Raw genomic sequence first — 72,089 nt, forward strand, 5'->3', positions numbered from 1 at the left:
CAATTTTGATAAATGCTTTGGTCAGTATATGACGCTATCGTTTTTGCAGAGGCACGCTAGTATTTCACATGCTTTCCTCGAGTATCGATTTGTGTAGTATGTGACCTAAATCTTGTGTAGGAGGGAATTCTTTATGCTGGACGTTTTGAAATAAAGCGGTTTGCGTGCCAGTAAATTCCTTTATATTGGAAAAACTGTCATTTTCCGGGATTTCACAATGTGGTCCACCGAATACCGGAAATCATGCGGAATACGAAAAAAAACCGCGGATTAGGGCCTACAGAACCATACAACCGGATGTTATATAAATTGGGACAAAATAACAAAAGATCACCCACTGTACTATGCACCAAACATAGATCTATGTGTTTTTTCTCAAAGCGGGTAGATTATACTTTTTATGTTTATATTGTAACTAGTCGACAAAATTAAATACAGAGACTGAATACGAAACCCATATCAAACAATCTAACACAGATGATATTGTATATGTATTACATATTACTTGAACTGTTCTTGTGAATTTTATTTGCTATTTTGGAACTTTCAGATTCTTTTGCAAGCATTACTTTTCGTTGTTAGTCTTTCGAACAAATGAGTCTTTTTTTTCGTGCCATTACTTTTCATGTGTAATGAGAATACGCGAATAAAATGTTTCAAATACATGTACAGGTGACGTAGAAAATATAATAGACGAGAACTGTATGGATTTCTGGGTTTTAAAATCGGCATTTTGGGAGATTTTTGGGTCGATAAAATAATATATATCTCGTTATATTTGAACATTTGTTTTATGTTTTAAGTTGTGTTAAAATCAATATCTAAACTCTCCCAGTTTTTGTGATAAAACTTCAACACGATCTAACCTGTCAATAATCTATTGACCTAGATCTCTATCATCATAAATCGGTCATTCCGTACCAGGAGAAGGGAGAGAGATACTCTCAAATGACTTCATAAATGTATGATTATCATTACTTATTGAACGGTGCGGCAGTGAAGTGTCGCTCTCTATCATAACAAAGGTCTGGAACAGTGGTACTGAGGTCCTGCAGCTGGGACGAAATATTGATAGCTGATATAACTACTATATATATTCATATAACATCCACGGGATACCTGGGATGATCTACAGGCCCTGTACATATCTCCATGGGATACGGGCTTGCTATCTAACCAAGGGACACATAAGTCCCTGGATCTATAAGTGACTTTATCATATAGAATACTATATAACCACTGGAGATGAATGCATCTTAATCCAGCCTCAGCAGCATCACAAGCCTACGATTTCGGCCTACACGGAGGCCAGATGAATGTGAAATTGATTGCCTGTGACAATTGTAACGGATTAGCGGTAGATTTGTGGTATAATTCTACTATATACAGCTCATGTGATGCTCCAGTTCAAAGCTCCTTCTCTGAAATCAATTATTGTCCAAACACCTGATGGTCCCCGTAACACGTCTCCATAGCGTACATACACAAACTTTGCCAGCGGCAGTACAGCTCAGCAGCTGTAGCTAGATTGCTCCCTTCGTTCCCGCGCACGTGTTGCTTCTGCATCTCGGGCTATGTTTGTAGAGCGATATGAGGCGGAGCCATGCTCGCTGACTGACAGTCACAAGTATCGACTGTGTTTATAGTCAGATATATAGAAAAATCGCACCAAGTTCTGTCATTAAAGACTGCTGAGTTGACTAGCACGGGCTGGGACCATGAAGCAGGCGGTATGTTGGCTGTTTATTATATTTTCTTCCTACCTTTTTACATTGCCGTAATTGGTACAGTTATACTAAGTGCTTTCGTATTTCTGAAATCTCTGCTGGGTCCGAAGGAGACTTTACCTAAACTTTACTACAAGGAGTCCACATTAGCTACACACATATTACGGAAATGTTCCTTAGCAACAAGAATGTTCTCCGTCGAATTAATCTTAAGGAATCGTCATCTACAGACATTGTTGCCATGGATACTTCCACATGCAAGTGTCCAATTTGACAGGGAATATTTACTATTGAAAGACAAAGGTGTTGTAGCCCTTGATTGGGTTAGTAACATTCACGTGCAAAAACGGAAGCGGAAAACAGTCATGGTGGTTATTCCGGGAATCACCGGATGTGCTGTTGGTGTGTCTAAAATTTGTCATGCTGCTGCTAAACGAGGCTTTCAGACTGTAGTTTTCAATCGCCGAGGACATGGCGGCACAGTGCTTACAACACCAAAATTCCAAAGCTACGGTGACCCATCCGACTTGCGGCAAGTCGTAAAATATATACACGGTCGGTTTCCAAAGGCTCTCATTACTATGGTATCGTACGGAACCGGATGTGAGGTTTTGCTATCGTATCTTGGAGAATTTGGATCCTCGGCGCATATATGTGGAGGCGTATGTATTTCGCCCTCATTTGACATTTCGGAGCGATCGAAACAGAAGATAAATGGAGTGTATGATCTATTTTTATTGCTTTATTTAAAGAAAATTTTATGGCAGCATGCTAAAGCCCTTTTAAAAGTTGTTGATGTTCAAAGGGCTTTGAAAACTTGGTCACTGAATGAGTATGACCAGTGTGTTTCGTGTAAGATGCATGGATACGGGACTATTGAGGAATTCTGGGAAAGAAACAACCCTCTTAGAGACGTAGATGATATATCTGTACCTTTAATGTTTGTCAGCAGTCTTGACGATCCCGTGTACAAAAATAACAACATTCCGTACGATCTATTTAAGTACTATCCCAACTTCCTGATGGTTGCCACGGAAAGAGGTGGCCATTGTGGATTTCTGGAAAACCTTCGGTCATTATCCTGGGCCGATAGCTTGACTCTGGATTACTTGGATGCCATACTTGAGTTTACGACAAAGGGATTTACGATAGATTATCACAAAAGTCCGGCAAGATCTACGATATGACAGTTTAGAAATCATGATATATATTTATATAGTTTTTTCCAATACTTTGCAATTTCCAATATTTTTGCTCAAATGTCTTCATTGCATGGATGTGAAAATGTATGTTTGCGATTTTATTTTGTATTATACTGTCTAGTTGCAATCTGATTAAAATACAATATATGTTATAATTCTAATACGCCAGAGTTACTTCCCTTCGTTTCACTCCGTCTGTTCTAAGGGAGATAAACGAAGGGAAGTAACTGTGGTTGATCAGAATGCATGTTATAAAACACTACGCTATGAAAGTAATCCGATAGGTCTGTTTGGTCTTTGATGCACACTCCAGTTTCTGTCTGGACATTACGTTATATAATAGGTTCGTATTGCGATACAGTTCATTTAATACCTCATTTTTAATCCTATACGCAATGATAAAAACTACTAGGTTCGCCTACATACATGATATACTTATTTTCATTTGACGTAAAATCGATTGATTAAATCTTGAATAACATCCACTGTGGAATAAATCCAAACGTTACCTAAAACAGTGTAACGATCGCAATGACAAAAACCAATTCTAATCAGAAACCGTAACAATGCAAGTCTCCGGATAATACCGGAAGGATGAAAAGCCATTCTAATTAGATACCGGAACAATACAAGTCTCCGGATATGAAATGTCAGCAAAATATTACTAAGCCCTATGATAATGGCATTGTTAAGTATATACATATGACAATGACAAATACTCTAGGGGGCACGTTGGTACAGTTTTGTTGTGGGTTACCGTGACCGATTGTGTCCCAATGCGCGTGCGTTTGTATTGAACCGATCATATCAGTGCTATATATTGGGACCGAGCGTCAATAAGTGGTTGTGTACTCTTATTAGTAAATGAGCGACAGAAATGAATTATTTATTGTGAGTACACAAATCTATTGATCTTATATTTTAACAGCGATATGACAAGTATGAATGAGTGAGTTATCGAAGAGATGTCTTGTGTATTTTCTTAATACGTTTCATTTTATTTCAGTAGCAAAAACAAACGGAAATATTTATCAAAATTTTCTTTATGACGTTTTGCTAATCAAACATCCTTGAAGATTCCAGTCTTATATAACAGGCCATGACAAAATATCTAGACGAATTTTAGATTGTATGTGTGTACTTGTTTCAATAAAAAGTAAGAGTCTTGTATCGTTTGCGGAGTATCTTAAGAATCATGTGTATGTTGTTGCTACCTGGAGAGACATGGGAACGCCCTGGGCCTAGTTTCATGAACATTTAATAAATCAAGATATTTTTTCCATAGAAAAGCATTATATAATTTAGGGGGGGAAACTCATTTATGTAACGATTTCCTATGGGGAAATATTTACATTAATTTTTACATCATATTTCTTTCGATTCTTCAGAAAAGGGATTCTGTTAATGACTTCTAAAAATCTTAAAATTACCTACCGACCTAGAGATGGACAATGTCAATGTACATCAGCTACCGAATTATCGACTAGGAGGTGTGAGGTCGGTCATAACATGTCAGACTAGTTATCGATACTTTGTCCTCCTTATATTGTATTGTTATACCTACCGAGTATTACATTCGTATAAGACGTGGAATTATACAAGACTGTGTTGGTTGGGGGGTATCTTGTTAGTTGTTAATTATACATTTGTATTAGAAGTGGATTTATAAAATACTGTGTTGGTGGGTGGGATGGGGTGTATCTTGTTTATTGTTAAATAATTAATTTTTCTTTGTTTTCATACCAAATCTGGCTTTCTGATTGGCCAATTTTTTTTTTGCATACCACTATGAAAAAAAAAAATCCGAGAATGGCGTGAAACCTCGACGTTATCGTGACGTCACAATAGAGACATTGACGTTGCGTATTGATTCGGAAAAAAGAATCCCTTGAAAAACCACTATAATGTTACATTTAAACATACTTCATTTTATCAAATAGAGTATAAAATTAATTACAAGTATTGATGTCACTATTTTTTAATTTTATCGGGGTATGCAAAAAAAAATTGTTTGCAAACTGTGTGAATCCGCGTAGCTTAATTATAAATTTGTGTTAAAAAAGAATGTGGTGTGACAACAGGTGTATAATGACAACAGTCTCGCTATCGTCTTATTCCGTCAGATGGAAAAATTATCTCCCTTCGCGGATAGTTACTAAAGTATATATATTTATGCTTGACATTCATAGTTTGCACGTGAAAACAAACGTCATTTTCGCCGAAAATATGACATTAAGACTTAAAACGAACATAAGACGAAACAATAAATACACACAAGGGCAGAAAACCCTAAAATATTATCATACAGATCAAATAAATACTATCAGAGATTTAGACATTACTACTGCTATTAATAATTTTTGAATATAAGATAATATTTAATATTCCGTATTTTCAAAATTAAAATCTGTGATGTGTAGAATCTGAAAATTTTGTGGACAACCTGTTCGTTGTAAAAAACAAAAACAGATCCGAACTCGCATGGATTAAATTCATAGACGATCTGAAGTTGACCTCATAAAACAGTTGATTCTGACAATGCAATGATTACTATTCAAATCCCTTCAAATCGTCATTTCAGCAATAGTATATATTTGTATATAACTTATTTTTTGTTTGGAGAGATTGTGAATGATTGGAAATGTGAAATGAATAGCTGCATAACGTGTACATGTAATGGATGTTGGAGAATTAAATGCTAAATTTTCTGATGTATGGTGCGTACGCATAACTCGATTATTGCAGAGTTTAAGATTTAGTATAATGTGTTCTAGAATATCTGTTTTAAATATCGTTATTAAAAATTGTTGACGAAAATACTTCAAATTTGCTTCGTTGAATTGTTTTAATTGCAAATGTGAATTGGAGCTCGTGTGTGCGATCTGTTTGGAATACAAACAATGTCATACGACCAATCTACACTACAGGTAACCAGAGCTAACCAATAGAACTGTATCGTTATACTTTTTACACCAACTTTATATTATTCCGTTTTTGCATATTACAGAGTTAGCTCCCTTGCGTGTAGGTATCGATTGTTACGTCATTATTTTGTGAGCGCAATTCTCGTCGTTTTCTCCGAAACGCATGACGTTACGCTCCCAAACGCATGACGCCACAATCAATACCTATCCGCAAGTGCAGATAACTCTGAATATGCAAATTCGGAATTATGATCTACAAGCGCTTGTGATCTATGCTTTGTTATGTTAATTTCCGGAGATTTCTGGAAAATGTGCCAGAGGGAGTCTGCTAGAATAAATTTTCCATTGAAAACAACATATGATTGCCTAATATGGAAATACGATTGTTTGCTTGGCTAGGATTTCCAGTCTACATTCATTAAATCAATTACAAATGGACGACAAGGGATAACGGGTGTAGGACCAATAGCCTGTACAGTAATACAAGTTACTGTAATAAAGTCCGATAAACCTGCCTATATTATTTCATTGTGAAAAAAACCCACTCACACAAAAAACACCAAATAATATAGGCAGGTTTAGCGAAACGGCCCGACTACCTCTATAAAAAAATTCAGAAAACATGGCGATGACGTCAACCAAAGCTCCGAATATCTTTGGCACACATTAGTAGGAATACCACCGCCTGCGATGTTTTTGTTGATAAATGGTCCGGCCATTCCTCGCCCAACACCACCTGGACACCCGTTAAATGGTACGGCCATTCCTCGCCCAACACCACCTGGACACCTGATAAATGGTCCGGCCATTCCTCGCCCAACACCACCTGGACACCTGATAAATGGTCCGGCCATTCCTCGCCCAACACCACCACAACCCTGGACACCTGATAAATGGTCCGGCCATTCCTCGCCCAACACCACCTGGACACCTGATAAATGGTCCGGCCATTCCTCGCCCAACACCACCTGGACACCTGATAAATGGTCCGGCCATTCCTCGCCCAACACCACCTGGACACCTGATAAATGGTCCGGCCATTCCTCGCCCAACACCACCTGGACACCCGATAAATGGTCCGGCCATTCCTCGCCCAACACCACCTGGATACCCGATAAATGGTCCGGCCATTCCTCGCCCAACACCACCTGGACACCTGATAAATGTCCGGCCATTCCTCGCCCAACACCACCTGGACACCTGATAAATGGTCCGGCCATTCCTCGCCCAACACCACCTGGACACAATGCGCCACACCACCTGGATACCCGATAAAATCCTCGCCAACCACCTGGAACCGATAATGGTCCGGCCATTCCTCGCCCAACACCACCTGGACACCCGATAAATGGTCCGGCCATTCCTCGCCCAACACCACCCACCGATAAATGGTCCGCATTCCTCGACACCACCGACCGATAAATGGTCCGGCCATTCCTCGCCCAACACCACCTGGACACCCGATAAATGGTCCGGCCATTCCTCGCCCAACACCACCTGGATACCCGATAAATGGTCCGGCCATTCCTCGCCAACACCACCGATAAATGGTCCGGCCATTCCTCGCCACACACCTGGACACCCGATAAATGGTCCGGCCATTCTCGCCAACACCACCTGAACCAAAATGGTCGACCACCCATGAACCATAAATGGTCCGGCCATTCCTCGCCCAACACCACCTGGACACCCGATAAATGGTCCGGCCATTCCTCGCCCAACACCACCTGGACACCCGATAAATGGTCCGGCCATTCCTCGCCCAACACCCCTGGACCGATAAATGGGCCATCCTCCCAACACCACCTGGATACCCGATAAATGGTCCGGCCATTCCTCGCTCAACACCACCTGGACACCCGATAAATGGTCCGGCCATTCCTCGCTCAACACCACCTGGACACACAAGACGAACCCCTGTTTTAATTATACTTGTGTTTCCAAGGAATCTTAAGATCATTGAATTAATTTTGGCTAATTTGATTTGCGGGAAAGAGAAAAAAGAAAAGAACGAAATACACTTTATTTGAATATAAATATATACACTACCGTATATTATAGAATACTTAAATTGATAAATGTGACTCAACAGAAATATCTCTACACTAAACACAATATACAAAATGTCCACGGGAAATGTATATCATTCCAAGTCGTTAGAATAAGCTACAATCGCTTTTATGAGTAGTATACCAATATGATGACGTCATAAGGACTCATTTATTATACAATGTATACATAATGTGATATCAGATCGAGGCGAACTAGAAACACCAGTACATAAAGGCTGAATATTACATTTATTGAATGTGTCATCAAACATTGTCAAGCTGTCGCAGAGCAGATTAGGAAACTGATATTCTGTCCTCGTAATCTGTGAACCATATATATTGCAGGTATATATTACATCTGTACAGTTGTATTTATAATACACCAATAAGTCTGATTCGATTCTGAACTATTGAAATAGGGGATAATTCATTAATTGGTAATCCAGAACAAAGTCTGGAAATTTGCAAATAGGAGACATATAAGCAACTATAAGGAAATGACTGGGTTAGGTTCCGAAAAGATTGTTGAATAAGTGGGCCATTCTGATAACATTATAGGATACGATCTGTACCAAAATGCATAGATATGTCCGGACTTATTCACACGATTTCACGAAAGCCCTCACTATGCATTCTGTAAACGCTGAAAATAACACGATAGAGAAATTACGCTATTTTCACAAAGTTTCCCGCGAAAAATCCGAATTAATGTCATGTTTTGTGAATATATTAACCATGTTGCCTATTGTAAAGCTTTAACATTACAATCTATGGCATATATACTAGTACCTCTTATATGTGAAAGATATATAATTTGGCTTTGCAAATTAAGAAATTAAAGGCTTTTAATTTTTAAGGAAATGTAAAACGAGATTGATCATTTTGTAGAATCGCAAAAGTTATTAGCTTACCGTTCATATTACACCGTCATCACCTTCTGAACAATTAAATTTTAATAAAATAAATGTTAATTTTCATAAAGCGGGTCGTATTATGTTTCCTACCGTCGTCCTAATTGCCGAGCGTTAGTTGACTATCACTGCGCATGCGCCAGACGGCAAAGGAGCGAAATGAATCTTCACTGTTAACATAGTTTAATCTTGCATTTGTTTGGCATTGTAACCTCGTCTAAGGCCGTAGATTATATTTCCTTAAATTTACATTCTGAGTGTTTCGTCACTATATGAATCAACCAACTAACGAAAACGAACAATTGCCTATGAAAACACTATGAATACAACGATTCTCGTGCATCGATCAGCTCATTTCAAACAATACGCCAGTTTCATATCTATAAAAATAGTCCCCACAATATTTTAATGTATTTATCTCTAATGTGTTGTTTCTTGATGTAAAATAAATTAAGGTTTACCATACTAAGTCAATCAAATCTTATTTTAACTATATTTCTTGTTTATCGTTTGTCATTTGCAAAATTAGGTCGATCGGAAGGCGGAAGCTTGAAAACGGGACGTTGTGGAACGACTTTGTCATCCAGCTGTTTCATTATTCTCGTTTATCGTCGTATCTGGGTGTCGTAATTTTGAATACAATATAATAACCTTTCAATAATTTTTATCTTAATAAATAATTATAATGTAAATATATGGATTGAATGTATTTTTCTAATTTTCATTGCGACTATGAATAGTAGAAGCTATCTCTATACCTTCCGAGGTGCCCAAAATCTGCATTGCAGTTATCAAATATGCATTATACACTTAATGATTTATTGATAAATTCCAAAAATAAAACCTCAGAATGAAGATAAATACAATCGATAAAATAAACAAGTGATATGTAGCATTTCTATTACAATTGCCCATTTTTGTGAAGCAAATATCTGAATAAACTATGAAATATCAAATTATATTTTATTGTAAATGGAAGCTGTTTTACTGCCTCGTTTTATTACAGTAAAACACAGACATAAAGATGCAATCGACACATCTGTACACTATATAGAGCGAACCAAGCTTCAGATGTGAGAGATGAGCTTTTTGAATCCGGATTTATGACCCGGCAAGCTGTTTTACAATTAGTTTAGACCAGCAATATCAAGATAAAACGCTGAGTATTTGATATAAACTATCTCATAAAAAGAAAGTTCCAGTGTGAAAAAAAAACAAACCAAAAAAAACAAATATCCCTTAGCAACTCTTTGAAAAACAAATAAACTATTTTCCAATTTTCATGTTAGTTAATTTAACGAACTGATAACATGTTTTATATGATGATGTATATTTGATATTTGATCATGGAATATTTTGAATATTTTATACACACAAAAACATAACACAAATACTTGCATGCAATTTGAATGTGACATTTATAAATTTTATTGTCAAAACATTGATAAAGGGTTGAGCATAATTTGTTTACTTCTTTTCCAATATTACTAGATATTCCACACTGCACCTAATTATGACATAACTATATATAGTTTTCTTCGGAAATTGCAACGAAAGGGAAACGTTACATTTATTTCAGGAGATACCTAGTCCAACGAAAGGGAAACGTTACATTTATTTCAGGAGATACCTAGTCCAACGAAAGGGAAACGTTACACTGATTTCAGGAGATACTAGTCCACGATGCTAGTCCAACGAAAGGGAATCGTTACACTGATTTCAGGAGATACCTAGTCCAACGAAAGGGAAACATTACACTGTTACATTTATTCAGGAGATACCTAGTCCAACGAAAGGGAAACGTTACATTTATTTCAGGAGATACCTAGTCCAACGAAAGGGAAACGTTACATTTATTTCAGGAGATACCTAGTCCAACGAAAGGGAAACGTTACATTTATTTCAGGAGATACCTAGTCCAACGAAAGGGAAACGTTACATTTATTTCAGGAGATACCTAGTCCAACGAAAGGGAAACGTTACATTTATTTCAGGAGATACCTAGTCCAACTTTTAAAATTCCTTAGGAAAGGGGAACGTTACATTTATTTCAGGAGATACCTAGTCCAACTTTTAAAATTCCTTAGATTGTTGTGGCTGATAATTCTTCCTGGTTTAATAAAATCATCCTAAATATCACAAATGTTTGATTTGCAATTTTTTCAAAAATTCAGAAATACCTTGTGTGTTATCTAAGAATTGATAACGTGCTAGTCGATTGGTGCCAATCTGCTCCACCTACCAAAATAGCAATTACAACTCTATAGAGAACCCGATGGCCTTGCGTGCAGAAAACGCGCAGCAAATGACATATATTTCCTGAAGTGTTCAGCGATTTCCGATAAAGCTGGAACGGTTAGCAGTAAAATTCATATGATATATCTGCTTTGGGATCTGAGAATCAGAAATTTCTGGTGGAATTGTCAATGTCCGACTGTGAATCTGCTATGCTAATGGACTCTTCGAAAATGAAGCTTGAAGCTTCAAATAGGGTCAACATCGTCATTGTAAATTTTCTACTTGAGCATTCAAATGCATACACATGTACTTATTCTGTATATCGTATTATTTTCTACATTAATGGAAATTTTATACCATGTAGACTCGAAGGATCAAGAAATGGTGTATATATGTCATGAATGTTTTATACCGGGGTGCAAAATAACACATGTATCGAGTCATTCAATGATAAGAGACGATACTTTTATTTAAAAGTTTAAAATGCAAGGAGATACAAGTTGGGAAATACAAACGCCGTAGAACATCTTAGAATAGGTCTGAACGCACTCTGGATACTACCGACGAAGAAATATGTAAGAAAGTTCGGGATCGGGTATACTCTGACAATTTATTTAGAAGAAATAGCGCTAGCGTTAGACGTTTTAGTGGGATAGATATGAGTAAAAGATTCTCACGTCCGACGGAAAGTATGACCCAATTGTTAGATTTTAGCGTTTCTACATGTACAATCTTACATGATCGTTTAGGTATGGACTGGTTTACAGGAACATGAAATCCTTTAGCCACGGCAACCAGAGCTTTATTAATGCAACGTCTTGTTCAATCATTTTAACAACACCAGGGTCGTCAGTGGCTAGGACCGAAGTCATGGATACTAAATAAATGCTTGACTCAGTCATTTGCTAGCAGGATGATAGGAACAGTAGTTCGGGACGTTATTATGTTGACCAGTGTACCAAGAGAAGTACAGTAATTTGAGTGTACTATGCAAACTTACTAGACCAGCTGAGAACCCCCATACATGACGTGACATAAAACGAGGTTACCTCTCTAAAGGTGGTTTGCTACAACAGGACAAGACGAGGTCCACACTTACAAAGTTACAATGAATTGCTGTTAACAAAACGGGTACCAAATCTTGCCTATTCGCCTTGAGATATCGCCGTGGAACTTCGTCTTATTGCAAAACTTGTGAAAGGGAATCTGTGACGTTACAGTTATTTCCATGACGTCCGTTGAGGAATTGACCTTAACTTTTCCAGTTCTGGTCTGATGGTATTTGTTATACAGTTAATCCGAGCATATCACACCATAACATCGAAAAAGAGGATGGATCTCAACTGAAAATACTATACGAAAAAGAAGAGGTGGAACTCAACTGAAAATACGATAGGAAAAATAAAGGATGGATCTCAACTGAAAATACGATAGGAAAAATAAAGGATGGATCTCAACTGAAAATACTATACGAAAAAGAAGGGATGGACCTCAACTGAAAATACGATACGAAAAAGAAGGTATGGACCTCAACTGAAAATACGATACGAAAAAGAAGGTATGGACCTCAACTGAAAATACGATACGAAAAAGAAGGGATGGACCTCAACAAAATACGATACGGCCGGTTACCTACAAATGGAACATTATCATAGATGTAATTCAATATGAAATTTAGCACAATATCTTTTTTTTTACATGAAGACTTCCGCGTACTTGTGTTGATCTATAAGTACTATATTGTAATGATCAGTATAACTGTGTACCTATTGTTTTGGATTTGGACATTTATCAATAAATCAAACGTTGTAATATTATATTTGATTGAATAAAAATATATATGAAAAAGAAAAAAAATAGTTTGATTCTTTTTAAGACACATCGGTGGTATCCGAATGTAACGTCAAATGAAAAAGTCAAATCTGTATCATATATTTCACCTTTCAGTAACTCTCGTGTTAAATTTTCACAGATATGCACTTAGAAGCACTATACATAGAACTGGGTTAGTACAGTTGTCCTCATTCATTAGCACTGACAATTCACAGAAGACTTCAATTTCACGATATAAGATATATTGGAATATTTCTTTGATATGCATATCATTGAGTAAGCTTCAATTTACAAAACACAGAAATAACTATTATTCAAAGACGAGGGGTAGATAAGTTTACATATGACCTGCATTATGAGAACATATGGTTTTGCAATCAAACAATGTATCCCTAGAACGCTTAGATAAATATGTGATGTCTGCAAGAACCGTTTACAAATATTTACATTCCAATAGAAAATGAAATTGTAAGTGCAAGAAAAGTACAGTTTGCTCTTAAAAACATGCATGAACTTTAGAAAACATGAATGTTTCCATTGATTTATATGTCAGTTTGAACACTTCGTTTAATGAATGTCTGAATTGAATCTAAAGAAACTTGGTACCATGCCTGAAGTTAAGTTTTAACATAGAAAACAAATATATTCTGATAGCGTCCCAAAATCAAAAAAAGATTCAATTCCTTGCTCGATATTCCGCTTCTTTATATATACACGTTATTTTATTGAACTTTAAAATAGTTGTATATCACAGTTTAGGACAGTTAAAGAAGCGTTAAATGTCAACTCGAGTGTCTGCCTTTTTATGTTTATGGAATCAAATAAAGAAATAAAGGGTTGACATACGAACGATCAATATGACATACTTACGTGTACAGTATACAAATGTATATACCTTTCTCTTATATCAAGTGGTAACCTGAACTAACACTCCCCCTTTTTTAATCTGAATATTTCTTATCATGGTTTATCTTCTTCTCTGTTTATCAGATATCAAATTTCCTGCATTTTGTTCCTGCCACGAACTTATCGTTTAGAATTAAAGATCAAAACTATATTGACTCACATGAACCGAAACAATATCAGCTCCAGCTGTTCATAAGGTGATTAGGCTAATTACAGTTTAACGAAAGTTTCAGTTCAAGATGAAATTAATTCTTGCAACACTAACGGTACAAAATGTTACACGATTCTTAAGAGCTCTATTATTTGCCGACTAAACCAAAGATTTTACAACAAATGAGAATTGAAAATTAATTAAAAGTGATTAAGATAACCACCCTTTGAACAACTGGACCCTGCAAACTCTAAAAGTTTATATTTGATTAATTATTTTTTCATTGCAATCCCGCTATGTGATCTTACCAAACGCAATCGTCGTTATTCCAATTGTCTAGTTGGCATGCATTCTCACATAATTTCCAACCGGATGCAGCTCAAGTTTTAAATGAGAACAAAATTTAAATTGTGTTCAATTTGAAAAAAAACTTGACATCAACGTGACAACTACACATTGAATTTTGTTTCTAATGCAAGATTAAATGATCGGATTAACCTGGTCGATCACTATTGCATGCCACTTGATGTAACGCTGGCGTCATTTTATATCGCTCAGAGTATCGTTAGTTCTTGAAATCTTAACGATGCTCTGATGACAGCGATAAATTGCAAAAAAAAAATCTTTAATCATTATCTTGTCGACAATCGAAACAAAACCAACTTAATTTCTATACAATGGGTTGCAATGCATGGTACACTCCAACCCGACAGAAACAGGGTTCCATTTGATGTCGGCCATTTCACTTTGCGTTAATATGGGTAAAACGGCGATTGTGGAATATTTCTTTGCCATGCATATGTTTATCATTGAATGATGTTCAATTCCCAAAACACAATGAACACCTATCATTCAAAACCGTTGCACTGTCACGTTGTTATGTAGCTAGCCTCGTTATCAATGTACTATGTCAAATACCGAACAATCACCCTTTGATATTCTCAGGTATGAAAACACTTTCTGCAAACGTCTAAAGTCCATCGGAAAATGAAATGAGACGAAATGCGATATAATAAAACAGAGTATACTCTGAAACATTTACAGAGAAAATGAAAGCCAGTCATGTTTACATGTATTAATATAGTTGAACACATATTAATTGTATAGAGAACTCGTATCACATGTGGTGTTAATTTTGAAGCCAGAAAATAGTACAGTTCATGCCAGTTTGATAAGTGAATATTTAGAAGCTGTAAATGGCAACGCAATTGTCTGATTTTTTTCTACAAATTCTGCAAAATAAATAAAAAAGCCCAAGAAATGCGAACAATTGGTACAAAATGACGTAATGTTAGAATGCAATGAATGTGTTTTCCTCATTTCGAACGCCAATCTCGCACACTACTTTTTCTGCCAATACAAACACAAATTAACCCTTCTCACATGTCATTCCCCTTGTTCTGACGTATCCCCATCTCTGTTCAGTTATATTGGGTTCATTCATATATCTTTCCAGAATTTTGCTTCTTCTGAAAACTTTTAACATCTTCAGAAGTTTTACAGTGCAATGCTTACAATAATGATACAAAAAGACAATAAAAAGTAATATAATAAAAAAAAGATTGGATTTGCTAAAAAAAATGCATATTAAATACTGCAAATTCATATAATGTCATGAAAAAAATAAAACAAGGAAGAAATGTATGAACGCTAAAAATTCAATAAAGGTAGTAAACAATCGTATTATTTGGAGAACCTGATCTGCTACAGTTAGTCAATATAACATAATTTTAGAGGTAACTTTGTTCAGAGTGGTAGTTACTACCTACTGCACTGAAGAAAAACCCACGTCTATATAGAATGGCACAGCAGGGACACAGAAAAACAACATATACAACACACTAAGTTATCAACAAGATGAGGGTGTTAGGAAGTGGGGTTTTTACTCTAAGCGATAACTGTCGTATCACGCCATCAAACGCAGAAAAATATAATCATATATTTAACATCGGCTTTTGAATTTAATGCTATGCTAGTTATCTGTGATAAGATAGACAAAATCTCTTTTTTCTGACGTCAGAAGCGAACATAAATCGTGTGTAAATAAGCGTTAAGTCAGAGTGCGGAATAGCATGGCCTCGCTGATTACAATTTAACACTTGGCTAAAGAGCAATGTAAACATAGCGAAAACTTTTATTGGTTGTCAAATACCTTTGCACAAACAGATAGCAAACGCATCACCACATTAACTTCAGCACGTGATAGAACGAACAGCTGGCCAATATGGCACGTGCAAGGACGATATCTGCGAGGAATGTACGCACTCTTTTCGCGGCGGAAGGATATATCCCATACACCTTGTGTAGTGATAAAACAAGACATTCATCGCGTATAAATCAATGTAATAGCGACACCTGCTGGCGAGTACATTCTTCACATTAAGTTAACTGTTCAGAGAAATGTTTATTCAAATGTAAGTTGAATATTAGGAATATATATATAAAATACATGCAAGTACTATACGTGTAAAAAATGCTCCATTTTATCAAAATATATATTGCAAAAGGATACGACAAATAACTACCTTGCGTCATATATAGCGTTGATAATAACAAGATTTGTTAAGTAGAAAAGTAGTAAAGGTTATTGAAATCTAACAATAAGGGCAAACATTTGTTAAGCGTTGTAGATTAGTGTATCTACATGTATGTGCTTAACCTATGTTTGAACAGATTCTTTATCATTTTCCATCGCTATATGTTGTTGTTATTATAGTTAATATATTGTAAATGACAGTATACTACATATTCCAATTTAAAAGTTAAAATAAATCGCTATACATCAAATACTATCAAAATAATAGTTCCGAAAACAATTACTATAGATGTGGATATTTTCGCGAGATTTTCATTATCACGTAACCTTTGAGTAATTGGCGGAAATTCCATCTCGCGTAAGTGTCCACATTTATGGTATTTATTATAAAGACTGTCTACATCTTATCAATGACGTTACACAAGTTGTAGCGCGAATAGGCAGTATACAATTATTACATAAAATGAACAATTGTGATATTATCGAAATATCTGATCTTTCAACGGAAGCTTAATGTACAAACTCTAATATATTCTAGATATTATTTTACAAATTCTAATATATTCTAGTCATAGCGGAGCTTTCTTGAAGATATTATTTTTAAATTTGATATGACATTGTCATGTCCTACTTTGCGGCTGGAACGCTTACAATTTCAGCTGATTAAAATCAACTCTTTACTCGACTGGCAACGATCGGAAATTATCTGAATCTGCTCTTTTGTTTTATCTAAATCTAGAATTACATGACCGACCTTGGGATTCAGAAGTTTAATCGGTTAGACACTCGTGGTTATTGATTTAAGTGGAGCCGTAGTGAAATGCCTGAATCTGTTATCTGGATAACTAGATCAGTGGGTAGAGGATCACTAGAGTAGGCTTTAATGTATAGATCACATCCTATATAACAGTTGTAGATCAATGTCAAGTAGGTAGAGAGGGACTGTACAGTATGCTGGAATACACATCTATCTTACACATCAATGAGAGTAGACACAGCTGAAATAAGTTTCGGATATCAATATACTGATTTACTGTATTCAGACTTATTTTCGCGATTGTTTTGCGGTCGACAAGAATTCGTAAAATTAAATCGGCACAGAACTATTCTACTACAACTTACAGTTTTTTACCTGTAGATCGCGACATTAAACAGCCTTGGAAATGTTGGTGGCATGGAAACGCGAAATTTAGTCGTCGCGGATATAAGTCAGTTTGCTGTATTATATCTTTCCCTTTATCTTTATCTTTTTTTCCCTTTTTTCTCTTTTTCTTTCTTTTCGTCTGTTTATACCAACTTGGTAAACATTACCATTTTTATTTACTTCATTTTTTTTCGAAAAAAACCCACATCAATTATGCCAAGTAATCATCACACCTGTTCCTACACGTACAAAAAGGATTTGATTTTCATCCAGCTTTTATTTGAATACACTTAAATTCCAACGTGTGTTATATTAGATAATTATAGACATCGTTCACATAAAAATCTGTTCATTGATATTGTAATAAAGATGGCGGAGATCGCAATGAATGTGTGCTGCTTTGAAGTCGCACCTGGTATTCCGTCAATTAAACAGATACACCTATCCCAGAATTCCAAAGTGTCTGTGGCGGACATGTTTGATGACGTTATTCAGACATTAATTCTCACGATAATTCAGAGATCAAACATATTACAGACATGACCCACGTCTTAGAAATAAAAGTTTGCCAACTCAGTAAAAGTTATTTTAACCGATATATTTTGGAACGTGTTATGAGGACTGCAGAATTCCGTGAAGTATACGTGCCCGCCAATATGCGATTCCATGTTGTAGTGTAATACTGTAAGCCATCAAGTACTCCTACTGCCAATCATGCTCTCACATATATATTTATTCGTGTATCTTTAAAATTCGCGTTCGTGCTCTCTAAAATTTGTGTTCCGCGAAAACTTATTCGTCTACAGTACTTATTTCAGTACAGATATGTAGAGAGCCATCCTGACCATTGTGCGTTCCTAAGTTCGAGATTCCTAATTCCGTTCAAACCTTACACTTGTATCAGTACAATATTTTTCACACTATTTTCAAAAATAATTTGTTTATGTTTCGAACATAATTAGTCTTACAACATACACTATCTATAATGAGTTTATTTAGGATCAATATGGATTCCAGGTGCGTAATAGTTCAATGTTCTGTTATATACATATATGTATATGAAAGACAGTACTTATCATTAAGCGTGGTTATGATAGATTTTTATTAAGATTACACATTAAAACTACTCCACTAACAATACTTGTTAGTGTCTTTGTTCTCGTGAAGCTGTAGGACAAGTAACCCTGTACAGTAGTAGCTGGTGGCTATCATACGGAGGACCGCATTTAAGTCATTCGGGACAATTTGGAAGCTTATCTTGCCAAATAATAAAGGTTATAATTCGTAGAAACGACGTTGGCAAACAATAATGGACAAAGATAAGGACAAAACTGAAATCTTTGTATCTGGGCTGGCATTATCCAATCTTCCCGACTCGCTTTGTTTAATGGGCCACGTGTTCCAATATGTCCTTGATTTGCCGGATGGTTACAATAGATAGTATTCGGAGCTTCCTTAATCAATATTAACACAGACTCTGCGAGGCTTCCACGTTGTAATGCTCCGCTATTTTGGCTGATTTAGTCTCGGAGGCTACCAGTTATATACTCCTAATACGCGATATGACCTTAGGATTTTGACGGTTAGAAGTATTTTATGATGATCATTTCGATAATTCTGTAAGCCATATTCGTAATTTCCTCCGATATTTATGGTGTACATTACAGTATCTATTTCAGTAGGGAAGGAGGAGAGAAGACAGAAAAGTTTATGAAAAACCATAAAAACAACAAACTGGGATTCTGCTAGTTACAACCAACAACTTAAAGAATGTAGCCCAAGCATTACCTTTTTAAATCTAATATGTGTCGGATGTATCAATTATTCTCTTAAATGGTTTAAGCCTATCTCCATTTGCTGCTATAACAAATAATTTTGTGTGAAATATTTGTTACTATTTAGAGAGAAGAAAAGACGCGATGCCGTGTTTTTATTTCGAAATCATTATTTAAGGATTAACTTGAATGGATTTTAAGTTATGGATTTTTACACAAATATCAGAGTTTATTAAACCGCGAAATGATTCTTACACGTGTAATTAAAATAACAACTCGTAAAAGTCTTGGGGCCTCTTTTTTATGATATCATTGCGCTGTTGTTTCAGCCAATCATAAATAGCGTTACAAACAATACGTCATTTTTACGCTATAATTTTTGAATTAATGAAATTTCTGTTGTTTTATTTAAACATCATAACAATACCATGCGACAACTGATTAAGTACACACCTATTTTTATTTTATATTATCAGTGCATCGATTACGCTCGATACCTATAAACGCAAAACGACATACTAGTTAGTGTTAATGCTATGGTACAAAGGGCATATACCACCACCAATCTCATACTGCAGCCCCTATATCCCAACCCTCACCTTCCTTAGGTATAGTAATGCATTGCGTAAGCAAAGACTTTTCTCAAATAATGACGCAAATTATGATTTTTTTTTTCAAATTGAAAGTCAAACTAGGCAAACCATTTAACAAACAATGAAGTTGTAAGATGTGAGTCCTGTGCCAAATTTGAACGCCTATATCTTATGATCATATAGTATATCAAAATTATCCTGACGGATGCTAGGTGATATAATCGCTTTTTATTTTTGACGTGTTGATTACAGATGTGGACATGGCTGCTTTTCGACGTGAATCTATTGGAATTGTTCCTGTGAAGACGACGGAAGATAGTTTGAAACCCGCACCATTTAGCATCGTGACTTCCGCGGAATGCTGAGGGATTAATGTGTAACTACAGGAAGTCTCTATTGATAGCCTAACTAAAAACCGGAGACCGGTCGCCGGATCAGCAACACGAGAAAAAAGGTTTGCCGGAAGCTAAGCATTGCACCTGATAAGTTACCTGATTTGTGTGAAGAAAGTTGTTTTTAGCTCGTTCTAGGTCAAGATGCAGTCTTTCTTCATGAGAGTTTAGAAGTAAAGTGAAGATAATGTGTAACATACCGCCATGGAATGTGCCATCCGCCGACACACGAGAGTATCAGATAGTAAAGTCTCCTGGAAATGGGATTATGATACATAGACAATGATTCAAGCGATAATAGTCCTGCATCAACTGGAAACCATGGCACTTAGCGTGAACACAAGTCAGTTAACTCAAAACATTGAAGAACTTGATTTTCTTGCTTCCGTCGTTTAAAATAAATAAAATCGAGATAAATGTTATCTCATGTTGTCTATACTATCATGGGGTTACTGCCATCCTGTAGGTAGGTGTTAATACGTACACAATTTCATCAGACTCTATGATTTAGGTGGTATTTGCTCGCTAGAGGACCAATTGGTATGAAAGCAATGAATTCAATTTATCAATTTGTTTTCATGTCTTGTTAGCATTTGTCAACATTAGTTTTGTTTTAACGTGTGATTTCTTGAAAAGTATTCATTATTTTTTTTACATCATTTGCCATTTTGTTTTTCTTTCATCCTAATAAATATAGTCTGAAAGTGATAAAACTATGCCACGAAACGGTCTATCTCATTAAACATATTCAAATATTTATTTTTCCAATCATTTCCTTTTTTGCATAAATGTGATTGTGTTATGCTATAGTTTAGGGAATGGTTACAATGGCCTATTAGTGTTTAACAGCACAAGGATAGCAATGCAGATTTATGTATGAAATAGAGAAACGAATGTGCATTTCGTGATGATATTTAGTTTCTGACGTTTACAATACAAATGATTATAGATCTCTGTAATAGACTCTATCCATCACCATTTAGAGAACGGTTCCGACGAAACTAAGTCGCCCTGAGTGGAGTCCCTCTGGCATATCATATAACTAAATCTTGTGGATGCGCGTGCTACGTCTTCATGCATGCGTAACCAAAAAGTTAGCTGTATACAATGACAATGTCTGTTCTGTCCGGATTTAAATAATTTCATTAGGGACATGTTTAATACGTGATATTAAATGTCTATGAATAGATAGAGAAGTGAATGAGTGAGTCGGTGATCTGTTGATTGAATCTGTAATTAAGTGAGGGAGGAAGAAAGGAAGGCATGTTGTCATTAAGTGAGTGAGTGAAAGAGGAAGAAAGGAAGACAGGGAAGTCGATGAGTGAGTGAGTGACAGAGAAAGAAAGAAAGAAAGGTAGAAAATCATTGAGTGAGTGAAGAAGGAAGAAGAAAGACAGGGTGTCGTTGAGTGAGTGAGTGAAGGAGGAAGAAAGGAAAGCAGGAAGTCGATGAGTGAGTGAGTGAGTGAGTGAGTGAGTGAGTGAGTGAGTGAGTGAGTGAGTGAGTGAGTGAGTGAGTGAGTGAGTGAGTGAGTGAGTGAGTGAGTGAGTGAGTGAGTGAGTGAGTGAGTGAGTGAGTGAGTGAGTGAGTGAGTGAGTGAGTGAGTGAGTGAGTGAGTGAGTGAGTGAGTGAGTGAGTGAGTGAGTGAGTGAGTGAGTGAGTGAGTGAGTGAGTGAGTGAGTGAGAGAGAGAGAGAGAGAGCAGAAAGTCGTAAGTAAGTAAGGGAGGGAGGAAGAAAGGAAGGCAGGAAGTCGTTGAGTGAGTGAGGGAGGGAGGAAGAAAAGGAAGAAAGGAAGGCTGGAAGTCGTTGACTGAGTGAATGAGTGAGGGAGGAAAAAAGGAAGGCAGTTTGTCATTGAGTGAGTGAGTTAGTGAATGAGTGAAAGAGGAAGAATGGAAGGCAGTTTGTCATTGAGTGAGTGAGTTAGTGAATGAGTGAAAGAGGAAGAAAGGAAGGCAGGTTTCCATTGAGTAACCGAATGAAAGAGGAGGAAGAAAGGAAAGCGGAAGTCGTTGTGTGTATGAGTGAGGGAGATAGAAAGGGAGACAGCAAGTCGTTGAGTGAGTGAGTGAGTGTGTGAGGAAGAAATGAAGGCAGGAAGTCGTCGAGTGAGTGAATGAGAGAGGAAAAAAGGAAGACAGGAAGTCGTGTAGTGAGTGAATGAGAGAGGAAGAAAGGAAGACAGGAAGTCGTTGAGTGAGTGTGAGTGAGTGAGTGAGTGAGTGAGTGAGTGAGTGAGTGAGTGAGTGAGTGAGTGAGTGAGTGAGTGAGTGAGTGAGTGAGTGAGTGAGTGAGTGAGTGAGTGAGTGAGTGAGTGAGTGAGTGAGTGAGTGAGTGAGTGAGTGAGTGAGTGAGTGAGTGAGTGAGTGAGTGAGTGAGTGAGTGAGTAAGTGAAGGAAGAAGAAAGGAAGGCTGAAAGTCATTTAGTGAGTGAGTGAGTGAGTGAGAGTGAGTGAGTGAGTGAGTGAGTGAGTGAGTGAGTGAGTGAGTAAGTGAAGGAAGAAGAAAGGAAGCTGAGTGAGTGAGTGAGTGAGTGAGTGAGTGAGTGAGTGAGTGAGTGAGTGAGTGAGTGAGTGAGTGAGTGAGTGAGTGAGTGAGTGAGTGAGTGAGTGAGTGAGTGAGTGAGTGAGTGAGTGAGCGAGCGAGCGAGCGAGCGAGCGAGCGAGTAATTTAGTGAGTGAGTGAGTGAGGGAGGGAGGGAGAAAGGCAGGAAGTCGTTGAGTGAGTAAGATTTTTTTCGCGATATACAAATATTTGCGTGTATTTGAGGTTATAAAGAAGCTAACGTTTTATCAGTCTTAGAATAACTGTAGAGTTTACGCTGCAACAATGGTAAGTCCGCTCCATACACTACCTTAAAGTCGGTTACTTTAGGACATTAACAATTTAGCGGTTTTAAGTTCTAATAAGAAATTCCCGAATAGGTTGTTAATCCTTTCGAAATGTAGCTAAAAATTAATATGATTAATTTTAAATATTCTTTATTAATATCACGGACCAGCGACCACAACATAATCCCAAAATCGTCCACTGCACATCCTAACCGAATTGTTTGTTTTACAAATTCACGTAATTTTCCGGATTATTGTATGCATACGATTGTAAAACATCTATTCCATGATTTATTTTCTTTTCGTAATTTTCGGTTTTTATGTTTTTCTTTTTTTTTTTAGAAATAATACAATAAATACAAAATATTTTCTCATTATTAATTTTGCTTGGTTTTCTTTCGTTTTTCTTGATGTCCATTAGTGCTGTTTTGTCTTTACTATGGTCCAACAGACGAAACTTGAAATAATACTCAGTGACAAAAATCACATATCTTCTTCCTTTGAATAAGGTGTGTGTGGATACTGTCTCTTCGCATGCGCGAAAATACATCACATGTTTCTCCATGAAATCAGAAAGAAGGCTTAATACATGACATTGTAATGGAAGCCCTACTTCACTATACACCAATAACCAGCAGTGAATTTACAGATAAATGATCGCATGTCCAGGTTCACTTCAGTTCTGCTAACGTAATTAGACTCACACAGCCAGAATCAGACTTCTTTCCGGATCTATGCTGACGTCATGGGTCGTCTAATTACAAGATTTGACAATTTCTATTTCATTTTTGCCATTAAATGAATCATGGAGCACGTGAACGTAATTGGACAGCTGACCTTTATTACGTCTAAAGACACTATATTTGTAATACAAAGCCTTGCATGACAGTAGCACACTAAACAAATCATTATTCCTACTATTGCTAACAGCTATAGCAATGTACTGTGAATGAAATCGGCTGGAGAAAAAGTTCAGTATCCGATACATACGTAATACAGGAATTCATAGGAAGTTTTCTTCAGTTTTTTAAAATAAATTCTACCTATAAGAAGTGGTCTTCAATATTTGTATACAGTAAATTCTCCCTTCAGTTTTGTATGAATTCTCCTTCATAAGAATTTATCTTCAGTTATGTATAAATTCTCCCTTTAAGAATTTATCTCCAGTTTTGTATAACTCCTCCCTCTCTATGAGCTAGAAAAACAAGTGTCACGCTTTGATATATTACTTAAATCTTTTATTTCGAGTAGATGTCCAAACTATTTTAGAGAAAAACGTGATTTGGCAAATGGAAAAGCTAGAATTCTTTAAATAGCAACTCCAATATTATTTCAATCATTTGTAACAATGAGAGATATTCCCAATGCAGACATATAACGTGTCGTTGTCAGTGTGGCTGTGCGTGTCCCGTCTTTGTATCCACTATTTACATGGCGTTATATTAGTCGCACCATCAATCCATTTGACGTCATAGCTACTCCTTTCATCGTCCGCATGTTTGCTTGCGTCGTTACATGTTTTACATAATTACAGTAGAATCATATGATCTAATTAATTATCATAAAGCTGGGAGAAAATGAAATAATAATGTCAAGCCATACTCCATTGCAATATTAGTCTTATGTTATTCCTTTCAACTACACATATACATTTATTTTAGATAAAATCCAAGTTCAAATATTCTTGTGGTATTTTTTACGACCATTCAAACATGCTAGTACATGTACATGTATTAGATTTGAATGTACTGTTCTGTGTGATAACATCTATTTCGGAAATAAATCATAAAATAGGTTCAATAAAATAGATAAGTAAATTAATAAACTAATTAATTGATAACTAATGAATTTATTATTACCTAATTAATTAAATAATTCATTTATTAATATGCGTTTGCTATGAAATTATATTTCTTGTTTGTATATGCGACAGGTTACATCGGGTGTTATCCTGTAATGTCCCCTGGTGGTGAGTCGGTAACGCTGGTTGGATTATAAAGCCCTACGATTAATCACAATTTATACTTCATTCTCAAATTAACACACATAGAATAATATATAAGTCATTATTAATTAATATATTTTCGAAACTATTAAATTTTTGGATCTTGTCGATTTGTCTTATACCGTGAAGTTTCCGGCTGAACCGTTTCGTGTCTTCTGCTTGACTCCTATCATTAAAATGTTTAAAGATGCGTAACTGTGTTTTGGTTACCAGTCAACCTTTTGTGAAATCGAGTTACATGAATTCATATTTCTTAAAAACAGTTTGACATGGTCTATTTTTGACATATTTATACGTGTTGCATTTCCGTTGTTTAAAAATAGGTAAGATTTTTTTTAACTATTTGATTTAAACCAACAGTCATGAGTACCTTGGGGCCATAAGGCGTCCTTAGTTTTGTACTGTTTGATATCGTCGTTTATTATGATGAAAATTAAATAAAGATATTAAAAAAAAAACAACAAAAAACAATACTTTATCATTTGAATCACAAATACGTCCATGCGTGGTTCCATTACCATTGACTTTGTATTACATTTATATTTCGATTTCACAAACAGGTGCTATTATCATGAGAATGGAGGGGGATACTCTGATACATTCAATACCACACATTACTACTGACATAATTACTACAAGGGGATAAAGTCCAATAAAGGTGATCTTACACTAATGGATTGTTTCTTAATGACAGTCACCGACATCTTCATGTGTCGTTCAATCACATTCACTGATCATTCCTATGTCTGCCATGCCAAGATAAGGCCATCATTTTCATATAACATCCAATCATCTTTCCTGTCGATTAAGAAGCCATGATCTACTTATAGAGCTGAAAATTGTTTATTGACCTTTATATACGCTTCTGGACAGCGGTCAATCTCTGCTTTGGCAGGAGTTTTGACCAATATAAGATATTTTCAATAGACCAAATTAAGGTTAAATCAGAAGATGGCCAGTGTTTTACTGGTTCGTTATGTATAATCGATCCTGTGTGCTGTAGATAGTGAAATGTAATGCAACACCACGACACCTACATACCAAGGAGTTTATTTAATAGATTCGTGCTCTCGCGAAAACCCTGTCAATACTCAAGACGCGTACCAACATTGCATTATATACAATATTTCATATAACCTCGTCGTTTTACGTATATTGTCATGGCAACCGGCAAAATCGTGCTACTTAACATTCTAGAAGTAGAATTAACGGGTTGGAAAGCGGATTTAATTACTAGGTTAATGGTGCGAAAAGAGGTGTTTCTTTAATGAATTGCAGAAACGCTTTACACACTGGGTCTCTATGATGAGAACTGACAATCAGCGAGAGCATTTGATAGCAGACAGCTTTTAGCAAGGTGATGTAGCAAATGCAATTCTTAGTTTGACTTGTACACTATCAGACGCAGCTCCATGGACTCGACCAGACACATTATTTCTGTAAATTTAATCTCAGGGCTTGTTACCACTTCTAAAAACCTGTGTACGACATCGAAAATCGTCTTTACCACATCTAAAAACAAAATAAAATACTAGAAAAATATTTATATTTTATTTCTGTTTTCCAAATGGCATTTTCTTTACTTATCGCTAATGTTGCTCTTTATATGTTTGTTTTTTGGTTTGTTGTTGTTGTTTTATTATTTTTTCTACGAAGAATTTCCACGTAAAGTTTTTCAAAATAAACAAATAAAAAAAGCGACACAAGGACCTTAATGACCAGTCCATGCCGTCTACACTGTATACTGCACAATGCAGCTATTTAAACTCTTCAAACGAGTTTGTTTTTCATAAGCGGTCATGTATCGCTATCTGACGGTTCCTAACCATTGATTTTCAACTTCTAGCACACTGTTTATGCAAATTGATTCCGTCCCATCTATCCCCCTGTCAATGTACCGCTCCATGGCAATGGTTTCGGACGTGGACTATACATGACATTTGTGCCCTTAGTATGAAATGACGACTCCTGATGTTTGGAATATTAATTCCGAACTTTCAGCAAGGCTGGTTACATATGAATATCAATGAATTCTCTAAATGGCTTTCCACATTTCTTGTGTGTCCACAAGATGGCATTTTCAGTTGTTGTAAAATGGAAACAAATTACATACAGGAAACATTTTCTCACTGAAATGATATCAACATGTTTGAGTATGAATTACATAATATGCATAATACACTTTTTGACATCGCTGATAAATAGGCATGGTAGTCTTTGACAACTGTAATAATGCAACAAATCTTAGAGATATTAAATATAATCCAGTAACTAATGTCTTATTATCACTGACATCCTCTGTACTTCAGGGGTTACTATCACTGACGTTACATACAACCCTGGACTTTTTCATAGTAAAATTCAAGGCAGTTCATGAGGCACAGGTAATTTGATTCCATGATGTACATCAAAGGAATTGAGTAACGATACAGCGTGCTTGACTGTGTGGCTTTGAAGTTGGGCGTCGCTTTCTCTGTAGTCTTCACAAGGAGTCTCTGTAGGCATGTGATTGGTCAGATTGTTTCCCCTGAACTACACCCAGTGTTACTATGAGATAGTCCAGGAGTGGATGTAACGGTAGTGATAGTGACCCCTCGTGTATCGAGGATGTGTCACTCACAAACAAACTTTCTGCTATATTGACTCGAGCCCTTGCTTGTTTATATTGTTTACAATATGACTCATCTCGCATTCCTGCTGAATACTACAGAAAAAATTCCGGTATGCTAAATTAAACGATTTGTACGATTCAATCTGTCATTTACAGTGGAAATTATTCATTATTTTGCGGCTATTTCCCCATGATGTAAAGTTCACTTCAATCAAGCAATGAATGCCAATTCGGTCAAGCCATGTGACTTATTATATCCTATCCACACTCCTAATAGAGAATCAAGCGTTTTAACACCTCATTTGAGGACTAGATTACACCCTTGCGCGGGAACGGAACTGGCTGTCGATGAAGATAGCTTTGATATTCCAACCTCAGCTTCGTATTCGGGATGATAAAACCCGGTTGTTAAATGTTATTATTGGTATGCGAGTTTCCTGGATGATTGGTCTCAAACGTCGATTTTTATTACAGAAGTTTAATTGCTACCATCTCAATACAGATTTGGGACAACGAAATCTCGCACTGCGGCCTGGTATGTCAGGCATGACAGCGATATGGGCGGAATAAGCGACAGATTCTGTAGAACTATAATCAGCCTTAACCTAAATGTATATTGATTCTCATCAGTTTGACTGTGGAATGACACATTGAAATTTCGTATCATTAACAGCCATGGTCCTTAGGTTGCTTCTCTTCCTTTGGTTCCCTACTCTCCGCCAGGCCGCGCTCCTCTCACGGTGAAGCTTCCGCAAGGGAGGTAACTGAGGTGGGAACCAGTCAACTGTATGTGGTCCTGTACTGTACATGTATACTGGATTCAATGGAAAGCTATCATATGTTATCGTCTAACATATCACACAAACTTATGAATGCATCCTATCCCACAGTTTGTGGAATCATTGCATCAAATGTTCTTATTTTTGGACGGGTCAGTACTATAAATCTTAATCTTATAACACAATTTCTGTTGCAGCAATGTCTTATTGTATTACACAATAGTTGGGTCTTACTGTACACAACGCATGACGTTGATTTTCTATACATCAAACAATGATATCGACGCTCATCATTACAATGTATTTATATTTAGTTTAATTCTTGTTTCCGTATCTTTAGATGACGTTCGTATTGCACTTTTTATACAACGCGAACCATCGTTGTTTCCCAATTGTTAAGAATTATTTCTCAGATAAATATATTGAAACAACGTATCACTGTAACTTATATGAGCGAGATCCCTGCTGATGTTTCGGGGATAACATACAAATGGATATCATATTTGGTTTACAACGGCAATGATGTGCCATGATGCTGATGAATTAAACTGTAACATTTTGATCACAGATTTATATTTTCATTTTTTGTGATTTGATCATTGACATTGTGAACAGGTGATATATTATGGACAATATGAGTTTTGACAATCTGAAGGATCATGCCGAGATAGTTTTAAACATGTCTACATTGTAAAGCTACGGTCAGGTTGATAGGGATATAGTTACTGGCAGTAAAGGCTGACAGGTTTATATTGTAAATATTCCGCATCTAATGGATCAGGTGAATTAAATATTAAATATTCGAACATTTTACATAGCAAAATATACAAGTAGAAACAAATTGATATATCTTATAAAATATTTTTTTGCAAATAAAAATCTACATTATTTTTTCACAGTAAATTATCATGTCAAAGTAAAATTGCTGAGTGAATTTGGTCCCGCATTTTGTTCCTATTCTTACTGCAAATTATACTGAATATCTTCTCTTTATGCATAAAAGATATTGAGCAAACTTTGCAGTAAGAAAAGGTTTGGACCCAAATTAGGGTTGCACATTCACTCAGTAATTTTACTTTGGCAGAATAAATTATTTTGAAAAAATAATGCATTAACATTCATAAATGGAAATGATATTATGATTAATTATGTAATGAATGAACACGTTCAGTGGCCATGTTTTGTTAAGATGTAATGGTGATTGTGATGAATTACTCCATCACAAATAGCCAAACTTTAAATATATTATAATAAAATAAGTATTCTCATATCATACGTGCTCAAAAGTGTATAAGAGTCTACAAAGTCTACATCAATGTTGGACATTATATAAATCTGATGTTAGTGGTATTAGGAAGCTGAATCTTTGTTAAGGCTGAAAAGTAATCTTCAAAATATAATGGTCCATCATTAAACATTCCACAAAAACTGTTCCGCCTGTTTGTTTGCATGTTAAGGTATTAGCATAACTCTGAACAGTAGTTGCATTGTACTGTTAAAATAACAACCTATTATAATTATGTATTCCTACTTACCTGACTTCATTTCTGAATAGGTCAAAAAGTAGAACCTTGGTGGAAAATCGCAAATGTCTTAGTACTGCTGCAGAGGTTAAAGCAGGTTCAGATGTCGGCCAGATTTGAAATCGCACTGATTACCTTAAAAAGTGATACACATTTTACAACTACAGTTATTAGTTATCAAGGTTACAAACGGTACCACGAGTTCATTAAATTTCATATTACGATTATCTATTTATTTTGGCATATCAATGTATCTATTTTATGTTTTATAAACTTGACTTAATGGTGAAACATAATTGGCAATATTCATTTGCAATCTTTCATTAGAACCTACTCATTATACAAAGGGGTGTTTCAATGAAACCATTTAAAACAGTTACTGCCGCTACTGTACTAACTGATGGTATCGCACGCTCGCACGCGCCTGTGCACGGCAATTACATGTAATGCACGCGACTTTGAGAGGATACAAGACGCTATCTGCTGTTACGTTTAGGCCGAATACCTTCACTATCTTAAGATGCTTTCAAGATCGCGGATAAAAAATACATTTATGTGAAAACTCCAAGAATTTAATTTTAACGTATCTACTGCTAAAACAACAGACTGCTTGTACTGTATACATAAGTAGGGCGCGTATCTGATAGCATGTGTATTATATAAATATTTTAGTCGGTGTTAATGCTTTCTGTCGTAGCACAGGCCTCTATCTACTTGTATAATGAGTAAAATTTACACAACTGTTAAGATACGAATGTTAAAAGTACATACTTAAATTACACAATGTCATTTAAATAGACAAACTCACCATTCAAATCGGCGTCGGTTTCCTCAGGCATACATCACTGACGGAAACAGAAATTAAAATGGATTAATTTTCACAAAAACAGTAACAGTTTACGTAAATCGAAATAAAAAACAAATCTTTTTATATCAATGTTAGCCCGTACAAAAACATAACAATAAAAGCACTGCAGTATTAGATTTACACCTTCTCTGGCTTTAAAAAAAAATCTATTTTTAAGGTCACGCATTTCTATAAAAAGATGAAAAAAGATTTAGTGAAAAATAAATATAAATAACGCCTGCCTTTATTAATTCTCTGACATTTGAAACCTAGATTATGTATTTCTATAGTGGCCTCAAGCGAGCAGGCTCAACCCATTATATGATATAACAGAAGGCAGGTATTCAGGAAATGTGTTAAGTAAAGGATAGACCGATAATTCATTCTCCCATCATTTAAAGTGGTATTTTGTCCATGTTAATATTTTGAACCGAAAGGACGGGCAAAATAATTTCAAAGCTGAACTCATTTGTTCTCTTCTACTTCTGGTCACTCGCTTTGTAGCACTTCTCATCCCTCTACTAATTGGAAGTTTATCTAGGAAGAGGTCTCTCTCGCGAGAGGAGGGATCTGGGACTTGATGTATTCATACGGAGTTATGATACAAAAGATTATCTTCAAAGTTGAGATATCTATATAGACCATAGATTTCATGAAAAGACAATTTAACGCATAGAAAATATATCCCTAGAAAGGGTGCTTTGTGGTTCCAGGGGTACAAGTGGGAGGAGGAGGTCGCACGCGCTGACTTTAAACGTGGCGTCATCGATTCTTGAGGCTTAAAAGGGACGTACATTGGTGTGTTATCGTTTATTTCGACGCATGGGGACGTTTCTTAGGTGTTAATGCGTTACAACAGATGCTTCTAAACAGCACTTCCATTATTGTCCTCTGTATGGCAGAGAAATGAAACATAGGTACATCAAGTAGAATAATAGAAGGATTACATGGGTCATGTGGACAGGGATATTTCAACTCACATGAAAAATTTTGGCTGGTGTACCCGAGGTTTGCCGATTCTTTTCTCCCATACGTTAATGGAAACATGATAAAAATAATTTGTTAAGAAACAGTTTGATTCAACGTCTTCATATGGACGTCGAAACACGTCAAAGTAAATGACGTTGTCGAGAATTCTGGCGCATGTATTGATGACATGTATTGATGACGTCACGCCATTTTCTAGCGCTTTTGAGCTGTCTTTTCCCTACCCTGGTAAAAGATAGAGTTATACATTGTTTTTCCCATAACAACCGTCGGATAACCCTGTCAAGTATGTGAGAAATAGAGGTTACACAATGAATGGTTGTTTGATATTGAATTTATTTCACACGAATGAATTATCTTTTAAAAGTTACAAAAGACACGAGCTTTTCCTTCCGAAGTCCAATATTTCAATAAGCCATACTATAATCGAAGCACTTCTCCTACACCAATTCAAACAGTTTACAAACTCATTTTTGTTTGCGCGTATGATAATGCTCTCTGTAGTTAAAGAAATCATTTATTTTTTTAAGACTGAAGAATGCCAGTTTTGTCGTGAGTAAGACCTAAGAAAATTCATTTCTATGATTCATATTGTGCATGTCCCCTAATGGGCTTCACAGGTAATGTTCCAGGAGGTCGGCGCATGCGCGGCGGTACTTTACAAAATGTCAGTCTATTTTAGTCGAATAATTGTCAACATTAGATTCAAATGCATCTATCTGATTAAATAATGTCGATTAAGTTACAAACTCGACATATACAGCTAGAATAACATTCCTTCTAATATCCAGGTATTTGTCAAAGTCGTGTTTGATCGGAATAATTTTTGACGAGACATAATCAATGGTCAGTCGTACCTGATTTGGTTTCACACACCCGTCTAGAGGGACCTTGCAGTAGCGGAAAAAACAGTCAGAAGGTGATATCTTTTTCGCTACAATAGTAGATAATATATATCGAACCTCACGTGACCACGTGATAATAAATGCGACATTTTGAAATTGTGTTGGAGTGTTTGAAAAAAGCGGAGAGATTTATAACACAAATAACACTAGCTACAATTACATGGGAATATCCGGGGAACGGCGCATTCATTGTTTTAACGAAATTGTTCTTATTAGCGTCACAGAATACCATTTTCTTCCATGAAGCGATCAATTTTTGAAATTGCAACGGCAACCATGTGTGTGACGTAGTTTCCCCGACTTGTTAGTGGGATATAATAGTAAATATGAGTGTGATAATACTTGTAAACGCACAGAGGACCCAGATCGAGGAAAGTAACCAAGTGGACGCAAGATGTGGTTAATGTTTTATCTATTTATTTATTTTTGTTGTTGTTAATGTTTTTGGTTTTTTAAAGAAATCTAAACTGAATATTGAATATACACCATAAACCATTCAAATGGAAAATTTTCATTTACCATTGGATATCAAACATTAGGTACACAATGCGTTTTTTATTCTTTCATTGAATAATGTAGTCGCTTAACGTCTATTTAAGTAGGTAAAGTATTTTCGTTTGTTCATATCCTTATAGCTGTATTGTAAAACCTGATAATCATTAGACAACATAATATAAACCGAAAGTCAATGACGGCATGTCAATTTCAAAATGTTGGGTATTAAAACTCCCACACTAGTTTGTTGTTATAAACGAGGTTTGAAATTGTCTCAGAGATTACAACCGATATTTTAAATTTACCTTGAACACGTGAACGCCCCAAAACGTGATTAGTTACTATAACTGAAATAAATCGATTCCGATCTCTATGTCTCTTTGGAGACAGTAGTATGCGTCTAGATGCAGAAGCCACTGTTCTCTCGATTATCCAACTTCAATCTTTCATGTCGACGAAGCTTTAAATAAATAAAATCCTATTTTGTTCTTGACTTGAAAGAAACCTAATTTTGCTGTTGAATTACGCGAAGAGAGGAAATTGGTTTCTATGGTTTTCAATGATTAAAGAAAAAAATAGGAAAGATGTAAAGTTGAATTCCGATATTTGTGGATATTTCTTACAAAAGCCGTGACTTGAAATTCTAAGCAGTGTACATATCTTGATATAAATATTTCAAAAATTGAACTTTGTACCACTTACCGAAAATAGAAAGCTACTCAATTCTATTCATTTATATACAAAACTGGCAACATTCTGTATTCAAAATATATATGTATATATTCAATATGTTATATGGCGATATACTATTCATGATACATTTCATTATAAGCATCCGTATACAATGCACTTGAAATAATATGTATCCCTCGCTTCGAAATATGTTAAAGGTGTCAAATTAAAAGAAAAGTACAAAATCAACAAAGTAGACCAAGTTTTTATTTCAACCAAATGCATAACAAGCATATTAGATCATGGACAAGGAGGGAACAGTACAATCATTTCCATTATTTATATGACGCGGACATACATATCAACCAAGTACAACACATTATATATATTGTTGTTATATATTATGAAGCACAGGTGTAATAACATAAAACTCTTTCATATGTAGATATAAAGAATAGGGATATTCAAAATTTTGTAAAACCCGAGGGTAGAACATACCTATACTCTTCATATCCACATAAGAAAGAGTATTTTTCTCTCATAGCTCGACGCTTCATTGCAATTTTACAACTAAGATATCCATACATGAAAAGTGTCTGATATTTTGAACGTAAATTGCATTGTTTGCAACTTTTATTGTAACGCCTGCCTAGTTTTTGAATAAAATATTAAAATTTTACCGAGAAAACAATAATTTTGTTGACGCCATGACGTTAGGAGACTGTATTTTTTTATTTTATGAACCTTCGCGAAAAAACAACCTCTCCTGAATTTAACACAATTTCACATCCTGTTTCAATAATGTAAAATTTGTCTATATTTCAATTAGGTTGGACACTTGTTTTGCATTCCTTGTGTTTTGTGATATGAAAGTCACTTAACCTAAATCGTCGACCATGTCATGCCATCGTTGTTTGATGACAGTTGATCTCGCTGAAATGAGCACTCAATTGTCAATTTGCTTTTCTCATCACTTACTGATTGACCGTTCAAGGTCTGAACGTTTTAGCACAAATCATAGATTTTGGTCTAAACCTGATTTTAAATTATTCTAGAAGGTGTTGCCAAAAGCTCATGTCTAGACACAAAACATATCTCTTAATGGAAATGTTTCCGAGTTCGATAACAAAATGGTCTGCCCGATGTCACCAGCATTACCTTAACACGAGGCTATAATTATGCAGATGACATTGAAGACTGTGAAAACTGTTACAATATTTTTATCCTGTTACATATGTACCAGTTCGAAAGCCCATTCGATCATTTCTATTATCGTTCGATTTAAAGAACATAGCCCTCAATAAATGGCACAATTTTTAAAACATTCTTAAAACATAAACAGATATATAGACGTGTCCCAAATGTTTTGGTTCCGTAATCTTGACAAACTCGATGTTCAAGGGTTTACTATCACTGTTGTTACATGTATATTCACTCCTAGATAATGCAATACCAAAACTGAAGACTCCGTGTGCCACAACAAATGGGACATGTAGGTTTTTAAAGACAATCGTCGACAGAATGGAATAACAGTACATTGTATTACCTTGTCATTGGGCGTCGCTCTATGGCATCTTAAAAGGAAGACTTCGTAGGACTGTGATTGGTCAGTTTGTTTTCTCCTGAAGTGCCTTAGTTTTACAATGATATTAAGCAGGGTTGAGTATAACGGGAGTGAAGATAACCCCTGGAGTATCGGAGATGTAATCTTAATTGAGTGCGTTCCTCTAGTCCATTCGTACCGATTTCAAAAGTCGACGAGAGTGCAATATCTACTGTGAATTCTGCCTGCATCCATGTCTTCTGAAATATCTTGTTCATTTCAGTGTGATATACAGAACAAGCGAGGAAGATTTTTTATTCTTTGTGGACATTGATGTAGTCCCAAATGTTTCATCCACGGAATGGCATTATCTAGATTAATTCATATCCATATTGCAAATTGAAATTAAATCTTCTTGATTTAACCCTGAATCATGAAAATGTACGGTATGCCATAAAACGCGATATAGACCGGAACTTGTTTTAACACCAAGTGGATTGGGTGAATATCGAAAGTAATAAAACTTATTCTGAACTTATGGAGTCGTGCCTACAGCGTTTCATGGCAATTGTAGCGTCGAACAGTGTTCTTTGGGTGACAACTGTGTGATAGGTGTAGACCGGACACGTGTACATCAATGGATCCACTTTATATAACATGTAATAAAATAGATAGATATTTGACAATTGCACGACATGAGGATGGTATTCTGTGAATATACAAGCTCATGCAGTAACATCATTGTACCTAACATCAGCCCGCTGTATTTACGTTCTGTTAGAACATATCGACTGCGTGACGCGTTTTGTTCTTGTCTCTGCTTGACCTCACCGCTTTAATGAAGTAGTATCTATAGACTGGTCGATGGGACAGACACGGTATCTACTCACGCATCCTCGATCTTCCAGGGACTGCTATCACTGTCGTTATACCCGCGCCTGAACTCTGATATAAAGTAAATCTTAAAGTATTTCAGGAAAAAACCTGACCAATGACAGACATAAAGAGACTTGAAGATTACAGACAGTGGACGCTCAATTTCAAAACCACACAGTCAATCGATTCTTTCGGTTTACACCAAAGTACCAACCTACCTGTCTCATTTGTTGTCGCATACAGAGCCTTCAGTTTTGTTATGACATTGTGCAGGGATGGATATATAATAACAGTGATAGTGATTTCTCTCATATCAGGCTATGTTATATAGAGTTTGCCCATGTAAGATAGCTATGTAAGATAAATCTATCTTATATGGCATTTCACGCGCGCGGATTAATTTGTGTTACATGGAGAGAACTGTTGAAATATGCCATCTAAGGCCTACCTGTTGCACAGGGGCACGTAAATGCTGTTAATATATATAATATTTTGATCATGTGTGCATCGTATCCTATTAGAATATGACGTACATGTATATCTACTAGGCGTAATCATTAATGAATAGGCCATGTTGCGTGTCCCTGTGTCACGTCATCCGGTTAGGCATAAGTCCAAAAATGACTTTTTGTCTTGTCCCGTACTGTAGCCTGCATGTTTCTGTTAACTTACTGACAACACACACAATCGCTAAATGATTATAGAACTCTGAATGATAGACACAAATTTATGATTTCAAACATGCTGTCGAACATGAAAACCACATATTATAGTTAACGTACGATAGCCTACCATCTGAGCGAGAACAGTCCTCCGCTTCGCTTCTAAACAAGAATCACGTTTAAATACATACAATCCTGTATCACAACAAAGGTCGGACACTCGTATCGAAATCATGTTCGCTGGGTCCCATATGAACAACTGTGAAAAATGTTGATACAACAAAACAAGCTCCAAAATCAAAACATCGTCTGATCATGGTGATCGAGAGCGACTAGGAGTAGCCTTGACAGCCAATATATGAATGGAATTCCGACGAAAGTCGTGACGTCACGTATTACGCAGTGCTTTGACTGAAGTGACAAAACAGTGAAAAATACCGCTACGTTTCTTCAAAATGACAACAATATTGTAGTTAGAACTGAAATACATGTGCCACACAAAATCAATCTTTTCTCTTTGATTGTTTTTTGTTTTGGACATTGGCGCTATATATTTCGCGGATGTACGCAAACGTGTACCATGTAATCGGGTACAGGAAAAAAGTCGGTCAGGCCACGAAATATTTTTCAGAGAATTATACATTCACCCAGATAAGATACAACAAAAGGATCTTATTTTGTCCGCAAACTTTCAGTTTGCCAAAAACGGGTATGCTTTTTAAGGATATCTTATTGTTTTAGCATAAAATTATGTATTAAAAAATCGGAAAAAAATGAAGTAAAATTATGGACCGGCAGGTATTTTAACGGAAATTTGGTAATGATATGAGAGAAAAAGACTCTTTCATATATACACATGGAGGATAGGGGATATTCCACCCTCGGGGTCAGAAAATGTGGTAAAACCCTCGGCAAGCCTCGGGTTTTACCACATTTTCTGACCCCGAGGGTGGAATACCCCTATCCTCCATGTGTACATATGAAAGAGTCTTATAATATCTAGGAACATCTAGCTAAGATGCTAAGATGTCCTATTATTGAACTACTGGGACATTCTAATTGGTGAACACAACATGAGTTAGCAAGCAGTAGCATTTGAATATATAGGACAAACTGACGTAAGCCGAAAAAATCATCAAACTTGTGTTACGAGGGTTTCGAGATCCCAAAACGACGTGAGTAAAGTACTATTTACCGTCGATTAGTCTCACCTTCCGGCGATTATGACGTTTAACGTGAGTTTCGTGACGTCATAATCACCGGAAGGTGGGACTAATCGACGGTAAATTGTACTTTACCCACGTCGTTTTGGGATTTCGACCCCCTTAATCCTATATTAGGAGGGAGGCTGAAGTTGGTTCCGAGTTCAGAGTTACTTTTAAGCTAAACGGAACTCGGACCAGTTCCGAGTTACGTTTAAGGAATTTAAACTGACTCTATCACAAATTATCCATGACAAAACACAACAGGCAACATTTGTAATATGTTTCCAATCATATAAACTGATTTTTTAAAATTTTATTTTCAAAAACAAAATCCTTGAACGGAACTCGGAACTGGTTCCTAGTTCCGTTTTACTTAAACGGAACTCTGAACACGAAACTAACCAAGTTTGTCCCCTCAGTTAGAAGTACAATGTACATTAATAATATAATAAAATGACACATCGAGATCTTCTAGTCCTCTCAATGAAGAAGTGATCGAGACATTTTGTGATGAAAGGCACGAGCATTACATTTCTATATGCGGAATATAAATAATGTCTACGCTACGGTGTGTATGCAGTTAGAACTTCTTTGAAATGAAGATAGATTTTCGTAGATAGAACGACATGAACATGATATTGTAATGCAAACTTTGTAACAGAAATGCGTTACTAGGAACATTTGTCATATGAAACCCATATCTTGTGAAATATTGCGTAACTTTTGTGTATCAATAGAAAATTGCACTTTGTTCATGACAACATTACACGGCATAAACTGTGTTCTATGTCGTAAACTCTTGTCTAAAGATACATGTACCGCAACGTAAACTTCTCACAATAAGAATCAGTATACAATGTATAGCAGATACTGTAAAAAGGGTGCGGGATTGGAGGGAATTCAATCCTATCACATCTTACAACCAATAACGATAAAATAGAAAATTGATGTCGTAAAACGGAAGTGATTGCATTACGAAATGTCGTAAAACGGAAGTGATTATTACAATATGTAGTTTCCAATACAATTACATGTATATCTTGATTTAACCGTATCTGTGGTACTGAGTTCAACAGATGAAACTAGATTCATTCATTCTGGTATTGGTTTTTTTACATTTAACTAAGATTTTCATCGGAAATTGATACAACATTTTTAGTATTATGTTTTATGAGAAAATGTTTTTTTATTGATGAGGTTATCTAACGTATCCTGTCTTTCCAAACAGCAGATTAAGATAAAGGTTGATTATTTACTACACGCAATATCTGTAAAACATAGATAGATAGAAAAGCATCATTATAACATACATGTATATTGATGACCGTATCATTACGGCTCAAACATCATGTATTTAGGTCAACGCGCACTTTATGCATGGGTTATACCAAGTACACGTCTCTTTATGATATTCAACATGGTGTACCGAACATCTGGTTGTTACGTCACTAGTCATGTGACCTCTTATGATGTTTTCATTCTTTACTTGTAAACAACACTTGGCTGTCTTCTTGTACTCAAAACACTCTAGTTTAACCATCAACAGTATAGACATACGTATAATAACATGACATAAAGACCGTATTAGCACCAACTTCTTCAGAATATTATAGCAATAGTTAAACTAGAACATAATTACAGTGTAAACAATACACAACATTCAAAAGGAATCTCATCAAAGCGTCTGCGTATCGGAAATTATTTGTCGCAAGAGTAAAAGTCGTTTACAGCCTAAAATGTTCCTCAATGGAATTTGAATTTCGGCTTCTGCAATGCTATTCTTACAATTATCTACGGCAATGTTATTTAGCAGGATTGCATCCTCAATACTTCAGGGGTTACTATCACTGTATTAAAACCAGTCTAGTACATCTGAAAATGACGAGTACTACCCCATAGCTATGAGAGATAAACCAGTATTACATCCAAACGTATGAGAGATAAACCAGTACTACATCCGTAGGTATGAGAGAATAATACCCCCCCCCCCCCCCCCTTTTGGGGTGAGACAGGAGAATCTCAACCCGAAGGGTAAGATTCTTAAGTTGTCAAACACTCGGCAAAGCCTCGTGTTTGACAGCTTAAGAACCTTATCCCGAGGGTTGCGACCTTCTGTCTCAACCCAAAGAGGGTGAATTATTCTTTTTCTCTTACCCCGTGTACCACTCTGTGTCTCTAATAAACATGTCACTTAGGTGAGCGAGGCTGACGTTACCTCAATGAGTCGCGGTCTTTGTGACGTCATTTCATTTTTGTCGTGACGTTATAATACTATTACCGCGACGTCATGATATTGTTTGTCGTCACGTCATACAATTGTCAGGCACGTGCAAAGATCTCTTTAGCTTGTCTTTACCTTAGGTGAGATAGAAAAATCTCATACCGGTAAAACTGTGGATATCCCTGTCTGGGATAAGAGAAAATTACACCCGTTGGTATAAGAGATAAACCAGTATTACAGCCGTCGGTATGAGAGAAAACCCCAGTATTAGACCAGTAGGTATGAGAGATATAGAGGTTACACAATGAGTGGTTGTTGAATATTGAATTTATTCCACACGAGTGAGTTATTTTTTAAAAGTTAAAAAAGACACGAGCTTTAGCAAGTGTCTTTTGTAACTTTAAAAAATAACTTACTCGTGTGGAATAAATTCAATATTTAACAACCACGAGTAGGGTGACCTGTTTCTACCACAATAATATTCATGTTTAGCCGATAGCAATACGGCAGAGATACGGTAACGTGTATTTACCGAAATATGCAAATAAGTTGTAGTAATATTTTCATCGGCAAAAAGGGACACTTATTAGTATTCAAAAGTCATCGTTTGATAAAGAATCCGTCGATATCAAAATTCTTCTAATTGGGAACATCTTTAGGGTCAAATAATACTCAATTTAACGTCTTAAAGAGTTCAAATCTTCAAAATTGCTTCCAGAAAATAAAACTCAATGTCGGACTACATGTATACATGTAAAATCATTCGCACGATACGGCATCGTCTATTTCCCGCCAGATAATCATCAAGCCATTACCGCCAAGATCAAGTTCGTTTCATACACGTTAAAACTACACGAAACTCATCAGTAAAATTCTTGTCCGGCAAGATGTATCATTAGTACTAAAGGTCAATTTGACAGGTATGAAAATGTCACGTATTTTGAAATAACGACCACGGCGCATACGCTTTCCAACAGCAGTTTTGGACGTCAAGCGGCCATCACAAGATAGAATGACGTCATTTGCGTATTGTGATGACGTTGACAATGATGACGTGATACTGAGAAAGAAGTAGTTCGGTCAAAGTTCACCGAGTGTCAGCCAATCAGAATGTGTACAGAGTTTATACCACGTGTGGTATAAACAAATTGTTAATCAACAGCTGCAGTGTTTATTCAATGACCTGAGAGTTGAATAGCACCGCCTATTATGGTAGAAAAAATCCGTATCACACTCCGGTAGGTATGAAAGATAAATCAGTATTTCACCCATAGATATGAGAGATAAATCAGCATTACACCCGTAGGTATGAGAGAAAAACCAGTACTACACCCATAGGTATAGAAAGAAAAACCAGCACATGTAAGTATAAACATGGTTTCGATTTTTTCCGATCACTGTATATACATGAACTAATTTTCATGAAGAGCTCGTGATATTTAAACTTTCATTCCGAATCCCACGGATTACCACTTTATACAGCATATACGTACGCTAACAACTGCCATATTGGAAGAGTTCAAAACGAGCAAAATACTTTATGTAAACAAGGTTTTTTCCATTCCCTTAACTAGCTAGGGATATTAAGTCTGATACTCTCTCTGTCAGTACCCTTGGCTAGCGAAGTTGGCATTCCCTCTGACTAGTTTATTTGTGTGTGCTTCTTTAGGATGCACACAAATTGGTAATTTTCACACCTATATTATGTTAAACCTCTATTTGTAAACAATATAAAAGCCATCCTTTCTTTATTTTGTTATAGATCAATGAAACAGTCTACCACAAAGTGTACACTCAAACATCTACGCATGCTTATTACAGGTTTGGCAAGGAATACTACTGTAACGAAGTCCAGCTCACTAAATTTAGGTGTGTCCTGGTGGAACACGAACCGACGTTTCTAATAGATTGTAGTCAATATGATGACACAGCATCTATTATATCATTAAAAACTGGCAGATTTTATTCAATGGAATATTATGGAATGTAAACATGTAGATTGAATTTATATTTCAACGCCATCAACAAATTTAATAACGTTTCAAATTTTGTTGATTAATTTCTGTTTATTATTGCTCAACATTGAAGGTGAATAAGTGATTGTGTTAGTTTGGGGTTATCATGCACCAAAGCTATTGTTTTCAGTTCAGTTATATTGGTGATACAAATGTATGACATCAAAGATGGTCATCTCATACACAATTTGAATAGATATTTTAAACACATTTTACCATCCTTCTGAACTTTTATGTGGAGGGAGCTGCCATCTTGTATTGAATTCCGCACAAATGTTTACTTTTTATACCATTTACCTACAATTCTTGTCATTAAAAGTTTTACTTAATTGTGCTTACTCATGTATTACAATATAAATTGAGACATTTTACCTTTTGTTCGTGGTTTTTACTGCATTGGCGATCATAGACGAAAAAAAATCTCATGGCATTTGTCGATTCAAGCGAGCGCAGCAGTAGACGCACACTATTGTAAAATTACCGCCAATCTAGACTCATCCATTTTCGCGCACAAAATCAAGATTAATGGCCCCGCATAAATCGCGATGAGAAAGATAAGAGCGTTTTTTGGCATAAAACGAGGAAAAGGTCAGAATAGGTTAAGAGCTTTTGATCTTTAATCCTTTACTTTCAATGACCTGATTATTTCCACCGTATGTGGATCTAAACATAGAAATCTTTCTGTTTCTCGAGTTATGTTCAATATGTAATAGTAAAGCGTATTGTTGATAATATAACCCTAAAATCGTCGACGATAAACCATGGCTTTTATTCTTTTACGATTGTCACTTTATTCCCGATCATCCATACGAGTATCATATGGTGTTTTAAAGTTCGTAGTGATAAATATATTAATGTATAATTTTTTGGAATTTCAAATAAAACAAATACCTGTTGTATTATAATTACGTAAAAATGGAACAGATAAAATCGTATGTTTGTTTAATTTCGTCCTTCTATTTCGTTAGACCCCTACAATCTCGGAAATGAAAATTATTGCAAGCAAAGGTTATAACACATAAAGAAAATATGTCTAAGGCATTATACTGGCCACCAGTCACATGGAAAATTGGACAAAAAAACACATTTAATTATGACATTGATTAATTTTGTGTTATTCTAGTACATGATCTGATTTTTTATAAGGACATAAATTAAGCAAATATATCCCTTATTTTTCAAACTAGGATAGATAAATCGTAGAGTAAAAGGACACTTGCGAGCCGCGTAGAATCTTTATACTTAGGGTCCCATGTGGCTCATCACTAGTACTAGCGTCATTCTATACAATGCCAGACAACACACATAGATAAAAATACAAATGTATTGATACGCGATTTTGTACTGACGTGAATTTGTACACATGTAGTAGGAAACGAAAATTATAGAAAACCAAATTTTAATGATATTTTTGATATTCTAGAAACTGGTGGTCATTCTATATATTAGTAAACTATATTAGTCAGTCTCATATTACTATACTCATTGGATATCATTTTCATTGTGAATTTATTTCTCGAAGTTATATCCAATATAGGAATTGCCCTTCATTCAGTATTCCTTTCCTTATACAAATGATATAGCATTCTAAACAATATTATTTACAACTAATTCCACCTATATGTTCTTACATGTATCTTAAACAATCTTTATTTTTATTGTTACTATACATACACTCCTAAATGCGTGTATTATAATACAAGAGGTAACTTAAACAATATTAATTTTCGGTAGGTTAGCAATTGTTTCAAAACTACACGAAAAAATATAGTCGTAATCGTCCTAAGAGGTTTGTTTTGTATGTCATGGACCTGCTTGCCATAATTTCATACTAGTGATTTATGCCTTTATGTTGAAAACATGATATAGACTTAATCATATGGTTTTGTTGCTTTAAAATATTTTTATGTTTGCGTTTTTGGCGTAACTTTTAGTATTTGCTATTTACATCCGTAAAGTTCTTAAGATAGACCATTGATGCAACGAGTTTATTTTCCATTCGAAGTGCATCCTTTCTTATGGATACCTTATCAATACAGTACAAATGCCACGAATCCGAAAAAACGTAATGCATGGCTTATACTAAGTGACTTCGAATTCACACATGTAATATTTTTTTCATATATGTTAACTCGTTTATTATGACCATGGAACTTTTATGTTATGTGTGCCGGACAAGAAATTCATTGTGACGTCATCACATGACGTCAGGACTTGGGGCTGTCGTTGACAAAATGTCGGCTGTTTGGTTTTGGTTTGTTTTTTGTACAACACATTTTAACCTTGACATTCTTTGAAATCGAGGTTTTGATTGTTTTTACGTAAAACGTACAACGTACATGCTTTGTGTTCCTTTATTTAATATTTTATAAAACTCGTTTAGAGTTTTAATTTTTGCTCGCCATGTTCGCTTCTAAGGTTAGTTTCATAAATCCTCATACTAGCTAAATGAATACTCATTTAAAACAGAAACTCTTATAAAAGTTAAAACACCATAAAATCACCAAATCAATTCTCGAACTCTTTTTGAAACTACGACTGCGTTACATAGATGTTACATAGGGTACAAATGGCCTAGAGCTTATGCTAATTCAAAGGAAATGAAGCACAAATGATCATGGGTTAAACGTGCTGTCAACAAAGTTCCCCTAACTAAGACGATGTGGCCTGGCTACAATGTAACAAAATAGGTATGGACATAATTAACGCGGGAAATGTGAATTAGTATCGCTGTGGCACGTCACATATCAAGCATCATCATCATACTATATTATATCCGATGGGATATAAAATAGAGAGACTACCATACACAGTGAGATTAACCATACAGCGAATTAACGGTCTCAAGATACAAATGGCAGATAACAACATAAGAGCATTTCGTATTCACGTGATTCCCTCAAATCAGTTAAGGATCTCTCTGGTGAGGTTTCAGTCTTTAAAATCTTGCTTCAAACATGATTTAAAAGTAAAATAATTTTCACATATGTGTCCAAAAATCAGATTGCTATTATTTGCAGAAAGTTTCATACAAGCATGTTCGGATATGACCTTACATTAAACTGGCATTTTCAAAAAATGTGTTTCTAACACGAAAGTCGAAATTCCACCCTGTTTTCTTCACAATCTTCACTTAAATTATAACCGCCACGACATGTTTTGTAATATCAAGTCTGTTGGAAGTTCAATTAAATGGAGATATGAACACTTAAGTGTTAAATGATAGCATATTGCCATTTAAGTTTTACATATTTTGTTTTGTAAAGTATTTTAATTTGTAACAAAAAGTGATAAAAATAACAAATACTGTAGTATGGCAAACATATGAAGCGATTCATTTTTCAAAATAATGAAATGTCAGGTATTTTGATCTGGAATATTTGGAGGATATGGGTAATATATCTTGTTATTCTGAGGTAATAGAATGGGTCGACTGGATATAACTATTCTTGTTTGAACGAAAACACCGGTTTTGTCAGCCTGCAAGCACTCATACTTATCAGACAACCCATTTGGAAGATCTTGCTTCAGATTTTTCTTTGTATGGTAAAATGTTGAAATCGCTCGTTAAATCACATATTAGGTCCAAAGGCTATCTTTGATTCAAAGTAATTCAAAATTAAGCAAGCTAAAATTTTATTGTTATTCTATTCTTAATCCTAGAACATAATATTAATACTCTCTTTCCAAAACGGTAAGTCATAGGAAATGTTTTACTTTCACCAGAGAAGATCCGTAATAGTCAAATTTGATAAAAAGACTTGGCATATGCCATACAACAATCGACCACCGATCTGTTCTTGTTCCACCTTCTAGGCGGCTAAGTGAAAGAAGAAGCATCCACGCTCGCAATAATAATGAAAGCGGCTGGACGGAAGCTTATATTTTGAACTATGAAATTTCCTGTGTTTCTGTTTATTATTACTGGTTAATAATCCTCAGGCTTATTCATAATTCATATATCAAAGCTGGGCGGCAACAAGAATGAGGTATAAAATATTTGTATGGCCATCAAATATTAAATATTTGTATAATCGAAGCTTTAATTCTGACTCAAAGTTATGTTTCACTTTAAACACAAGGGAATTGGGCCAGTGATGCCTACAAACAGTATCTAGATTTTTCGTTGGAGGCCAAACTCCAGGTTTGTAGGAGAATGAAAATCGCGACCCTTCATATTTAGCCTTACGTTAGCCTTCCCTGGTCAGCTTCCGATAGTTTTTATTTTTTTTATATTTTTTGGGGGGGTGGGGGGAAGGGAGGGGTTGGTGGTCGGAGGCTTGGCGGCCCTCAAATTAAATTTATGTAAAATTGCCCCACACCCCTGCTTCATTTTGTAGTGTGTACTGCTTTTGATATATTGTGTATATACCAAAAACCAGTGTTTATGTTGAGTTTATTATTGCTAAATGTATTCTGTGCTCTTTCGTAAATTCATCTGGTTGCTAATACAAATGTATATATATATATGTTAAGCTGCTTGTCCGTCTCACTTATTTTACTGGTTGTGCAAGCTTATGTTATCAGTTTATATTTATTTGGGGTGCAGTGCTATCCGTAATTTCATTTTACCAGAGACATTTTAATTCAAGTGGTTACGTGCTTGATTGTCTATGGTTGTGATTCATAATAAATTTCTGCGCGGGCATTTAGCTTGTCTTGTCTTATTCGGACCAGGAAATTCTAACCATTAAACGACCACTCACTGGTGCCTTAAGGCCCTAAATGTCTTACTGAAGTGAGCATTCACGCGATCACACTAGGACCGTGTAATTGATTGGTTAAGTGGTCAGAACATTGCGAGACACATGTGGTCTCTTACACAAGAGACCGTTCTTACGTCTGAAAATGGGAAGTGGACTTGATTGGTCAGTTAATGACCAGCTATAGATGGACACATGTGGTCAGTTGCAGTGTAAATTGATACATTAGTTGTTTAGGACATATAACTCCGGTGCTAACGTTCTAAGTAGATCATTACACAAACAGTCTCTTCATTTCACAGCCTTGATATAATTACTATATTGTAGTTACTATATTACATGTCTTAAATATATCATTGAACACGGGCATCGGAAGCGGACTCACCAAGACATTCGTCATATCATTTTTACATATATACAAATAATTAAACATATAAAAAGAACACCATGCTGAATACTCAAGCGATTGTTTTTATTATACAGGTATATATAAAGAGACATGTCCTATACCGAGCACATTGATACCATGACCAGTAAGTGCAATAACACGACATATTGTGGTAGAAATATCCTTCATTTAATTAAATCTTGTAGAAACCACATTCACGAATTTGTTTTATCATCTTATCAGAAAGTTCATAGTAAGAGCAAATATATTTCTACAAAAATATTATATGTAGATCAGATAGATGCTCTGTTACAAAACCAAAGCCTGAGTTAATGACCCAAGGTCGTTACATACAACAATATTATCAATGTAAACATCTTTTGTATTTTAACTTAGCTTGCAGTCACCTTCTATATGCTCGAACATGTTGCACTTCACGGCATTTTAATATCTTTCTGTCAATGACATATTTTATTACCGTGACTTCGTACAATGTAACAGAGAGAAGTTTTTTTGTTTTTGTTTTGGATTTTTATCTTTCAAAAACGAAGGCAACTTATTTCTACAAATGTTGTACTCTCGCAGGAGGGCTTTCACATATCATTCTCCTTTCATTCTTTATTTTCAATCAATCAAAATATTTCTTTCACGCTATTTCACTTTCTTTCTGTTTGTTTATTTGTTTATATTTTCCTTAAGGCAATCAGAATAATTTTTACAATGTTTATATGTTTTTCGTATCGGGGTATATATATTTGGAAAAAACAGAGAGAAGTTAACGGAAGAACAGAGTAGTTACTCGGATATGTTTCAGCTATGTATTATCTTAAACAGAAAGAAGCAATACCAAACAATCTGATTACAATACTGGTTCTTATTATCGTATTGATAAGAGGATCTGACAACAGCCCATTAGGGGCCATCTCCAGATGACCTTTGGAAATGGCCAAACAAAGTGCAGCCTGCAAAATCTTAACAATGAATTTTAGAGGACGAAATTGTTTGAAAATGCTGTTAGGATTATTTTCGTGTACGTAGTCATCTCGCTCAAAGAGCGCAACAAAGCTAATTGCATATGTATACTGGGACGAAATGACGTTTTACATTCATGTAGCAAGGTGTAGAACCTGCATTTGATCTGAAGTACATGTGGTATACAGGTCATCTGGACATGACCCCGTATGGGATGTTGTAAGATCCTCTATTTAACGGAGCAATTATAAGGATCTGTCTTTTAATCAGACTGTACCAAATATATCTCTTTGTGACCATGATGAAATGAGTAATGAGGCCACTGGCGTTATACATGTATCATGACTGAACCATATCGCTGAAATGATATCTTCTGTGTACTTCTTATGACTGTAAGATAAAAGACAGATTTTTTTGCTAATTGGAAATGAAAGCAGTCTTTGAACTAGGTTAATGTCCTATTTTATAGAAAAAGAATAATGATACAACTGTAATACCGAAGTACTGTTTTGTGATATAGTTTGGTTTGGTTTAGTATTTTAACGTCCTATGAACAGCTACATGTAGTGGAAGGCTGTAGCCTACTTGTGCTCTCGCTTTGTAACAGTGGGATCCTTGCCCTTCTCATAGTGTTCTTTCCCTAGGATATGATACATGTTTGAATTGTAAAATATGACACAAAAAAACTGTCCTCCAATGACGACAAACAATAACAGTCCTCCTCCAGCACACAAATGACAGTCCCCCAAGCACACAAAAAACAGTTCCCCAGTCCCCCAATGACAACACAAAAAACAGTCCCCCAATGACAACACATAAAAAGAGCCTTCCAATGTATAAACAACACGGGACACGATATACAATAATACACACATAGCCTGTGATGAATATTTGCGTTCATTCGTTGAAAGATACTCAAAATGTATATGTCGTTAACATTCATGTACTACGTAACCTACCATTGATTGGAATGTCAGATAATGGACACTAAGCCATGTTGAGAGGGGTACGAGGGGGGAGATACCACGCCAGTTCACATAGGTGTAAATCGATAATTAGAACTTAAATCGACACATGCATCATCAGGCACATGAAAAGCACCAAGAAGGCCAACATGTCTGATCTCATAAACAAATTACCTTTTCCACCTTTATTTCATAATGTCATTATATTTTATTCCTGGTGCTGAACTAAATAAATAAACTAGACTAGCCGTTAACTTCAAATCAAAAGACTCGCCTTTACAAGTGGTTTTGAGGCCTCAAAGAAGAACAGGAAGCATAGAAAAAAGCATATACACTGTCGTTCGGGCGATGTAATTGACGCTTGACCCGTATCGGTACAGACAAACGCTACCTGATACGTGTTATAGATTGTATTCATCCGTTATGCACGATTAATTACCTTACGTTGGGTTATTACAGTCGATGACATTGATGAAAGTGCAATTAACCAGTGAAGCATACCTACTTTTATTGAAGTTAATAGATTTTCCTATCCTATATCGGATGACATACTGGTAAAAACAAGGTTAAGAGAAAGTGTGACACCGACAGACACAATATTAGGAGAGCGTCAATTGCACCTCGAATGATGGTGTTTATTGCATAATTAAGTATGACATTTTTGTATCATCACGACGAGTGGTGGTGTTCAGTAAGGCAATGTTTCATTTCAAGAAGATCATGTAGTATTGTTTTTATGATGTCATCGTATTGTTTGACGTCATTATGTTTTGTTGTTTCCTTTTCATTTTTTCAAGAAACTGCTTATTCAATAAATCGTTTATTATAATCGGTCGCTTTGCATGTACATGTATATCAATCAGTATATTTAATTTATATTAGACGAAAAACTTGTTAGCATTTGGAAAAGGCCCACTACCTTTTTTGAACAATTCTATTAAAATAAACAAAGCGTTAATTTACATAACGCAGGTTTTTATATGTTCCCCGACGTTGTCATAATTACAACGCGTTAGTTGACAATTGCTGCCCCAGAGGGCAAACTTCCACTTGTTTGGTGTTGTAACATCATCCCTGGCCATCGTTATCGATTTTATTATGTTATAATTGTTTTAAAGATACTTTTATTTTTACACAGAGTGTGAAAGTATTTACATATCATTCTTCAAAAATGAATCGTCATAAGAACTATGCCAGCTAACTGAACAGAACAATTCGTCAAGCGTTCCTTTAATTGCTTCCTAATATATAATGCGGTATGGTAGCCTTCTTAGCTTTTTGGGAAGCTAATACTGTTCAATTTTGACTTCAGTTGGCCTCTCGCAAAAGGACTTTCATTTGACTCTCATCTCTCATACATGTTAACATTTTTCTATGCTGTTGCTTAGATTTTGATTTATTTATAAGACTAAGCTGTGTCTTCTTATCATATTTACAATGTTTCCACACGTTTTCTCTCCGTCGCTTTCTTTCCCCTATCACCAGATCAAGGAAGTATGATTGCATTATGCTCTTATCCCGTGCTTCATATCGTTCAAACCTGAATAACTTTCTCTTTCTGAAAAATAGATTTGACCCCGTGACGCCGGACAGAAAAACCCATAGTTAGCTTGTAAAGATATATGTGGGGGTTAAGATATATTTTACACCAGAACCGATTAAGACATCGGTATAACAATGGACGGTATTAGGAATATTTCCATATTCTCTGTTTGCAAATCAATTAATTTTGCTATTGTCAAGAAAGTGATTCAACTCGGATACAGTGCATTCCTAAAAAAATCTTTAATTCATTGATTACATGCTCGTTAGATGAGGGTTTGTTGAACAAAACGTGAGTATTAACTGATACGGTTGTTAGTGGTAGAGTCTGTCTTTCTGTATCACTATATCTTGGTCTCGATGTTGTTAATAAGGCATAAAGCTGGTCAATAAAGTCACGCATTGATCACAATCACCTGAATACGACCTCGATGTCATGATACACTGTTTTTATCTATATATAACTGGTTATTAATACTTGTCCGCGTAGGTTTTTGAGACGATAAATAAGAAAGTAATCAATTACACGACACAAACCATGATACTTGACAACACTTCTCCTTGACAACACCTCTCCTTGACAAACATCTCTCCTTGACAACACCTCTCCTTGATAACATCTCTCCTTGACAACATATCTCACTGACAACACCTCTCCTTGACAACACCTCTGTTTGACAACACTTCTCCTTGATGACACATCTCCTTGCCAAAACCTCTCATTGACAACACCTTTTCTCGACAACACCTTTCCTTGACAACGCCTCTACTTGACAACACCTTTACTTGACATCACTTCTCATTATTGACAACACCTCTCCTTGACAACACCTCTCCTTAACAACAACTCTCATTGACAACACCTCTCCCTGACAACACCTCTCCTTGAAGACACCTTTCCTTGACGACACCTCTACTTCACAGCACCTTTACTTGACATCACTTCTCATTATTGACAACACCTCTCCTTGACAACACCTCTCCTTAACAACAACTCTCCTTGACAACACCTCTCCTTGACAACATCTCTCCTTGACAACACCTCTCCTTGATAACACCTCTCCTTGACAACACCTCTGTTTGACAACACTTCTCCTTGACGACACATCTCCTTGCCAAAACCTCTCATTGACAACACCTCTTCTCGACAACACCTTTCCTTGACAAGCCTCTACTTGTCAATACCTTTCCTTGACAACACCTCTCCTTGATAACATCTCTCCTTGACAACATATCTCACTGACAACACCTCTTCTTGACAACACCTCTGTTTGACAACACTTCTCCTTGATGACACATCTCCTTGCCAAAACCTCTCATTGACAACACCTTTTCTCGACAACACCTTTCCTTGACAACGCCTCTACTTGACAACACCTTTATTTGACATCACTTCTCATTATTGACAACACCTCTCCTTGACAAACACCTCTCCTTAACAACAACTCTCATTGACAACACCTCTCCTTGACAACACCTCTCCTTGAAGACACCTTTCCTTGACGACACCTCTACTTCACAGCACCTTTACTTGACATCACTTCTCATCATTGACAACACCACTCCCTTGACAACACCTCTCCTTAACAACAACTCTCCTTGACAACACCTCTCCTTGACAACATCTCTCCTTGACAACACCTCTCCTTGATAACACCTCTCCTTGACAACACCTCTGTTTGACAACACTTCTCCTTGACGACACATCTCCTTGCCAAAACCTCTCATTGACAACACCTCTTCTCGACAACACCTTTCCTTGACAAGCCTCTACTTGTCAATACCTCTACTTGACAACACCTTTACTTGACATCACTTCTCATTATTGACAACACCTCTCCTTGACAACACCTCTCCTTAACAAAAACTCTCATTGACAAAACCTCTTCTTGACAACACCTCTCCTTGACAACACCTCTCCTTGAAGACACCTTTCCTTTACGACACCTCTACTTCACAGCACCTCTCCTTGAAAACACCTCTCCTTGACAACACCTTTCCTTGACGACACCTCTCATTGACGACACCTTTCCTTGATAACACCTCTCATTGACTACATTCGGCAAGGAGTAGACCGAATATAATGAGAGTATCCATATAAACAAAAAAATGGTAAAATAAGAGATAGATGATACGGTCTAGGATAGCAGAATTACTCACAAACTGTTCCACAGTATGCAGGACTGATTGGTAAAATGCTTCGCAATTATACTTTTTATCCTGACCTTTCGATGTGGGCTGCTGTATTCTCCCATACTTAACAAGGATATTCTCGTCGTGGTTGCTAGGGAAAAGATATCTCTATCTTAAACATGGGGGGGTGTAAGACATCGTGAAAGATTTTTGGCCGTCAACCCTCGGCAAGCCTCGGGTTTCCGGCGAAAATCTTTCACTCGGGTTGAGATATTCCTGTCCACTTCACAGACCCATGTAAGATTCTATTACTCTACAATATTCTATGTTTTATATATAATCTCGGGTCTGCCTGAAACTTTATTCAGAAGTGACACGGAAAAATATTTTTGATGTAGGACGAAAAACATTGTTATGTACACGTAAAAGGAAATTTTGTTAGGTAGGGTGTAAAATCGTTTTAGTGTAACACATAGGGTCATGTAATCGCACTTTGGTGATAATATACCTTTTTGGACAAAAACTACTCAAGACAATGAAGAACATGCACGTAAAATTTCGTTCGAAAGATTCCGTAAAACTGTTCACTGTTTAATCCAGCTGACCTTGTTCATTTTCAAATTTTATAACGAAAATTGTTAATATCTCGTAGAAAACAGAAATAACATCTGCAGAACATGTAGATTTTATCTTATCACGAAAACCTTGTAGAAAATATGTGACCTTCTCGATGTAGGTGATGCCATCTATAGCAAGGCCCTAGTTAAACAGTCATACTATGGGCTTATCATATTCAGGCATGTACGTTTCAAAAATAAAACAGCTCGTGCCATGATTCTGGTAACGTCACATGATACTTCAACGAACTGATAAAATGTTCTGTCGATTTTTTTCGTTTCTAATGCTTTAATTTATTGTGAAGAAATCGTAACGTACGAATATATTTATCACATGCTGTTGTTAGTGCATGAGTAGAATTTAAAACAAATACATGATTTACCTTTTCACATGGATAGAACCACAATTACCCCAACAGAACAGAATTATTCACTTCACACATTAGGTTGCCCTGATGGCAATGTAAGTAGAGGGAAGAAAAAAAACTTTTAAAAATATATGAAAAAGAGTTTCTCTTTAGTATCACATCTAGGACCATTGTCATCCATCTTAAGGCAATATTGTAATATTTTTCACTTATGTCCTCTAACAGATGTTTTTTTTATTATTTTTTTACTTTCGGATGTTGTTGATTCCTAATACGAGGTAGATGGTGATCTGTGCCTTTACACCATGTCCATTATTCCGGGAAATAGTTAATGACTTTAACCACACCTAAATAGTATTTCGTCTTCTTTCACTTTACACTATATATCCAGAAACATATATACATAGAGATTGACAACTTCGCCAGTTTTACGATCGGCAGATGTACCTTTGTATGTCCCTAGGGGCTTTTAGATAAACTCTTAAATAGTTAAATACAGCAGAATAACTTTGATATGTTATAAAAGTTAAGTAATTTTCAGATGGTTTGAGTACGATTTTGGAAAGAAAAAATAATATTTTAACTTATATATTAACAAAACAAAATGCACTTCCGGTTTTGAATGCCTAATTTTCGAAAAACCAGGTAAAATTGCAAATTTTCATACTTTCAAAAATCATATTAAATAACTTAAATTGGGAAAACTGATCACATCAAACCATGATATAATGTTTAAACTTTGTGTTGATGCAAAAATATCATGTTTAAAAGAGTACACTTAAAAGTAGTTAGCCAAGGGAAAATGCCTATAAACCGGAGGTCCCTCTGCCTGTCAACAAAGACAAAGAAGGAGTTTCCAATCTCTATGTATTTATGTTTCTGATATATCTATATATAGTCTATATCTTTTGTTACCATCCCAGACGATATTTGCGTCTCCCGAAATTGTTGTTAATCCCAAAATGAAGTTGATACATAGCTCCGTAAGAAAACAGAAAACATAATTAATTTAAAAACATGAAACAAGATTATGGAAGTCAGCTCATTCGTAAAGGTTTTGCTGACCTCTCTAGCCTTGGAATGATCTGCAAATACAGACACTTCTGTCACTTTTAGTGAGGATAATTACAACAAGGTTTATCTCATTTTCTTGCTGATGAAACGTAAACCAAGATAGGCAGACAGACAGTCGGGAGTGAATCTATCGATTGTTCTGTAACACCAACTGTTTCATTCCTTACCTTGAACAACTGTTTGTCTCATTTATCATTGTCTGATTGAATAGGATTGCTTCCTGCATTATAAATCTTAGAGTGAGTTACGAAAACAATTAATGACTCTTATAATATGTGATAAAGACGGTAGCCATTTATAACATTCCATGTTGAGACACATATATGATGATGCATAATGGGTCAGGATTTAGACCGATCATTGTTATAAAATAACAAAAACATTTCTTTCCGCATGTTTTGTAATTTTAGATCCACCATATGCATATCGAATTCACATTTCGAAACATATTTTCATTTCGCATAGTGCTATTGCATATATATACAATGTATAATTAGAATTTATCTTTTAGTGATAAAACGTTTGATTACAGACACTGCGACGCTAGCATCAGCCAATCTCAGTGGTGTGTAGTGTATATTGTACAATACTTACATTAATGACTGTTTATGGGATTACCTTTATAATACGATAGATAAAATAAAATTCAAAATTCAAGAAAAAACCCAGATACAACTGTAGTAACGTGACAGGTCCGCGCACTACGTCATTGAAGATAGGATGGCTGCACCTAATAGCGTCAGATTAGACAGTGATAAAGACTATGTGAGCTCATAACTCTAGCTATAGCCAGTAAACCATTATGATTTTCACCTATTTGTCTGAAAACAAATGTTTGGAAGAGTGATGTTATCCTATACCATTAACTTTTATATTTCTCGACAACGATACATATCAATAACATGTCGGATGTTCTGCGATCAATCCCCATATTTGGAAGTAGATCATCAAATTGTGCAATGGTAACAGTATAATGTCATCATACATATATATCTCCATTTTGACGTTGAAAAAAAATAGCACGATTTACAAATCTGTCTAAATATGTAATAGTAAGCACGTGCATACATCACGTGACTTCTATCATGTGACTAATTGACACATGTGGCCTCTCTCTTGCCTCTGACCGACGTCTGGTGACAAGCTAGCGGCGTTGATTGACATATTTCTGTGGTAACTTTATTCAGAACGTACACTGGAATATTTTTATTAACGTTTCTTGTTTATCAAGGTAAAATGTGAACATGTTCGAATGCCGCAACAAGTGTATTGGCAAAAGCATTTTACATTTTGAAACATTTTTTATTTTAACAAACATTATTTTGGGCTAATTCATGTACTACGCGATACTCGATCACGTTTGTACGGGATTAGTATTTCCAGTGATTGGGGAGTGTAACTCTTTGTAATCGTGTTAGTGAAATGACGTTAGCACGTGATATCATCTTTTAACGTCGTTCCATCACCAATAGAAACAATAGTCCCGCACAAACGTTATCAGGTACTACGTGGCTTGTGAGAATTAATATCAATTCTAGCACGAGAATCCATGGCAGTGAGTCGTTGTAAAAGTGAGCAATTATCGCTGACACCGATAATCGGTCTATTTATTTCGTCATCACCAAAACAAATAGCACGTAATTAATCAATCAAGTTATAAACGATCTGTCACGATAACAGGATGTATCTTGCTGTTATGTCAGACAATTGCTGTCATGATCTACACGGAAGTTAATTTAAAGATGCTCCGCCGCTGATAGCCGTGGAGTATCTTTAAGCTTATACAAATAATATTGGACCCCTCAATCACGGTAAAGCAGAATTTGTAACAGATCAAACCGAATTTTATGTTGTGCATGTATAAATGTGAAATATGTAATAATTTCATATTTTTTGATAAAAAGACCAAATCGTAACCTAGAAGAGGTCAAAACATGAAAGATCCTAATATTTACATCATAATTGTTCATGTCTGGTATCATGAAATTGTTATCAATTATACGGCATGTTTACGTCATTAAAATAAAACAATTTCAGCCTTCCCGACGTAGATCATGATTGCAAATTGCATTCTGAATGACGTCAGTTCATTTGGAACAAAAGTCTGCGTATGTATGCAGGTGTCGAAACATTGATAACACCACATGGGTACTATCAATATTAAATTTCAAACAACAGATGGGAATTTCGTCATGACACTTCTCCAGCACGTAAAGTGCGTGCACGTGACAGTTATATGATGTATTAATATAAACAACGGCGCACGTAAATCGTTAACATGCACGTGCATGTTCCAGTTGTTTGAAGACATGCATATTGCCAAAACCTTATCTATGTACATTGTACCAGCACGTACTCATATACCTTTAATCTAATTTGGCTTATTATATGTAAACTACATAATGCTATTCAGTTTTACTGGATATTTATATTACCCACGACTATTGACGAGAGTGCGCTACACACGATTCACGTGTCCACGTGTTCTGCATTACATTGGAAGTATTTGATTGAAGATAAGGTCCATCCCTCTTTTCTGTTTCCAAATTATTCAAGATAACTAAAAATATCTTGTATATCGATGTGTTGAGTCTGCATATTATATAGCTACGAATGATATGCCCATGCATTGCATGTCAGTAGCATGATAACTTCAGACTAGTGTGACGTCTCGTGTGTACTCAAACACTTACAAAATTAACATAAAGATAACATAAGCATGGACAGGACTAAACAATCCATTTCAAAGCTATGGGAATTGTGACAGAAACATTCAAAATCGGAAACACAATGTGATATTGTTGAATCTCTATCCGGAAATTAACAATCACTTACCCATATACATGTATACTAGGGGCGAGTTCGATCGCAGACTATAGTTACTGTAGTCCGACTATAGTACGCTCGAATGCACGCTAGCTCCCGGAAATGACGTCAAAATTACAACTATGGTTCAACCCTCGTGTTTCGGATAGTCGCTCCAGTTCCAAGATGGCCGTCAAAGGTAAAACAAGTGTTATCTGTTGAGGCTTTAAATCATATTCTGTACGATTTTGATATGCAGATCGGATGAAAATGTTGCGTAAAGATATTATCAACAGTAATAACACTTGGGGAGTTCAAAGTCCCGTGTCAGACTAGTGACAACTGATAACTTCATTTGATTTGGCGTTGACTGTATGTCCTAGAGCATCGGGTAGGGAAAGTTATTATCATTTTTTCTAGTTTGAAACATTCTTATAATTAATGATATATAATGCATGAAACATTCTATTAAAGATGCTCCACCGCTGACAAATGGTATTTTTTCACTATCAAAAACAGGAGCAGACGATTAAGTATTTTTCTTCAGTTACAAAAGTTACTTACTTTACACCATTACCACCATTGAAAAGTTTGAGATTCTAATTTTACTTCAAGTTAAAAATATGCAAAATAATTAATTGCATCCCGAAAAAAATCCGTGGCACTATATCTTATATTGAATGAAGTACTGATTGCGCATTCATCAAAGGCAAAATAAATTGTTTTATATTATTTTTTGTGTTAATTAGACATATATATACACGATTAAACACTATTTATTGTTCAAATGATGAATATCATTTATGCTCTGTCGGCGGTGGAGCATCTTTAATAAATAACATTTAATGCATGTAATTGTTGATATATCTAAACAATATTGTTAAATTAACTAGATGTCGCTTGAAGAACGAAAGATAAAGTGGACCTGCTTTATTTGCCACCAACAACCACCTGAACACTCTATCGATTCTCTGGAGAAGCAAGAAAGGGAAAAGAAAACAGTTATTTTTATAGACGGTGTGACTATCGGAATATTGTTATTGCATCACGTTGCCACATCATACAACTCTGCTGATTCTGATAACATTTGATCTTTGGTGTCTAAAAATAATTACTAGGGACATGATTTTTACTATATGTCAATTCAATAAAGTTATATATATATAATATAACAACTTAATTAATTGCAAAATTTCTGTGTTGAAAGATGTTCACAAAAAAATCAATCTTTTTACAATACGGGGGTTTCGACGTCGTCATTTGAAGTGATTTTTGTGACGTCATAATCACCGGAAGGTGGGACTAATCGACGGTTAATAGTACTTTTTACTACCCACGTCATTTTGGGATCTCGAAACCTCCGTATTGAGAATAATTGTACGATATGGAAGAAATGAAATAAGTATTTGAAGACAAGCCTTTTCAAATTAATTTCTTTGATTTCAGTATCTACCTAAGGGTGTCCTAATTGCAGACTTTGCTTCCATGCAAAGTGTGATGACTTTGAACTAGAGCTGATCTTGACAGGAGAGGATACAACAGGAACCTACTGCCAATTTTGTGCGACACAACATCTTCTGCAAGTGAGTATATAAATTCTGCAGGGATTTGGTTCGGTTTGTATGGGGTTTTACGCCCTATAGAGGCTATCAACATCCAGGGTCATTTAAGGACAATGTTTAGGTTTTGTTGGAGGGTGGAAAGCTGGAGAACAACCACCTCCCTACATGGGAGTCAAACTCTCGTCCCAGGATTGGAGGGCTTAACCAACCGCCTCCACTGCCCCATATGCATTCTGAAGGCAATCCATATCCCGGAGGAAAAGTAGTAAAAGAAGTATTAGATATAAGAAGCTGATCTTGAGTTAAGCAATGAATAGATCTTACTAACCAAAGAGCAAACTTGATGTAAATGATCGTGGACATGAACATCCCTCTACCATCTCTTGTTTTTATATCCAGTTTTTTCTATTTTTTCAGCATGCCAAGATTAAACTTTAACTGAACGGGATGGTGTACCCAGAACTGAACTGCAATGCAGCCAGGAGATCTGGAAAAATCTTATCATCATCTGATACTAGTAAGACTCCTTAAAAATATATATTCTTTAATTATCGTACATTGTGTTTTTTCAAATCGAAAATGTTGAAATACGATTTTGTTTTTAACTCAGATTACCATTAAAAGCCCTTTGGGCCTCTTAGGATTATTGTTTCTGTTAGCTTGTTTTCATTTGCAGTTTATCTCTCATTATTTTTTCCCACATTAAATCGTTGATTATTTAGAAGTACAAGACTGAACTTTTGTTAATTTTAGTATTAAAATCAAGAAGTAATGCAGATGTATTTAACTAGTATCAGTTATAATCATGTATAAAGCATCATATATATTTTTTTTTCACAATGCTACATACATTTTTTCTATGATTTTCTTCTCAGATGGTGCTACCAAAGCTATGATTATTGACGCTTTTAAAAGGCATCAAATAAAGTAGAAGTGTCAACTGAGTCACCATCAGCCTTGTCATGTCATTCGAATTCACAGTCAGTCTTTTTCACGTGATCGTGAGTCACCATCAGCCTTGTTGCAAGTCAACGTCAGTACTTGTCACATGGTCACAAGTCACCATCAGTTTTCCTCATCCCAGTCACCAGTAGCTTTGTCAGATGAGTCACCCATCACACGAGTCGGCGCCATCATCAGCCATTGGTGTGCATGCATGGACAGGAAAAGAGGAGGATGTATTGGTTTCGGCGAGACATGACCGCGACGATGATTTTCGGATATCAAAAAACCATACATGTTTTTATGGAAGGAAGTAGCAAAAGAAGTGGGAAACGGTCACCGCAACTCAAGCTATGCAACAAATACAATAACCTGAAGAAGAGAGGTGGAAAGAAGTTATAGATAGTGGGACAGGGACAGAGGGCAAAATACTTTAGACACAGAGAGGCCTTGTGATCAGCAATATGGGACAAGGTCAAGTACAAAACCGGCCTTCATACTAGACAGTGCATCTGTCAATAATGAAGAAAATGTTGTGAAGGGAAACGAAATTGCTAAAAAGCCAAAAGAACAAGCTCTAAAAGAAAAGAAACACAACAAGGAAAAAGAGGCAGTACAACGAGGTTATAGACTTAATAGAAAAGCAAGATGAAAGGTTTTTCTTTCATCCTAATAAATATAGTCTGAAAGTGATAAAACTATGCCACGAAACGGTCTATCTCATTAAACATATTCAAATATTTATTTCTCCAATCATTTCCTTTTTTGCATAAATGTGATTGTGTTATGCTATAGTTTAGGGAATGGTTACAATGGCCTATTAGTGTTTAACAGCACAAGGATAGCAATGCAGATTTATGTATGAAATAGAGAAACGAATGTGCATTTCGTGATGATATTTAGTTTCTGACGTTTACAATACAAATGATTATAGATCTCTGTAATAGACTCTATCCATCACCATTTAGAGAACGGTTCCGACGAAACTAAGTCGCCCTGAGTGGAGTCCCTCTGGCATATCATATAACTAAATCTTGTGGATGCGCGTGCTACGTCTTCATGCATGCGTAACCAAAAAGTTAGCTGTATACAATGACAATGTCTGTTCTGTCCGGATTTAAATAATTTCATTAGGGACATGTTTAATACGTGATATTAAATGTCTATGAATAGATAGAGAAGTGAATGAGTGAGTCGGTGATCTGTTGATTGAATCTGTAATTAAGTGAGGGAGGAAGAAAGGAAGGCGAGTGAGTGAGTGAGTGAGTGAGTGAGTGAGTGAGTGAGTGAGTGAGTGAGTGAGTGAGTGAGTGAAGTGAGTGAGTGAGTGAGTGAGTGAGTGAGTGAGTGAGGTGAGTGAGTGAGTGAGTGAGTGAGTGAGTGAGTGAGTGAGTGAGTGAGTGAGTGAGTGAGTGATTGAGTGAGTGAGTGAGTGAGAGTGAGTGTGAGTGAGTGAGTGAGTGAGTGAGTGAGTGAGTGAGTGAGTGAGTGAGTGAGTGAGTGAGTGAGTGAGTGAGTAGAGTGAGTGAGTAGTGAGTGAGTGAGTGAGTGTGAGTGAGTGAGTGAGTGAGTGAGTGAGTGAGTGAGTGAGTGAGTGAGTGAGTGAGTGAGTGAGTGAGTGAGTGAGTGAGTGAGTGAGTGAGTGAGTGAGTGAGTGAGTGAGTGAGTGAGTGAGTGAGTGAGTGAGTGTGAGTGAGTGAGTGATGAGTGAGAGTGAGTGAGTGAGTGAGTGAGTGAGTGAGTGAGTGAGTTAGTGAGTGAGTGAGTGAGTGAGTGAGTGAGTGAGTGAGTGTGGTGAGTGAGTGAGTGAGTGAGTGAGTGAGTGATTGAGGAGCAGTGCTGTGGTGGTGAGTGGTGAGTGAGTGAGTGAAGTGATTGCGTGAGTGAGTGAGTGAGGTCAGGTGAGTGAGTGAAGTGGTGTTAGTGAGTAGAGTGACGTGACGTGAGTGAGTGTTTCGTGAGTTAGTTGAGTGCGTGACGTGAGTGAGTGAGTCGAGTCGAAGTTGACGTGAGTGGAGTTGCGGTGAGTGAGTGATGGTGAGTAAAAGTGGCGTGCGTGATTAGTGAACGTGAGTGTAGTCGAGTGAGTGAGTGAGTATAGAGTGAGTGCGTGCGTTCGTGAGTGAGTGCGTGGTTCGTGAGTGAGTGCGTGCGGCGTGAGTGGAGTTGCGTAGTGATTAGAGTGAGTGAGTGGAGTGAGTGAGTGAGATGAGTACAGAGCTATTGAGTGAGTGTTGTGAGTCTATGTGGCGTGAGTGACGTGAGTTGTTAGAAGCGTTTAGTGAGTTGAGTGAGTGCGTGATTGGGAGTGAGGTTAGTCCGCGTGAGTGAGCTGAGTGACGTGAGTTAGTGAGTGAGTTGAGTGAAGTGAAGTGAGTGAGTGAGTGAGTGAGTGAGTGAGTGAGTGAGTGAGTCGAGTGAGTGATGTTGAGTGAGTGAGTGAGTGTGAGTGAGTGAGTGAGTGAGTGAGTTAGTGAGTGAGTTGAGTGAGAGTGAGATTAGTGTCGCGTGAGTGAGTGAGTGTTAGTGAGTGAGTGAGTGAGTGAGTGAGTTGAGTGAGTGAGTGAGTGACTGTGAGTGAGTGAGTGAGTGAGTGAGGAGTGAGTGAGTGAGTGAGTGAGTGACGGTGAAGTGAGTGTGTGCGACGTGAGTGAGTGAGTGAGTGCGTGAGTGAGTGAGTGAGTGAGTGAGTGGCGTGAGTGAGTGAGAGTGAGTGAGTGGATGTGAGTGAGTGAGAGTAGTGAGTGAGTGAGTGGAGGTGAGTGAGTGAGTGAGTGAGTGAGTGAGTGAGTGTGTAAGTGAGTGGAGTGAGTGGAGTGCATGTGAGTGAGTGAGTGGTCGGTGGACGTAGCAAGTGAGTGAGTGAGTGTTAGTGAGTTAGTGAGTGAGTGAGTCGAGTGTTGAGTGAGTGTGTGTGCGTGAGTGTGTGTGTGACGTGGCTGAGTGAGTGAGAGTGAGTGAGTGAGTGAGTGCAAGTGATGTGAGTGAGTGAGTGAGTGAGTGTTAGTGAGTGAGTGAGTGAAAGTGCGTGGTGAGGTGAGTGAGTGAGTGAGTGACTGCGAGAGTGAGTGAGTGCGTGAGTGCGTGAGTAAGTGAGTGAGGTGGGGTGGTTAGTGAGGTTAGTGAGTGAGTGGTGAGTGAGTGAGTGAGTGAGTGAGTGAGTGAGTGAGTGAGCTGAGCGTGAGTGCGTGAGTGAGTGAGTGAGTGAGTGAGTGAGTGAGTGAGTGAGTGAGTGAGTCGAGTGAGTGAGTGAAGTGAGTGAGTGAGTGGAGTAGTGTGCGTGAGTGAGTGAGTGAGTGAGTGAGTGAGTGAGTGAGTGAGTGAGTGAGTGAGTGAGTGAGTGAGTGAGTGAGTGAGTGAGTGAGTGAGTGAGTGAGTGAGTGAGTGAGTGAGTGAGTGAGTGAGTGAGTGAGTGAGTGAGTGAGTGAGTGAGTGAGTGCGTGAGTGAGTGAGTGAGTGAGTGAGTGAGTGAGTGAGTGAGTGAGTGAGTGAGTGAGTGAGTGAGTGTGAGTGAGTGAGTGAGTGAGTGTGAGTGAGTGAGTGAGTGAGTGAGTGAGTGAGTGTGAGTGTGAGTGAGTGTGAGTGAGTGAGTGAGTGAGTGAGTGAGTGAGTGAGTGTGAGTGAGTGAGTGAGTGAGTGAGTGAGTGAGTGAGTGAGTGAGTGAGTGAGTGAGTGAGTGAGTGAGTGAGTGAGTGAGTGAGTGAGTGAGTTGAGTGAGTGAAGGAGGGAGGGAGTGAGTGAGTGAGTGAAGGAGGGAGTGAGTGAGAGTGAGTGAGTGTGAGTGAGTGAGTGAGTGAGTGAGTGAGTGAGTGAGTGAGTGAGTGAGTGAGTGAGTGAGTGAGTGAGTGAGTGAGTGAGTGAGTGAGTGAGTGAGTGAGTGAGTGAGTGAGTGAGTGAGTGAGTGAGTGAGTGAGTGAGTGAGTGAGTGAGTGTGAGTGAGTGAGTGAGTGAGTGAGTGAGTGAGTGAGTGAGTGAGTGAGTGAGTGAGTGAGTGAGTGAGTGAGTGAGTGAGTGAGTGAGTGAGTGAGTGAGTGAGTGAGTGAGTGAGTGAAGTGAGTGAGTGAGTGAGTGAGTGAGTGAGTGAGTGAGTGAGTGAGTGAGTGAGTGAGTGAGTGAGTGAGTGAGTGAGTGAGTGAGTGAGTGAGTGAGTGAGTGAGTGAGTGAGTGAGTGAGTGAGTGAGTGAGTGTGAGTGAGTGAGTGAGTGAGTGAGTGAGTGAGTGAGTGAGCGAGAGTGAGCGAGCGAGCGAGAGCGAGCGAGTAATTTAGTGAGTGAGTGAGTGAGGGAGGGAGGGAGAAAGGCAGGAAGTCGTTGAGTGAGTATAGATTTTTTTCGCGATATACAAATATTTGCGTGTATTTGAGGTTATAAAGAAGCTAACGTTTTATCAGTCTTAGAATAACTGTAGAGTTTACGCTGCAACAATGGTAAGTCCGCTTCATACACTACCTTAAAGTCGGTTACTTTAGGACATTAACAATTTAGCGGTTTTAAGTTCTAATAAGAAATTCCCGAATAGGTTGTTAATCCTTTCGAAATGTAGATAAAAATTAATATGATTAATTTTAAATATTCTTTATTAATATCACGGACCAGCGACCACAACATAATCCCAAAATCGTCCACTGCACATCCTAACCGAATTGTTTGTTTTACAAATTCACGTAATTTTCCGGATTATTGTATGCATACGATTGTAAAACATCTATTCCATGATTTATTTTCTTTTCGTAATTTCCGTTTTTTATGTTTTTCTTTTTTTTTTAGAAATAATACAATAAATACAAAATATTTTCTCATTATTAATTTTGCTTGGTTTTCTTTCGTTTTTCTTGATGTCCATTAGTGCTGTTTTGTCTTTACTATGGTCCAACAGACGAAACTTGAAATAATACTCAGTGACAAAAATCACATATCTTCTTCCTTTGAATAAGGTGTGTGTGGATACTGTCTCTTCGCATGCGCGAAAATACATCACATGTTTCTCCATGAAATCAGAAAGAAGGCTTAATACATGACATTGTAATGGAAGCCCTACTTCACTATACACCAATAACCAGCAGTGAATTTACAGATAAATGATCGCATGTCCAGGTTCACTTCAGTTCTGCTAACGTAATTAGACTCACACAGCCAGAATCAGACTTCTTTCCGGATCTATGCTGACGTCATGGGTCGTCTAATTACAAGATTTGACAATTTCTATTTCATTTTTGCCATTAAATGAATCATGGAGCACGTGAACGTAATTGGACAGCTGACCTTTATTACGTCTAAAGACACTATATTTGTAATACAAAGCCTTGCATGACAGTAGCACACTAAACAAATCATTATTCCTACTATTGCTAACAGCTATAGCAATGTACTGTGAATGAAATCGGCTGGAGAAAAAGTTCAGTATCCGATACATACGTAATACAGGAATTCATAGGAAGTTTTCTTCAGTTTTTTAAAATAAATTCTACCTATAAGAAGTGGTCTTCAATATTTGTATACAGTAAATTCTCCCTTCAGTTTTGTATGAATTCTCCTTCATAAGAATTTATCTTCAGTTATGTATAAATTCTCCCTTTAAGAATTTATCTCCAGTTTTGTATAAACTCCTCCCTCTCTATGAGCTAGAAAAACAAGTGTCACGCTTTGATATATTACTTAAATCTTTTATTTCGAGTAGATGTCCAAACTATTTTAGAGAAAAACGTGATTTGGCAAATGGAAAAGCTAGAATTCTTTAAATCTTTTATTTCGAGTAGATGTCCAAACTATTTTAGAGAAAAACGTGATTTGGCAAATGGAAAAGCTAGAATTCTTTAAATAGCAACTCCAATATTATTTCAATCATTTGTAACAATGAGAGATATTCCCAATGCAGACATATAACGTGTCGTTGTCAGTGTGGCTGTGCGTGTCTCGTCTTTGTATTCACTATTTACATGGCGTTTATATTAGTCGCACCATCAATCCATTTGACGTCATAGCTACTCCTTTCATCGTCCGCATGTTTGCTTGCGTCGTTACATGTTTTACATAATTACAGTAGAATCATATGATCTAATTAATTTTCATAAAGCTGGAAGAAAATGAAATAATAATGTCAACCCATACTCCATGGCAATATTAGTCTTATGTTATTCCTTTCAACTACACATATACATTTATTTTAGATAAAATCCAAGTTCAAATATTCTTGTGGTATTTTTTACGACCATTCAAACATGCTAGTACATGTACATGTATTAGATTTGAATGTACTGTTCTGTGTGATAACATCTATTTCGGAAATAAATCATAAAATAGGTTCAATAAAATAGATAAGTAAATTGATAAACTAATTAATTGATAACTAATGAATTTATTATTTCCTAATTAATTAAATAATTCATTTATTAATATGCGTTTGCTATGAAATTATATTTCTTGTTTGTATATGCGACAGGTTACATCAGGTGTTATCCTGTAATGTCCCCTGGTGGTGAGTCGGTAACGCTGGTTGGATTATATAGCCCTACGATTAATCACAATTTATACTTCATTCTCAAATTAACACACATAAAAATAATATATAAATCATTATTAATTAATATATTTTCGAAACTAATTTTTTGGATCTTGTCGATTTGTCTTATACCGTGAAGTTTCCGGCTGAACCGTTTCGTGTCTTCTGCTTGCCTCCTATCATTAAAAATGTTTAAAGATGCGTAACTGTGTTTTGGTTACCAGTCAACCTTTTGTGAAATCGAGTTAAATGAATTCATATTTCTTAAAAACAGTTTGACATGGTCTATTTTTGACATATTTATACGTTTTGCATTTCCGTTGTTTAAAAATAGGTAAGATTTTTTTAACTATTTGATTTAAACCAACAGTCATGAGTACCTTGGGGCCATAAGGCGTCCTTAGTTTTTGTACTGTTTGATATCGTCGTTTATTATGATGAAAATTAAATAAAGATATTAAAAAAAAAAAAAAAATACTTTATCATTTGAATCACAAATACGTCCATGCGTGGTTCCATTACCATTGACTTTGTATTACATTTATATTTCGATTTCACAAACAGGTGCTACATCTGTATTATCATGAGAATGGAGGGGGATACTCTGATATATTCAATACCACACATTACTACTGACATAATTACTACAAGGGGATAAAGTCCAATAAAGGTGATCTTACACTAATGGATTGTTTCTTAATGACAGTCACCGACATCTTCATGTGTCGTTCAAACACATCCACTGATCATTCCTATGTCTGCCATGCCAAGATAAGGCCATCATTTTCATATAACATCCAATCATCTTTCCTGTCGATTAAGAAGCCATGATCTACTTATAGAGCTGAAAATTGTTTATTGACCTTTATATACGCTTCTGGACAACGGTCAATCTCTGCTTTGGCAGGAGTTTTGACCAATATAAGATATTTTCAATAGACCAAATTAAGGTTAAATCAGAAGATGGCCAGTGTTTTACTGGTTCGTTATGTATAATCGATCCTGTGTGCTGTAGATAGTGAAATGTAATGCAACACCACGACACCTACATACCAAGGAGTTTATTTAATAGATTCGTGCTCTCGCGAAAACCCTGTCAATACTCAAGACGCGTACCAACATTGCATTATATACACTATTTCATATAACCTCGTCGTTTTACGTATATTGTCATGGCAACCGGCAAAATCGTGCTACTTAACATTCTAGAAGTAGAATTAACGTGTTGGAAAGCGGATTTAATTACTAAGTTAAATGGTGCGAAAAGAGGTGTTTCTTTAATGAATTGCAGAAACGCTACACACTGGGTCTCTATGATGAGAACTGACAATCAGCGAGAGCATTTGATAGCAGACAGCTTTTAGCAAGGTGATGTAGCAAATGAAATTCTTAGTTTGACTTGTACAGTATCAGACGCAGCTCCATGGACTCGACCAGACACATTATTTCTGTAAATTTAATCTCAGGGCTTGTTACCACTTCTAAAAACCTGTGTACGACATCGAAAATCGTCTTTACCACATCTAAAAACAAAATAAAATACTAGAAAAATATTTGTATTTTATTTCTGTTTTCCAAATGACATTTTCTTTACTTATCGCTAATGTTGCTCTTTATATGTTCGTTTTTTGGTTTGTTGTTGTTGTTTTATTATTTTTTTCTACGAAGAATTTCCACGTAAAGTTTTTCAAAATAAACAAATAAAAAAAGCGACACAAGGACCTTAATGACCAGTCCATGCCGTCTACACTGTATACTGCACAATGCAGCTATTTAAACTCTTCAAACGAGTTTGTTTTCCATAAGCTGTCATGTATCGCTATCTGACGGTTCCTAACCATTGATTTTCAACTTCTAGCACACTGTTTATGCAAATTGATTCCGTCCCATCTATCCCCCTGTCAATGTACCGCTCCATGGCAATGGTTTCGGACGTGGACTATACATGACATTTGTGCCCTTAGTATGAAATGACGACTCCTGATGTTTGGAATATTAATTCCGAACTTTCAGCAAGGCTGGTTACATATGAATATCAATGAATTCTCTAAATGGCTTTCCACATTTCTTGTGTATCCACAAGATGGCATTGTCAATTGTTGTAAAATGGAAACAAATTACATACAGGAAACATTGTCTCACTGAAATGATATCAACATGTTTGAGTATGAATTACATAATATGCATAATACACTTTTTGACATCGCTGATAAATAGGCATGGTAGTCTTTGACAACTGTAATAATGTAACAAATCTTAGAGAAATTAAATATAATCCAGTAACTAATGTCTTATTATCACTGACATCCTCTGTACTTCAGGGGTTACTATCACTGACGTTACATACAACCCTGGACTTTTTCATAGTAAAATTCAAGGCAGTTCATGAGGCACAGGTAATTTGATTCCATGATGTACATCAAAGGAATTGAGTAACGATACAGCGTGCTTGACTGTGTGGCTTTGAAGTTGGGCGTCGCTTTCTCTGTAGTCTGTAGTCTTCACAAGGAGTCTCTGTAGGCATGTGATTGGTCAGATTGTTTCCCCTGAACTACACCCAGTGTTACTATGAGATAGTCCAGGAGTGGATGTAACGGTAGTGATAGTGACCCCTCGTGTATCGAGGATGTGTCACTCACAAACAAACTTTCTGCTATATTGACTCGATCCCTTGCTTGTTTATATTGTTTACAATATGACTCATCTCGTATTCCTGCTGAATACTACAGAAAACTTTCCGGTATGCTAAATTAAACGATTTGTATGATTCAATCTGTCATTTACAGTGGAAATTATTCATTATTTAGCGGCTATTTCCAAATGATGTAAAGTTCACTTCAATCAAGCAATGAATGCCAATTCGGTCAAGCCATGTGACTTATTATATCCTATCCACACTCCTAATAGAGAATCAAGCGTTTTAACACCTCATTTGAGGACTAGATTACACCCTTGCGCGGGAACGGAACTGGCTGTCGATGAAGATAGCTTTGATATTCCAACCTCAGCTTCGTATTCGGGATGATAAAACCCGGTTGTTAAATGTTATTATTGGTATGCGAGTTTCCTGGATGATTGGTCTCAAACGTCGATTTTTATTACAGAAGTTTAATTGCTACCATCTCAATACAGATTTGGGACAACGAAATCTCGCACTGCGGCCTGGTATGTCAGGCATGACAGCGATATGGGCGGAATAAGCGACAGATTCCGTAGAACTATAATCAGCCTTAACCTAAATGTATATTGATTCTCATCAGTTTGACTGTGGAATGACACATTGAAATTTCGTATCATTAACAACCTTGGTCCTTAGGTTGCTTCTCTTCCTTTGGTTCCCTACTCTCCGCCAGGCCGCGCTCCTCTCACGGTGAAGCTTCCGCAAGGGAGGTAACTGAGGTGGGAACCAGTCAACTGTATGTGGTCCTGTACTGTACATGTATACTGGATTCAATGGAAAGCTATCATATGTTATCGTCAAACATATCACACAAACTTATGAATGCATCCTATCCCAAAGTTTGTGGAATCATTGCATCAAATGTTCTTATTTTTGGACGGGTCAGTACTATAAATCTTAATCTTATAACACAATTTCTGTTGCAGCAATGTCTTATTGTATTACACAATAGTTGGGTCTTACTGTACACAACGCATGACGTTGATTTTCTATACATTAAACAATGATATCGACGCTCATCATTACAATGTATTTATATTTAGTTTAATTCTTGTTTCCGTATCTTTAGATGACGTTCGTATTGCACTTTTTATACAACGCGAACCATCGTTGTCTCCCAATTGTTAAGAATTATTTCTCAGATAAATATATTGAAACAACGTATCACTGTAACTTATGTTACGGGGATAACATACAAATGGATATCATATTTGGTTTACAACGGCAATGATGTGCCATGATGCTGATGAATTAAATTGTAACATTTTGATCACAGATTTATATTTTCATTTTTTGTGATTTGATCATTGACATTGTGAACAGGTGATATATTATGGACAATATGAGTTTTGACAATCTGAAGGACCATGCCGAGATAGTTTTAAACAGGTTTACATTGTAGAGCTACGGACAGGTTGATAGGGATATAGTTACTGGCAGTAAAGGCTGACAGGTTTATATTGTAAATATTCCGCATCTAATGGATCAGGTGAATTAAATATTAAATATTCGAACATTTTACATTAGCAAAATATACAAGTAGAAACAAATTGATATATCTTATAAAATATTTTTTTGCAAATAAAAATCTACATTATTTTTTCACAGTAAATTATCTTGTCAAAGTAAAATTGCTGAGTGAATTTGGTCCCGCATTTTGGTCCTATTCTTACTACAAATTATACTGAATATCTTCTCTTTATGCATAAAAGATATTGAGCAAACTTTGCAGTAAGAAAAGGTTTGGACCCAAATTAGGGTTGCACATTCACTCAGTAATTTAACTTTGGCAGAATAAATTACTTTGAAAAAATAATGCATTAACATTCATAAATGGAAATGATATTATGATTAATTTTGTAATGAATGAACACGTTCAGTGGCCATGTAATGGTGATTGTGATGAATTACTCCATCACAAATAGCCAAACTTTAAATATATTATAATAAAATAAGTATTCTCAAATCATACGTGCTCAAAAGTGTATAAGAGTCTACAAAGACTACATCAATATTGGACATCATATAAATCTGATGTTAGTGGTATTAGGAAGCTGAATCTTTGTTAAGGCTGAAAACTAATCTTCAAAATATAATGGTCCATCATTAAACATTCCACAAAAACTGTTCCGCCTGTTTGTTTGCATGTTAAGGTATTAGCATAACTCTTAACAGTAGTTGCATTGTACTGTTAAAATAACAACCTATTATAATTATGTATTCCTACTTACCCGACTTCATTTCTGAATAGGTCAAAAAGTAGAACCTTGGTGGAAAAT

General features: G+C 36.3%; 2 protein-coding genes across 2 annotated transcripts; one reads left to right on the forward strand and one right to left on the reverse strand.

The window, feature by feature from the left end:
- The first annotated feature begins 1,565 nt into the window (after positions 1-1,565).
- LOC138331914 (protein ABHD15-like) lies at positions 1,566-6,174 on the forward strand. The gene has a single exon (XM_069279775.1). The coding sequence runs from the start codon at positions 1,733-1,735 to the stop codon at positions 2,912-2,914; it is 1,182 nt and encodes a 393-aa protein (XP_069135876.1). The 5' UTR covers positions 1,566-1,732; the 3' UTR covers positions 2,915-6,174.
- Positions 6,175-6,431: 257 nt separating this feature from the next.
- On the reverse strand, positions 6,432-7,608 carry LOC138330676 (uncharacterized). The gene is made up of 2 exons (XM_069278220.1): positions 7,236-7,608; positions 6,432-7,090 (listed from the first exon to the last, which is right to left on the reverse strand). Exons 1-2 carry the CDS (start codon positions 7,606-7,608, stop codon positions 6,432-6,434), a joined length of 1,032 nt encoding a protein of 343 aa, XP_069134321.1.
- Positions 7,609-72,089: the final 64,481 nt, after the last annotated feature.

The sequence above is a fragment of the Argopecten irradians genome, chromosome 9, assembly GCF_041381155.1.
Source record: "Argopecten irradians isolate NY chromosome 9, Ai_NY, whole genome shotgun sequence".
Lineage (NCBI taxonomy): Eukaryota > Metazoa > Mollusca > Bivalvia > Pectinida > Pectinidae > Argopecten > Argopecten irradians.

Coding starts and splice junctions, on each gene's coding strand:
- LOC138330676 (XM_069278220.1), bottom strand. CDS start 7,608: ATGGCCGGACCATTTATCGGGTGTCCAGGTGGTGTTGGGCGAGGAATG. Junction 7,091..7,235: donor GGAATGCGGACCATTTATCG/GTGGGTGGTGTT, acceptor CATTGTGTCCAG/GTGGTGTTGGGCGAGGAATG.
- LOC138331914 (XM_069279775.1), top strand. CDS start 1,733: ATGTTGGCTGTTTATTATATTTTCTTCCTACCTTTTTACATTGCCGTA.